We start from the raw sequence: 72089 nt of genomic DNA, 5'->3' as shown, positions 1-72089 counted from the left end.
TTGGTGAGTGATATTCCATTGTACGTACGTACCACAACTTCTTTATCCATTTTTCGCTTTCTGGGATATTTAACTTGTACCGTAGACGAGGTTCTTGTAAACAGAGCCGTCTGAAACTTTGGGGTGGCTGTGTGTTTTTGATTTTAATTTCCCTAAGCTATAGGACCATAAGTGGAAGTGCCGTAGGCTCCGTTGCTTTGTTTTTTAGCTGTTTCAGGAAACACCATACACTTCTCCAGAGTGACTGTTGGCAATTTACATCCCACCCATCAGCATAACAAGGCTCCCTGTTCTCCATGGCCTGTGCTGCATTTCTGGATTTTACACTTTTTTCAGATGGCCCTTTTGACCGGGGGGCAGTGAGACTTCATTGTAGTGCAGATTTCTTTAACATGCTTGCTTGGTTGGCCAAAAAGGGCGTATGCGTTTTTTCCTGAATATATTCAGGAAAAAACGCATACGCCCTTTTTGGCCAAGTGCATCATTGTCGACGTTCTGCCTCTTTTCCTATGCTTTAAATTCAATTCCAGTCTACCCCCTGAAATCGTTTTCCTGCAATTCTGCCCCACTTTCAAGTCCTCTTCGCAGCCTTCCTTCAATATATTTTTGGACGATAGCTGTCATTTATAACTCTGCAGGTTTGTGAATTACAGTACCCCTGAGCTCCTTTCTTAAAATCGCTTTCTTGTGAGCTGGCCGCAAACCTGCAGGATTGTTTCAGGCCCTAATCTTGTTCCGGAACGGCATGCTGAGCCTATGGTTAATTCCTCTTCCTGGTTGGAAATGAGCGTTAAATTTGCCCATGCAGACACCTACAGCTAGTCTCTCATTGGTTCTCCCTATTCCTGTTCATCTTGCGCAGAAATTGCAAACTGTGCCAAACAGCAGGTTAAAGGCACTGACTCTCCAAGTGGGGAGAGTGTTAGTAAAGGGTCTGGAATTGTGAACCCGAGTAAAAGGGGACGAAAACTGAGATGCCTTTGAACACGTTTCCTGGTCACACGGTGCACCATACTGTGGGCTTCCCATGCATGCTTTAGCTGAAGGAAGAATCGCTTAAACCTGGAGAGTTGGGACCCATGGAATGAGTACCATGCAGTATGACTTCAAATGGTCTGCATTTGCTCATCGAACCTCACCAAGGGTATCAGCCCGAAGTGTCCAACCTTATGTCTCACTCAGCACTGGGTGTAGATGAGGTAAATCCAGGTTGCATCACAAGCCCTGAATGAATTATTTAAGAATTGCTCTCTATTTCACTGTCATTGTGTTTTGTTCTTGTAATTCATTTTGATAATAGGATTTATCGGATTTTCTCTGCTGCCTTCATGCAGCTGTACACACGCTTGATTCTCTTATGGAGACATATAAATCCATGGGTTTGAAGATTCTTACTAATCAGGTGTATTCCTAGGCGTTGAATATAGGGTGTTTAGCCCATTTCATTGAGCAAGGGATAGGTCTTGACTATTACATTTTTTTTTTTTTTTTTTTTTGCTGTACGCGGGCCTCTCAGTGTTGTGGCCTCTCCCGTTGCGGAGCACAGGCTCCGGACGCGCAGGCTGAACGGCCATGACTCACGGGGCCAGTAGCTCCGCGGCATGTGGGATCCTCTCGAACCGGGGCACGAACCCGCGTCCCCTGCATCGGCAGGCGGACTCTCAACCAGTGCGCCACCAGGGAAGCCCCATTGACTATTACATATTTGACGTATGGAATGGTATCTGTGCTAATTTCTATCTCTGGTTTTATGCAGCACCCCAACTCACCTTTCCCCTTAAGCAAACATAAGTTGGTTTTCTAAATTTGAGACCCTGTTCTGTTTTGTAATTCAGTTCATGTGTAGCCAAGATTACATTCGGTGTATTAGTGATATCTTATGATGTTTCATTTTCTGTGTGACTTATTTCTCTTAGAATCATCGTACCTGAATCCACTCATTATGCCACGACGGGCCAGATGACATAGATTTCATTGGTGAGTGATATTCCATTGTACGTACGTACCACAACTTCTTTATCCATTTTTTGCTTTCTGGGATATTTAACTTGTACCGTAGACGAGGTTCTTGTAAACAGAGCCATCTGAAACTTTGGGGTGGCTGTGTGTTTTTGATTTTAATTTCCCTAAGCTATAGGACCATAAGTGGAAGTGCCGTAGGCTCCGTTGCTTTGTTTCTTAGGTGTTTCAGGAAACACCATACACTTCTCCAGAGTGGCTGTTGTCAATTTACATCCCACCCATCAGCATAACAAGGCTCCCTGTTCTCCATGGCCTGTGCTGCATTTCTGGATTTTACACTTTTTTCAGATGGCCCTTTTGACCGGGGAGCAGTGAGACTTCATTGTAGTGCAGATTTCTTTAACATGCTTGCTTGGTTGGCCAAAAAGGGCGTATGCGTTTTTTCCTGAATATATTCAGGAAAAAACGCATACGCCCTTTTTGGCCAAGTGCATCATTGTTGACGTTCTGCCTCTTTACCTATGCTTTAAATGCAATTCCAGTCTACCCCCTGAAATCGTTTTCCTACAATTCTGCCCCACTTTCAAGTCCTCTTCGCAGCCTTCCTTCAATATATTTTTGGACGATAGCTGTCATTTATAACTCTGAAAGTTTGTGAATTACAGTGCCCCTGAGCTCCTTTCTTCAAATCGCTTTCTTGTGAGCTGGCCGCAAACCCGCAGGATTGCTTCAGGCCCTAATCTGGTTCCGGCACGGCATGCTGAGCGTTTGGTTAATTCCTCTTCCTGGTTGGAAATGAGCATTAAATTTGCCCGTGCAGACACCTACAGCTAGTCTCTCATTGGTTCTCCCTATTCCTGTTCATCTTGCGCAGAAATTGCAAACTGTGCCAAACAGCAGGTTAAAGGGACTGACTCTCCAAGCCGGGAGAGTGTTAGTAAAGGGTCTGGAATTGTGAACCCGAGTAAAAGGGGACGAAAACAGAGATGCATTTGAAAACGTTTCCCGGTCACACGGTGCACCATACTGTGGGTTTCCCATGCATGTTTTAGCTGAAGGAAGAATCGCTTAAACCTGGAGAGTTGGGACCCATGGAATGGGTACCATGCAGTATGACTTCAAATGGTCTGCATTTGCTCATCGAACCTCACCAATGCTATCAGCCCGAAGTGTCCAACCTTATGTCTCACTCAGCTCTGGGTTTAGATGAGGTAAATCCAGGTTGAATCACAAGCCCTGAATGAATTATTTAAGAATTGCTCTCTATTTTCACTGTCATTATGATTTGTTTTTGTAATTCATTTTGATAATAGGATTTATCGGATTTTCTCTGCTGCCTTCATGCAGCTGTACACATGCTTGATTCTCTTATGGAGACATAAAAATCCATGGGTTTGAAGATTCTTACAAGTCAGGTGTATTCCTAGGCGTTGAATATAGGGTGTTTAGCCCATTTCGTTGAGCAAGGGTTAGGTCTTGACTATTACATATTTGACGTATGGAATGGTATCTGTGCTAATTTCTATCTCTGGTTTTATGCAGCACCCCAACTCACCATTCCCCTTAAGCAAACATAAGTTGGTTTTCTAAATTTGAGACCCTGTTCTGTTTTGTAATTCAGTTCATGTGTAGCCAAGATTACATTCCGTGTATTAGTGATATCTTATGATGTTTCATTTTCTGTGTGACTTATTTCACTTAGAATCATCGTACCTGAATCCACTCATTATGCCACGACGGGCCAGATGACATAGATTTCATTGGTGAGTGATATTCCATTGTACGTACGTACCACAACTTCTTTATCCATTTTTCGCTTTCTGGGATATTTAACTTGTACCGTAGACGAGGTTCTTGTAAACAGAGCCGTCTGAAACTTTGGGGTGGCTGTGTGTTTTTGATTTTAATTTCCCTAAGCTATAGGACCATAAGTGGAAGTGCCGTAGGCTCCGTTGCTTTGTTTTTTAGCTGTTTCAGGAAACACCATACACTTCTCCAGAGTGACTGTTGGCAATTTACATCCCACCCATCAGCATAACAAGGCTCCCTGTTCTCCATGGCCTGTGCTGCATTTCTGGATTTTACACTTTTTTCAGATGGCCCTTTTGACCGGGGGGCAGTGAGACTTCATTGTAGTGCAGATTTCTTTAACATGCTTGCTTGGTTGGCCAAAAAGGGCGTATGCGTTTTTTCCTGAATATATTCAGGAAAAAACGCATACGCCCTTTTTGGCCAAGTGCATCATTGTCGACGTTCTGCCTCTTTTCCTATGCTTTAAATTCAATTCCAGTCTACCCCCTGAAATCGTTTTCCTGCAATTCTGCCCCACTTTCAAGTCCTCTTCGCAGCCTTCCTTCAATATATTTTTGGACGATAGCTGTCATTTATAACTCTGCAGGTTTGTGAATTACAGTACCCCTGAGCTCCTTTCTTAAAATCGCTTTCTTGTGAGCTGGCCGCAAACCTGCAGGATTGTTTCAGGCCCTAATCTTGTTCCGGAACGGCATGCTGAGCCTATGGTTAATTCCTCTTCCTGGTTGAAATTAGCGTTAAATTTGCCCATGCAGACACCTACAGCTAGTCTCTCATTGGTTCTCCCTATTCCTGTTCATCTTGCGCAGAAATTGCAAACTGTGCCAAACAGCAGGTTAAAGGCACTGACTCTCCAAGTGGGGAGAGTGTTAGTAAAGGGTCTGGAATTGTGAACCCGAGTAAAAGGGGACGAAAACTGAGATGCCTTTGAACACGTTTCCTGGTCACACGGTGCACCATACTGTGGGCTTCCCATGCATGCTTTAGCTGAAGGAAGAATCGCTTAAACCTGGAGAGTTGGGACCCATGGAATGAGTACCATGCAGTATGACTTCAAATGGTCTGCATTTGCTCATCGAACCTCACCAAGGGTATCAGCCCGAAGTGTCCAACCTTATGTCTCACTCAGCACTGGGTGTAGATGAGGTAAATCCAGGTTGCATCACAAGCCCTGAATGAATTATTTAAGAATTGCTCTCTATTTCACTGTCATTGTGTTTTGTTCTTGTAATTCATTTTGATAATAGGATTTATCGGATTTTCTCTGCTGCCTTCATGCAGCTGTACACACGCTTGATTCTCTTATGGAGACATATAAATCCATGGGTTTGAAGATTCTTACTAATCAGGTGTATTCCTAGGCGTTGAATATAGGGTGTTTAGCCCATTTCATTGAGCAAGGGATAGGTCTTGACTATTACATTTTTTTTTTTTTTTTTTTTTGCTGTACGCGGGCCTCTCAGTGTTGTGGCCTCTCCCGTTGCGGAGCACAGGCTCCGGACGCGCAGGCTGAACGGCCATGACTCACGGGGCCAGTAGCTCCGCGGCATGTGGGATCCTCTCGAACCGGGGCACGAACCCGCGTCCCCTGCATCGGCAGGCGGACTCTCAACCAGTGCGCCACCAGGGAAGCCCCATTGACTATTACATATTTGACGTATGGAATGGTATCTGTGCTAATTTCTATCTCTGGTTTTATGCAGCACCCCAACTCACCTTTCCCCTTAAGCAAACATAAGTTGGTTTTCTAAATTTGAGACCCTGTTCTGTTTTGTAATTCAGTTCATGTGTAGCCAAGATTACATTCGGTGTATTAGTGATATCTTATGATGTTTCATTTTCTGTGTGACTTATTTCTCTTAGAATCATCGTACCTGAATCCACTCATTATGCCACGACGGGCCAGATGACATAGATTTCATTGGTGAGTGATATTCCATTGTACGTACGTACCACAACTTCTTTATCCATTTTTTGCTTTCTGGGATATTTAACTTGTACCGTAGACGAGGTTCTTGTAAACAGAGCCATCTGAAACTTTGGGGTGGCTGTGTGTTTTTGATTTTAATTTCCCTAAGCTATAGGACCATAAGTGGAAGTGCCGTAGGCTCCGTTGCTTTGTTTCTTAGGTGTTTCAGGAAACACCATACACTTCTCCAGAGTGGCTGTTGTCAATTTACATCCCACCCATCAGCATAACAAGGCTCCCTGTTCTCCATGGCCTGTGCTGCATTTCTGGATTTTACACTTTTTTCAGATGGCCCTTTTGACCGGGGAGCAGTGAGACTTCATTGTAGTGCAGATTTCTTTAACATGCTTGCTTGGTTGGCCAAAAAGGGCGTATGCGTTTTTTCCTGAATATATTCAGGAAAAAACGCATACGCCCTTTTTGGCCAAGTGCATCATTGTTGACGTTCTGCCTCTTTACCTATGCTTTAAATGCAATTCCAGTCTACCCCCTGAAATCGTTTTCCTGCAATTCTGCCCCACTTTCAAGTCCTCTTCGCAGCCTTCCTTCAATATATTTTTGGACGATAGCTGTCATTTATAACTCTGAAAGTTTGTGAATTACAGTGCCCCTGAGCTCCTTTCTTCAAATCGCTTTCTTGTGAGCTGGCCGCAAACCCGCAGGATTGCTTCAGGCCCTAATCTGGTTCCGGCACGGCATGCTGAGCGTTTGGTTAATTCCTCTTCCTGGTTGGAAATGAGCATTAAATTTGCCCGTGCAGACACCTACAGCTAGTCTCTCATTGGTTCTCCCTATTCCTGTTCATCTTGCGCAGAAATTGCAAACTGTGCCAAACAGCAGGTTAAAGGGACTGACTCTCCAAGCCGGGAGAGTGTTAGTAAAGGGTCTGGAATTGTGAACCCGAGTAAAAGGGGACGAAAACAGAGATGCATTTGAAAACGTTTCCCGGTCACACGGTGCACCATACTGTGGGTTTCCCATGCATGTTTTAGCTGAAGGAAGAATCGCTTAAACCTGGAGAGTTGGGACCCATGGAATGGGTACCATGCAGTATGACTTCAAATGGTCTGCATTTGCTCATCGAACCTCACCAATGCTATCAGCCCGAAGTGTCCAACCTTATGTCTCACTCAGCTCTGGGTTTAGATGAGGTAAATCCAGGTTGAATCACAAGCCCTGAATGAATTATTTAAGAATTGCTCTCTATTTTCACTGTCATTATGATTTGTTTTTGTAATTCATTTTGATAATAGGATTTATCGGATTTTCTCTGCTGCCTTCATGCAGCTGTACACATGCTTGATTCTCTTATGGAGACATAAAAATCCATGGGTTTGAAGATTCTTACAAGTCAGGTGTATTCCTAGGCGTTGAATATAGGGTGTTTAGCCCATTTCGTTGAGCAAGGGTTAGGTCTTGACTATTACATATTTGACGTATGGAATGGTATCTGTGCTAATTTCTATCTCTGGTTTTATGCAGCACCCCAACTCACCATTCCCCTTAAGCAAACATAAGTTGGTTTTCTAAATTTGAGACCCTGTTCTGTTTTGTAATTCAGTTCATGTGTAGCCAAGATTACATTCCGTGTATTAGTGATATCTTATGATGTTTCATTTTCTGTGTGACTTATTTCACTTAGAATCATCGTACCTGAATCCACTCATTATGCCACGACGGGCCAGATGACATAGATTTCATTGGTGAGTGATATTCCATTGTACGTACGTACCACAACTTCTTTATCCATTTTTCGCTTTCTGGGATATTTAACTTGTACCGTAGACGAGGTTCTTGTAAACAGAGCCGTCTGAAACTTTGGGGTGGCTGTGTGTTTTTGATTTTAATTTCCCTAAGCTATAGGACCATAAGTGGAAGTGCCGTAGGCTCCGTTGCTTTGTTTTTTAGCTGTTTCAGGAAACACCATACACTTCTCCAGAGTGACTGTTGGCAATTTACATCCCACCCATCAGCATAACAAGGCTCCCTGTTCTCCATGGCCTGTGCTGCATTTCTGGATTTTACACTTTTTTCAGATGGCCCTTTTGACCGGGGGGCAGTGAGACTTCATTGTAGTGCAGATTTCTTTAACATGCTTGCTTGGTTGGCCAAAAAGGGCGTATGCGTTTTTTCCTGAATATATTCAGGAAAAAACGCATACGCCCTTTTTGGCCAAGTGCATCATTGTCGACGTTCTGCCTCTTTTCCTATGCTTTAAATTCAATTCCAGTCTACCCCCTGAAATCGTTTTCCTGCAATTCTGCCCCACTTTCAAGTCCTCTTCGCAGCCTTCCTTCAATATATTTTTGGACGATAGCTGTCATTTATAACTCTGCAGGTTTGTGAATTACAGTACCCCTGAGCTCCTTTCTTAAAATCGCTTTCTTGTGAGCTGGCCGCAAACCTGCAGGATTGTTTCAGGCCCTAATCTTGTTCCGGAACGGCATGCTGAGCCTATGGTTAATTCCTCTTCCTGGTTGAAATTAGCGTTAAATTTGCCCATGCAGACACCTACAGCTAGTCTCTCATTGGTTCTCCCTATTCCTGTTCATCTTGCGCAGAAATTGCAAACTGTGCCAAACAGCAGGTTAAAGGCACTGACTCTCCAAGTGGGGAGAGTGTTAGTAAAGGGTCTGGAATTGTGAACCCGAGTAAAAGGGGACGAAAACTGAGATGCCTTTGAACACGTTTCCTGGTCACACGGTGCACCATACTGTGGGCTTCCCATGCATGCTTTAGCTGAAGGAAGAATCGCTTAAACCTGGAGAGTTGGGACCCATGGAATGAGTACCATGCAGTATGACTTCAAATGGTCTGCATTTGCTCATCGAACCTCACCAAGGGTATCAGCCCGAAGTGTCCAACCTTATGTCTCACTCAGCACTGGGTGTAGATGAGGTAAATCCAGGTTGCATCACAAGCCCTGAATGAATTATTTAAGAATTGCTCTCTATTTCACTGTCATTGTGTTTTGTTCTTGTAATTCATTTTGATAATAGGATTTATCGGATTTTCTCTGCTGCCTTCATGCAGCTGTACACACGCTTGATTCTCTTATGGAGACATATAAATCCATGGGTTTGAAGATTCTTACTAATCAGGTGTATTCCTAGGCGTTGAATATAGGGTGTTTAGCCCATTTCATTGAGCAAGGGATAGGTCTTGACTATTACATTTTTTTTTTTTTTTTTTTGCTGTACGCGGGCCTCTCAGTGTTGTGGCCTCTCCCGTTGCGGAGCACAGGCTCCGGACGCGCAGGCTGAACGGCCATGACTCACGGGGCCAGTAGCTCCGCGGCATGTGGGATCCTCTCGAACCGGGGCACGAACCCGCGTCCCCTGCATCGGCAGGCGGACTCTCAACCAGTGCGCCACCAGGGAAGCCCCATTGACTATTACATATTTGACGTATGGAATGGTATCTGTGCTAATTTCTATCTCTGGTTTTATGCAGCACCCCAACTCACCTTTCCCCTTAAGCAAACATAAGTTGGTTTTCTAAATTTGAGACCCTGTTCTGTTTTGTAATTCAGTTCATGTGTAGCCAAGATTACATTCGGTGTATTAGTGATATCTTATGATGTTTCATTTTCTGTGTGACTTATTTCTCTTAGAATCATCGTACCTGAATCCACTCATTATGCCACGACGGGCCAGATGACATAGATTTCATTGGTGAGTGATATTCCATTGTACGTACGTACCACAACTTCTTTATCCATTTTTTGCTTTCTGGGATATTTAACTTGTACCGTAGACGAGGTTCTTGTAAACAGAGCCATCTGAAACTTTGGGGTGGCTGTGTGTTTTTGATTTTAATTTCCCTAAGCTATAGGACCATAAGTGGAAGTGCCGTAGGCTCCGTTGCTTTGTTTCTTAGGTGTTTCAGGAAACACCATACACTTCTCCAGAGTGGCTGTTGTCAATTTACATCCCACCCATCAGCATAACAAGGCTCCCTGTTCTCCATGGCCTGTGCTGCATTTCTGGATTTTACACTTTTTTCAGATGGCCCTTTTGACCGGGGAGCAGTGAGACTTCATTGTAGTGCAGATTTCTTTAACATGCTTGCTTGGTTGGCCAAAAAGGGCGTATGCGTTTTTTCCTGAATATATTCAGGAAAAAACGCATACGCCCTTTTTGGCCAAGTGCATCATTGTTGACGTTCTGCCTCTTTACCTATGCTTTAAATGCAATTCCAGTCTACCCCCTGAAATCGTTTTCCTGCAATTCTGCCCCACTTTCAAGTCCTCTTCGCAGCCTTCCTTCAATATATTTTTGGACGATAGCTGTCATTTATAACTCTGAAGGTTTGTGAATTACAGTGCCCCTGAGCTCCTTTCTTCAAATCGCTTTCTTGTGAGCTGGCCGCAAACCCGCAGGATTGCTTCAGGCCCTAATCTGGTTCCGGCACGGCATGCTGAGCGTTTGGTTAATTCCTCTTCCTGGTTGGAAATGAGCATTAAATTTGCCCGTGCAGACACCTACAGCTAGTCTCTCATTGGTTCTCCCTATTCCTGTTCATCTTGCGCAGAAATTGCAAACTGTGCCAAACAGCAGGTTAAAGGGACTGACTCTCCAAGCCGGGAGAGTGTTAGTAAAGGGTCTGGAATTGTGAACCCGAGTAAAAGGGGACGAAAACTGAGATGCATTTGAAAACGTTTCCCGGTCACACGGTGCACCATACTGTGGGTTTCCCATGCATGTTTTAGCTGAAGGAAGAATCGCTTAAACCTGGAGAGTTGGGACCCATGGAATGGGTACCATGCAGTATGACTTCAAATGGTCTGCATTTGCTCATCGAACCTCACCAATGCTACCAGCCCGAAGTGTCCAACCTTATGTCTCACTCAGCTCTGGGTTTAGATGAGGTAAATCCAGGTTGCATCACAAGCCCTGAATGAATTATTTAAGAATTGCTCTCTATTTTCACTGTCATTGTGTTTTGTTTTTGTAATTCATTTTGATAATAGGATTTATCGGATTTTCTCTGCTGCCTTCATGCAGCTGTACACATGCTTGATTCTCTTATGGAGACATATAAATCCATGGGTTTGAAGATTCTTACAAGTCAGGTGTATTTCTAGGCGTTGAATATAGGGTGTTTAGCCCATTTCGTTGAGCAAGGGGTAGGTCTTGACTATTACATATTTGACGTATGGAATGGTATCTGTGCTAATTTCTATCTCTGGTTTTATGCAGCACCCCAACTCACCTTTCCCCTTAAGCAAACATAAGTTGGTTTTCTAAATTTGAGACCCTGTTCTGTTTTGTAATTCAGTTCATGTGTAGCCAAGATTACATTCCGTGTATTAGTGATATCTTATGATGTTTCATTTTCTGTGTGACTTATTTCACTTAGAATCATCGTACCTGAATCCACTCATTATGCCACGACGGGCCAGATGACATAGATTTCATTGGTGAGTGATATTCCATTGTACGTACGTACCACAATTTCTTTTTCCATTTTTCGCTTTCTGGGATATTTAACTTGTACCGTAGACGAGGTTCTTGTAAACAGAGCCGTCTGAAACTTTGGGGTGGCTGTGTGTTTTTGATTTTAATTTCCCTAAGCTATAGGACCATAAGTGGAAGGGCCATAGGCTCCGTTGCTTTGTTTTTTAGGTGTTTCAGGAAACACCATACACTTTTCCAGAGTGGCCCTTGGCAATTTACATCCCACCCATCAGCATAACAAGGCTCCCTGTTCTCCATGGCCTGTGCTGCATTTCTGGATTTTACACTTTTTTCAGATGGCCCTTTTGACCGGGGGGCAGTGAGACTTCATTGTAGTGCAGATTTCTTTAACATGCTTGCTTGGTTGGCCAAAAAGGGCGTATGCGTTTTTTCCTGAATATATTCAGGAAATAACGCATACGCCCTTTTTGGCCAAGTGCATCATTGTCGACGTTCTGCCTCTTTTCCTATGCTTTAAATGCAATTCCAGTCTACCCCCTGAAATCGTTTTCCTGCAATTCTGCCCCGCTTTCAAGTGCTCTTCGCAGCCTTCCTTCAATATATTTTTGGACGATAGCTGTCATTTATAACTCTGCAGGTTTGTGAATTAGAGTGCCCCTGAGCTCCTATCTTCAAATCGCTTTCTTGTGAGCTGGCCGCAAACCCGCAGGATTGCTTCAGGCCCTAATCTGGTTCCGGCACGGCATGCTGAGCGTTTGGTTAATTCCTCTTCCTGGTTGGAAATGAGCGTTAAACTTGCCCGTGCAGACACCTACAGCTAGTCTCTAATTGGTTCTCGCTATTCCTGTTCATCTTGCACAGAAATTGCAAACTGTGCCAAACAGGAGGTTAAAGGCACTGACTCTCCAAGTGGGGAGAGTGATAGTAAAGGGTCTGGAATTGTGAACCCGAGTAAAAGGGAACAAAAACTGAGATGCATTTGAAAATGTTTCCTGGTCACACGGTGCACCATACTGTGGGTTTCCCATGCATGCTTTAGCTGAAGGAAGAATCGCTTAAACCTGGAGAGTTGGGACCCATGGAATGGGTACCATGTAGTATGACTTCAAATGGTCTGCAATTGCTCATCGAACCTCACCAATGCTATCAGCCCGAAGTGTCCAACCATATGTCTCACTCAGCTCTGGGTGTAGATGAGGTAAATCCAGGTTGCATCACAAGCCCTGAATGAATTATTGAAGAATTGCTCTCTATTTCACTGTCATTGTGTTTTGTTTTTGTAATTCATTTTGATAATAGGATTTATCGGATTTTCTCTGCTGCCTTCATGCAGCTGTACACACGCTTGATTCTCTTATGGAGACATATAAATCCATGGGTTTGAAGATTCTTACTAGTCAGGTGTATTCCTAGGCGTTGAATATAGGGTGTTTAGCCCATTTCGTTGAGCAAGTGGTAGGTCTTGACTATTACATATTTGACGTATGGAATGGTATCTGTGCTAATTTCTATCTCTGGTTTTATGCAGCACCCCAATTCACCTTTCCCCTTAAGCAAACATAAGTTGGTTTTCTAAATTTGAGACCCTGTTCTGTTTTGTAAATCAGTTGATGTGTAGCCAAGATTACATTCGGTGTATTAGTGATATCTTATGATGTTTCATTTTCTGTGTGACTTATTTCACTTAGAATCATCGTACCTGAAACCACTCATTATGCCACGACGGGCCAGATTACATAGATTTCATTGGTGAGTGGTATTCCATTGTACGTACGTACCACAACTTCTTTATCCATTTTTCGCTTTCTGGGATATTTAACTTGTACCGTAGACGAGGTTCTTGTAAACAGAGCCGTCTGAAACTTTGGGGTGGCTGTGTGTTTTTGATTTTAATTTCCCTAATCTATAGGACCATAAGTGGAAGGGCCATAGGCTCCGTTGCTTTGTTTTTTAGGTGTTTCAGGAAACACCATACACTTCTCCAGAGTGGCTGTTGGCAATTTACATCCCACCCATCAGCATAACAAGGCTCCCTGTTCTCCATGGCCTGTGCTGCATTTCTGGATTTTACACTTTTTTCAGATGGCCCTTTTGACCGGGGGGCAGTGAGACTTCATTGTAGTGCAGATTTCTTTAACATGCTTGCTTGGTTGGCCAAAAAGGGCATATGCGTTTTTTCCTAAATATATTCAGGAAAAAACGCATACGCCCTTTTTGGCCAAGTGCATCATTGTCGACGTTCTGCCTCTTTTCCTATGCTTTAAATGCAATTCCAGTCTAACCCCTGAAATCGTTTTCCTGCAATTCTGCCCCGCTTACAAGTCCTCTTCGCAGCCTTCCTTCAATATATTTTTGGACGATAGCTGTCATTTATAACTCTGCAGGTTTGTGAATTACAGTGCCCCTGAGCTCCTTTCTTCAAATCGCTTTCTTTTGAGCTGGCCGCAAACCCGCAGGATTGCTTCAGGCCCTAATCTGGTTCCGGCACGGCATGCTGAGCCTTTGGTTAATTCCTCTTTCTCGTGGGAAATGAGCGTTAAATTTGCCCATGCAGACACCTACAGCTAGTCTCTCATTGGTTCTCCCTATTCCTGTTCATCTTGCGCAGAAATTGCAAACTGTGCCAAACAGCAGGTTAAAGGCACTGACTCTCCAAGTGGGGAGAGTGTTAGTAAAGGGTCTGGAATTGTGAACCCGAGTAAAAGGGGACGAAAACTGAGATGCCTTTGAACACGTTTCCTGGTCACACGGTGCACCATACTGTGGGCTTCCCATGCATGCTTTAGCTGAAGGAAGAATCGCTTAAACCTGGAGAGTTGGGACCCATGGAATGAGTACCATGCAGTATGACTTCAAATGGTCTGCATTTGCTCATCGAACCTCACCAAGGGTATCAGCCCGAAGTGTCCAACCTTATGTCTCACTCAGCACTGGGTGTAGATGAGGTAAATCCAGGTTGCATCACAAGCCCTGAATGAATTATTTAAGAATTGCTCTCTATTTCACTGTCATTGTGTTTTGTTCTTGTAATTCATTTTGATAATAGGATTTATCGGATTTTCTCTGCTGCCTTCATGCAGCTGTACACACGCTTGATTCTCTTATGGAGACATAAATCCATGGGTTTGAAGATTCTTACTAATCAGGTGTATTCCTAGGCGTTGAATATAGGGTGTTTAGCCCATTTCGTTGAGCAAGGGATAGGTCTTGACTATTACATATTTTTTTTTTTTTTTTTGCTGTACGCGGGCCTCTCAGTGTTGTGGCCTCTCCCATTGCGGAGCACAGGCTCCGGACGCGCAGGCTGAACGGCCATGACTCACGGGGCCAGTAGCTCCGCGGCATTGGGATCCTCTCGGACCGGGGCACGAACCCGCGTCCCCTGCATCGGCAGGCGGACTCTCAACCAGTGCGCCACCAGGGAAGCCCCATTGACTATTACATATTTGACGTATGGAATGGTATCTGTGCTAATTTCTATCTCTGGTTTTATGCAGCACCCCAACTCACCTTTCCCCTTAAGCAAACATAAGTTGGTTTTCTAAATTTGAGACCCTGTTCTGTTTTGTAATTCAGTTCATGTGTAGCCAAGATTACATTCGGTGTATTAGTGATATCTTATGATGTTTCATTTTCTGTGTGACTTATTTCTCTTAGAATCATCGTACCTGAATCCACTCATTATGCCACGACGGGCCAGATGACATAGATTTCATTGGTGAGTGATATTCCATTGTACGTACGTACCACAACTTCTTTATCCATTTTTTGCTTTCTGGGATATTTAACTTGTACCGTAGACGAGGTTCTTGTAAACAGAGCCATCTGAAACTTTGGGGTGGCTGTGTGTTTTTGATTTTAATTTCCCTAAGCTATAGGACCATAAGTGGAAGTGCCGTAGGCTCCGTTGCTTTGTTTCTTAGGTGTTTCAGGAAACACCATACACTTCTCCAGAGTGGCTGTTGTCAATTTACATCCCACCCATCAGCATAACAAGGCTCCCTGTTCTCCATGGCCTGTGCTGCATTTCTGGATTTTACACTTTTTTCAGATGGCCCTTTTGACCGGGGAGCAGTGAGACTTCATTGTAGTGCAGATTTCTTTAACATGCTTGCTTGGTTGGCCAAAAAGGGCGTATGCGTTTTTTCCTGAATATATTCAGGAAAAAACGCATACGCCCTTTTTGGCCAAGTGCATCATTGTCGACGTTCTGCCTCTTTACCTATGCTTTAAATGCAATTCCAGTCTACCCCCTGAAATCGTTTTCCTGCAATTCTGCCCCACTTTCAAGTCCTCTTCGCAGCCTTCCTTCAATATATTTTTGGACGATAGCTGTCATTTATAACTCTGAAGGTTTGTGAATTACAGTGCCCCTGAGCTCCTTTCTTCAAATCGCTTTCTTGTGAGCTGGCCGCAAACCCGCAGGATTGCTTCAGGCCCTAATCTGGTTCCGGCACGGCATGCTGAGCGTTTGGTTAATTCCTCTTCCTGGTTGGAAATGAGCATTAAATTTGCCCGTGCAGACACCTACAGCTAGTCTCTCATTGGTTCTCCCTATTCCTGTTCATCTTGCGCAGAAATTGCAAACTGTGCCAAACAGCAGGTTAAAGGGACTGACTCTCCAAGCCGGGAGAGTGTTAGTAAAGGGTCTGGAATTGTGAACCCGAGTAAAAGGGGACGAAAACTGAGATGCATTTGAAAACGTTTCCCGGTCACACGGTGCACCATACTGTGGGTTTCCCATGCATGTTTTAGCTGAAGGAAGAATCGCTTAAACCTGGAGAGTTGGGACCCATGGAATGGGTACCATGCAGTATGACTTCAAATGGTCTGCATTTGCTCATCGAACCTCACCAATGCTACCAGCCCGAAGTGTCCAACCTTATGTCTCACTCAGCTCTGGGTTTAGATGAGGTAAATCCAGGTTGAATCACAAGCCCTGAATGAATTATTTAAGAATTGCTCTCTATTTTCACTGTCATTGTGTTTTGTTTTTGTAATTCATTTTGATAATAGGATTTATCGGATTTTCTCTGCTGCCTTCATGCAGCTGTACACATGCTTGATTCTCTTATGGAGACATATAAATCCATGGGTTTGAAGATTCTTACAAGTCAGGTGTATTCCTAGGCGTTGAATATAGGGTGTTTAGCCCATTTCGTTGAGCAAGGGGTAGGTCTTGACTATTACATATTTGACGTATGGAATGGTATCTGTGCTAATTTCTATCTCTGGTTTTATGCAGCACCCCAACTCACATTTCCCCTTAAGCAAACATAAGTTGGTTTTCTAAATTTGAGACCCTGTTCTGTTTTGTAATTCAGTTCATGTGTAGCCAAGATTACATTCCGTGTATTAGTGATATCTTATGATGTTTCATTTTCTGTGTGACTTATTTCACTTAGAATCATCGTACCTGAATCCACTCATTATGCCACGATGGGCCAGATGACATAGATTTCATTGGTGAGTGATATTCCATTGTACGTACGTACCACAATTTCTTTTTCCATTTTTCGCTTTCTGGGATATTTAACTTGTACCGTAGACGAGGTTCTTGTAAACAGAGCCGTCTGAAACTTTGGGGTGGCTGTGTGTTTTTGATTTTAATTTCCCTAAGCTATAGGACCATAAGTGGAAGGGCCATAGGCTCCGTTGCTTTGTTTTTTAGGTGTTTCAGGAAACACCATACACTTTTCCAGAGTGGCCCTTGGCAATTTACATCCCACCCATCAGCATAACAAGGCTCCCTGTTCTCCATGGCCTGTGCTGCATTTCTGGATTTTACACTTTTTTCAGATGGCCCTTTTGACCGGGGGGCAGTGAGACTTCATTGTAGTGCAGATTTCTTTAACATGCTTGCTTGGTTGGCCAAAAAGGGCGTATGCGTTTTTTCCTAAATATATTCAGGAAAAAACGCATACGCCCTTTTTGGCCAAGTGCATCATTGTCGACGTTCTGCCTCTTTTCCTATGCTTTAAATGCAATTCCAGTCTAACCCCTGAAATCGTTTTCCTGCAATTCTGCCCCGCTTACAAGTCCTCTTCGCAGCCTTCCTTCAATATATTTTTGGACGATAGCTGTCATTTATAACTCTGCAGGTTTGTGAATTACAGTGCCCCTGAGCTCCTTTCTTCAAATCGCTTTCTTTTGAGCTGGCCGCAAACCCGCAGGATTGCTTCAGGCCCTAATCTGGTTCCGGCACGGCATGCTGAGCCTTTGGTTAATTCCTCTTTCTCGTGGGAAATGAGCGTTAAATTTGCCCGTGCAGACACCTACAGCTAGTCTCTCATTGGTTCTCCCTATTCCTGTTCATGTTGCGCAGAAATTGCAAACTGTGCCAAACAAGAGGTTAAAGTCACTGACTCTCCAAGTAGGGAGAGTGTTAGTAAAGGGTCTGGAATTGTGAACCCGAGTAAAAGGGGATGAAAACTGAGATGCCTTTGAAAACGTTTCCTGGTCACACGTTGCACCATACTGTGGGCTTCCCATGCATGCTTTAGCTGAAGGAAGAATCGCTTAAACCTGGAGAGTTGGGACCCATGGAATGTGTACCATGCAGTATGACTTCAAATGGTCTGCATTTGCTCATCGAACCTCACCAATGCTATCAGCCCGAAGTGTCCAACCTTATGTCTCACTCAGCTCTGGGTTTAGATGAGGTAAATCCAGGTTGCATCACAAGCCCTGAATGAATTATTTAAGAATTGCTCTCTATTTCACTGTCATTGTGATTTGTTTTTGTAATTCATTTTGATAATAGGATTTATCGGATTTTCTCTGCTGCCTTCATGCAGCTGTACACACGCTTGATTCTCTTATGGAGACATATAAATCCATGGGTTTGAAGATTCTTATTAGTCAGGTGTATTCCTAGGCATTGAATATAGGGTGTTTAGCCCATTTCGTTGAGCAAGGGATAGGTCTTGACTATTACATATATTTTTTTTTTTTTTTGCTGTACGCGGGCCTCTCAGTGTTGTGGCCTCTCCCGTTGCGGAGCACAGGCTCCGGACGCGCAGGCTGAACGGCCATGACTCACGGGGCCAGTAGCTCCGCGGCATGTGGGATCCTCTCGAACCGGGGCACGAACCCGCGTCCCCTGCATCGGCAGGCGGACTCTCAACCAGTGCGCCACCAGGGAAGCCCCATTGACTATTACATATTTGACGTATGGAATGGTATCTGTGCTAATTTCTATCTCTGGTTTTATGCAGCACCCCAACTCACCTTTCCCCTTAAGCAAACATAAGTTGGTTTTCTAAATTTGAGACCCTGTTCTGTTTTGTAATTCAGTTCATGTGTAGCCAAGATTACATTCCGTGTATTAGTGATATCTTATGATGTTTCATTTTCTGTGTGACTTATTTCTCTTAGAATCATCGTACCTGAATCCACTCATTATGCCACGACGGGCCAGATGACATAGATTTCATTGGTGAGTGATATTCCATTGTACGTACGTACCACAACTTCTTTATCCATTTTTTGCTTTCTGGGATATTTAACTTGTACCGTAGACGAGGTTCTTGTAAACAGAGCCATCTGAAACTTTGGGGTGGCTGTGTGTTTTTGATTTTAATTTCCCTAAGCTATAGGACCATAAGTGGAAGTGCCGTAGGCTCCGTTGCTTTGTTTCTTAGGTGTTTCAGGAAACACCATACACTTCTCCAGAGTGGCTGTTGTCAATTTACATCCCACCCATCAGCATAACAAGGCTCCCTGTTCTCCATGGCCTGTGCTGCATTTCTGGATTTTACACTTTTTTCAGATGGCCCTTTTGACCGGGGAGCAGTGAGACTTCATTGTAGTGCAGATTTCTTTAACATGCTTGCTTGGTTGGCCAAAAAGGGCGTATGCGTTTTTTCCTGAATATATTCAGGAAAAAACGCATACGCCCTTTTTGGCCAAGTGCATCATTGTTGACGTTCTGCCTCTTTACCTATGCTTTAAATGCAATTCCAGTCTACCCCCTGAAATCGTTTTCCTGCAATTCTGCCCCACTTTCAAGTCCTCTTCGCAGCCTTCCTTCAATATATTTTTGGACGATAGCTGTCATTTATAACTCTGAAGGTTTGTGAATTACAGTGCCCCTGAGCTCCTTTCTTCAAATCGCTTTCTTGTGAGCTGGCCGCAAACCCGCAGGATTGCTTCAGGCCCTAATCTGGTTCCGGCACGGCATGCTGAGCGTTTGGTTAATTCCTCTTCCTGGTTGGAAATGAGCATTAAATTTGCCCGTGCAGACACCTACAGCTAGTCTCTCATTGGTTCTCCCTATTCCTGTTCATTGCGCAGAAATTGCAAACTGTGCCAAACAGCAGGTTAAAGGGACTGACTCTCCAAGCCGGGAGAGTGTTAGTAAAGGGTCTGGAATTGTGAACCCGAGTAAAAGGGGACGAAAACAGAGATGCATTTGAAAACGTTTCCCGGTCACATGGTGCACCATACTGTGGGTTTCCCATGCATGTTTTAGCTGAAGGAAGAATCGCTTAAACCTGGAGAGTTGGGACCCATGGAATGGGTACCATGCAGTATGACTTCAAATGGTCTGCATTTGCTCATCGAACCTCACCAATGCTATCAGCCCGAAGTGTCCAACCTTATGTCTCACTCAGCTCTGGGTTTAGATGAGGTACATCCAGGTTGAATCACAAGCCCTGAATGAATTATTTAAGAATTGATCTCTATTTCACTGTCATTGTGTTTTGTTTTTGAAATTTATTTTGATAATGGGATTTATCGGATTTTCTCTGCTGTGTTCAGGCCGCTGTACACACGCTTGATTTCCTTATGGAGACATATAAATCCATGGGTTTTAAAATTCTTACTTGTCAGGTATCTTCCCAGGCGTTGAATATGGGGTGTTGAGTCCATTTCGTTGAGCAAGGAGTAAGTCTTGTCTATTATATATTTGGCTTATGGAACGGTATCTGTGCTAATTTCAATCTCTGGTTTTATGCAGCACCCCAACTCACCTTTCCCCATAAGCAAGCATAAGTTGGTTTTCTAAATTTGAGACCCTGTTTTGTTTTGTATTTCAGTTCACGTGTAGCCAAGGTTACATTCCGTGTATTAGTGATATCTTATGATGTTTCTTTTTCTTTGTGACTTTTTTCTCGTAGAATCATCATACCTGAATCCACTCATTATGCCGATAGGGACCTGATGACGTAGATTTCATTGCTGAGTGATATTCCATTGTACGTGCGTACCACAACTTCTTTATCCATTTTTTGCTTTCTCGGATATTTAACTTGTACCGTAGACGAGGTTCTTGTAAACAGAGCCGTCCCAAACATTGGGCTGGCTGTGTGTTTTTGATTTTAATTTCCCTAAGCTATAGGACCATATTTGGAAGTGCCATAGGCTGTGTTGCTTTGTTTCCTACGTGTTTCAGGAAACACCATACACTTCTCCAGAGTGGCTGTTGGCAATTTATATCCCACCCATCAGCATAACAAGGCTCCCTGTTCTCCATGACCTGTCCTGCCTTTCTGGATTTTCCACATTTTTCAGATGGCCCTTTTGACCGGGGAGCGGTAAGACTTCATTGTAGTGCAGATTTCCTTTACACGCTTGCTGGGTTGGCCAAAAAGGGCGTATGCGTTTTTTTCTGAATATATTCAGGAAAAAACGCCTACGCCCTTTATGGCCAAGTGCATCATTGTCGATATTCTGCCTATTTTCCTGTGCTTTAAGTGCAATTCCAGTCTGCCCCCTGAAATCATTTTCCTGAAATTCTGCCCCGCTTTCCAGTCCTCTTCGAAGACTTACTTCAATACATTTTTGTACGATAGCTGTCATTCATAACTCTGCAGGTTTGTGAATTACAGTGCCCCTGAGCTCCTTTCTTCAACTCTCTTTCTTGTGAGCTGGCCACAAAACCGCAGGATTGCTTCAGGCCCTAATCTGTTTCCGGCAGGGCAGGCTGAGCATATGGTTAATTCCTCTTCCTGGTGTGAAATGAGCGTTCCATTTGCCCGTGCAGACACCTACAGCTAGTCTCTCATTGGTTCTCCCTATTCCTGTTCATCTTGCGCAGAAATTGCAAACTGTGCCAAACAGGAGGTTAAAGGCACTGAATCTCCAAGTGGGGAGAGTGTTAGTAAAGCGTCTGGAATGGTGAACCCGAGTACCAGGGGACGAAAACTGTGATGCATTTGAAAATGTTTCCCAATCACATGGCGGTCGATACTCTGCGTTTCCCATGCATGTTTTAGCTGAAGGAAGAATCCCTTAAACCTGGAGAGTTGGGACCCATGGAATGGGTACCATGCAGGATGACTTCAAAGGGTCTGCGTTTGCTCACCGAACCTCACCAATGCTATCAGCCCGAAGTGTCCAGCCTTATGTCTCACCCAGCTCTGTGTGTAGATGTGGTAAATCCAGGTTGCATCACAAGCCCTGAATGAATGATTTAAGAATTGCTCTCTATTTCACTGTCATTGTGTTTTGTTTTTGAAATTTATTTTGATAATGGGATTTATCGGATTTTCACTGCTCCGTTTAGGCTGCTGTACACACGCTTGTTTTCCTGATGGAGACATATAAATCAATGGTTTTTAAGATTCTTACTTTTCAGGTATCTTCCCAGACGTTGAATATGGGGTATTGAGTCCATTTCGTTGAGCAAGGAGTAGGTCCTGTCTATTATATATTTGGCTTATGGAACGGTATCTGTGCTAATTTCAATCTCTGGTTTTATGCAGCACCCCAACTCACCTTTCCCCATAAGCAAGCATAAGTTGGTTTTCTAAATTTGAGACCCTGTTCTGTTTTGTAATTCAGTTCATGTGTAGCCAAGTTTACATTCCATGTATTAGTGATATCTTATCATGTTTCTTTTTCTGTGTGACTTATTTCTCGTAGAATCATCGTACCTGAATCCACTCATTATGCCGATAGGGACCTGATGACGTAGATTTCATTGCTGAGTGATATTCCATTGTACATGCGTACCACAACTTCTTTATCCATTTTTTGCTTTCTCGGATATTTAACTTGTACTGTAGACGAGGTTCTTGTAAACAGAGCCGTCCCAAACTTTGGGGTGGCTGTGTGATTTTGATTTTAATTTCCCTAAGCTATAGGACCATAAGTGGAAGTGCCATAGGCTGTGTTGCTTTGTTTCCTACGTGTTTCTGGAAACACCATACACTTCTCCAGAGTGGTTGTTGGGAATTTACATCCCACCCATCAGCATAACAAGGCTCCCTGTTCTCCATGACCTGTCCTGCCTTTCTGGATTTTACACTTTTTTCAGATGGCCCTTTTGACCGGGGGGCAGTGAGACTTCATTGTAGTGCAGATTTCCTTTACACGCTTGCTTGGTTGGCCAAAAAGGGCGTATGCGTTTTTTCCTGAATATATTCAGGAAAAAACGCATACGCCCTTTTTGGCCAAGTGCATCATGGTCGACATTCTGCCTCTTCTCCTATGCTTTAAGTGCAATTCCAGTCTATCCCCTGAAATCGTGTTCCTGAAATTCTGCCCCGCTTTCAAGTCCTCTTCGAAGACTTACTTCAATACATTTTTGGACGATAGCTGTCATTCATAACTCTGCAGGTTTGTGAATTACAGTGCCCCTGAGCTCCTTTCTTCAACTCGCTTTCTTGTGAGCTGGCCACAAAACCGCAGGATTGCTTCAGGCCCTAATCTGTTTCCGGCAGAGCACCCTGAGCCTTTGTTTAATCCCTCTTCCTGGTGGGAAATGAGCATTCCTTTTGCCCGTGCAGACACCTACAGCTAGTCTCTCATTGGTTCTCCCTATTCCTGTACATCTTGCGCAGAAATTGCAAACTGTGCCAAACAGGAGGTTAAAGGCACTGACTCTCCAAGTGGGGAGAGTGTTAGTAAAGCGTCTGGAATGGTGAACCCGAGTACCAGGGTTCGAAAACTGAGATGCATTTGAAAACGTTTCCCAATCACACGGTGGACCATACTCTGTGTTTCCCATGCATGTTTTAGCTGAAGGAAGAATCCCTTAAACCTGGAGAGTTTGGACCCATGGAATGGGTACCATGCAGTATGACTTCAAAGGGTCTGCGTTTGCTCACCGAACCTCAACAATGCTATCAGCACGAAGTGTCCAGCCTTATGTCTCACCCAGCTCTGGATGTAGATGTGGTAAATCCAGGTTGCATCACATGCCCTGAATGAATTATTTAAGAATTGCTCTCTATTTCACTCTCATTGTGTTTTGTTTTTCTAATTCATTTTGATAATGGGATTTATTGGATTTTCTCTGCTGCGTTCATGCAGCTGTACACACGCTTGATTGTCTTAAGGAGACATATAAATCCATGGGTTTGAAGATTCTTACTAGTCAGGTGTATTCCTAGGCGTTGAATATGAGGTGTTTAGTCCATTTCGTTGAGCAAGGCGTAGGTCTTGACTATTACATATTTGGCTTATGGAAAGGTATCTGTGCTAATTTCTATCTCTGCTTTTATGCAGCACCCCAACTCACTTTTCCCCTTAAGCAAGCATAAGTTGGTTTTCTAAATTTGAGACCCTGTTCTGTTTTGTAATTCAGTTCATGTGTAGCCAAGTTTACATTCCGTGTATTAGTGATAACTTATGATGTTTCATTTTCTGTGTGACTTATTTCACTTAGAATCATCGTACCTGAATCCACTCATTATGCCGCGACGGGCCTGATGAAATAGATTTCATTGGTGAGTGATATTCATTTGTACGTACGTACCACACTTCTTTATCCATTTTTCGCTTTCTGGGATATTTAACTTGTTCCGTAGACGAGGTTCTTGTAAACAGAGCCGTCCGACACTTTGGGGTGGCTGTCTGTTTTTGATTTTAATTTCCGTGATCTATAAGACCATAAGTGGAAGTGCCGTAGTCTCCGTTGCTTTGTTTCTTAGGTGTTTCAGGAAACACCATACACTTCTCCAGAGTGGCTGTTGGCATTTACATCCCGCCCATCAGCATAACAAGGCTCCCTGTTCTCCATGGCCTGTCCTGTGTTTCTGGTTTTTACACTTTTTTCAGATGGCCCTTTTGACGAATGGGAAATGAGACTTCATTGTAGTGCGGATTTCCATTGCTCGAGTGCTTGGTTGGCCAAAAAGGGCATATGTGTTTTTTCCTGAATATATTCAGGAAAAAATGTTTACGCACTTTGGTCCAAGTGCATCACTGTCAAAGATCTGCCGCTTTTCACATGCTTTAAATGCAATTCCAATCTACCTCCTGAAATATGATTCCTGCAATTCTGCCTCGTTTTCAAGTCCTCTTTGCAGACTTACTTCCATATATTTTTGCCAATAGCTGTCATTTATAACTCTGCAGGTTTGTGAATTACAGTGCCCGTGATTTCCTTTCTTAACTCGTTTCCTTGAAAACTGGCCACAGAACCGCAGGTTTGCTTCAGGCCGTAATCAGGGTCCGGCACGGCACTCTGAGACTTTGGTTCATTCCACTTCCTGGTGGGAAATTACAGTTAAATGTGCCCCTCCAGACACCTGCCTCACTCCTAGCCCCTTGGTGATGTGTGTCCTCTGGTTTGAGGCCACATGTGCTGTGTTCCTCACCTTTGGCTGATGTGGCCCCACTGGTGTGAGGACACTCCTGCCTGGTTCCCATCCCCTTGGTGATGTGGGCCCTCCGGTGAGAGTCTGATCCTGGTTGGGTTCCTCACACTTCTGTGAGGTGGGCCCTCTTCTCTGAGGTCACTCCTGCCTGGCTGGTACACCCCGCCTTGGCGACGTCGGCCCTCTGGTGGGATTTGGTGCCTGCTGGGTGTCTCCTCCCCTCGGTAATGAGGGCCCTCTGGCGTCAGGCCCTAACTCCTGGGTTCCCAATATTTTCTTTTTTTTTTTTTTTTTTAAACATCTTTATTGGGGTATAATTGCTTTACAATTGTGTGTTAGTTTCTGCTTTATAACAAAGTGAATCAGTTATACATATACATATGTTCCCATATGTCTTCCCTCTTGCGTCTCCCTCCCTCCCACTCTCCCTATCCCACCCCTCCAGGCTGTCACAAAGCACCGAGCTAATATCCCTGTGCCTTGCGGCTGCTTCCCCCTAGCTATCTACCTTACTACGTTTGTTAGTGTGTATATGTCCATAACTCTCTCTCACCCTGTCAAAGCTCACCCTTCCCCCTCCCCATATCCTCAAGTCCGTTCTCCAGTAGGTCTGCGTCTTTATTCCTGTCTTACCCCTAGGTTCTTCATGACATTTTTTTTCCCCTTAAATTCCATATATATGCGTTAGCATACGGTATTTGTCTTTTTCTTTCTGACTTACTTCACTCTGTATGACAGACTCTAGGTCTATCCACCTCATTACAAATAGCTCAATTTCGTTTCTTTTTATGGCTGAGTAATATTCCATTGTATATATGTGCCACATCTTCTTTATCCATTCATCCGATGATGGGCGCTTAGGTTGTTTCCATCTCCGGGCTATTGTAAATAGAGCTGCAGTGAACATTTTGGTACATGACTCTTTTTGAATTTTGGTTTTCTCAGGGCATATGCCCAGTAGTGGGATTGCTGGGTCATATGGTAATTCTATTTGTAGTTTTTTAAGGAACCTCCATACTGTTCTCCATAGTGGCTGAACCAATTCACATTCCCACCAGCAGTGCAAGAGTGTTCCCTTTTCTCCACACCCTCTCCAGCATTTATTGTTTCTAGATTTTTTGATGATGGCCATTCTGACTGGTGTGAGATGATATCTCATTGTAGTTTTGATTTGCATTTCTCTAATGATTAATGATGTTGAGCATTCTTTCATGTGTTTGTTGGCATTCTGTATATCTTCTTTGGAGAAATGTCTATTTAGGTCTTCTGCCCATTTTTGGATTGGGTTGTTTGTTTTTTTGTTATTGAGCTGCATGAGCTGCTTGTAAATTTTGGAGATTAAACCTTTGTCAGTTGCTTCATTTGCAAATATTTTCTCCCATTCTGAGGGTTGTCTTTTGGTCTTGATTATGGTTTCCTTTGCTGTGCAAAAGCTTTGAAGTTTCATTAGGTCCCATTTGTTTATTTTTGTTTTTATTTCCATTACTCTAGGAGGTGGGTCAGAAAGGATCTTGCTGTGATTTATGTCATAGAGTGTTCTGCCTATGTTTTCCTCTAAGGGTTTGATAGTTTCTGGCCTTACATTTAGGTCTTTAATCCATTTTGAGCTTATTTTTGTGTATGGTGTTAGGGAGTGATCTAATCTCATACTTTTACATGTACCTGTCCAGTTTTCCCAGCACCATTTATTGAAGAGGCTGTCCTTTCTCCACTGTACATTCCTGCCACCTTTATCAAAGATAAGGTGTCCATATGTGCGTGGGTTTATCGCTGGGCTTTCTATCCTGTTCCATTGATCTATATTTCTGTTTTTGTGCCAGTACCATACTGTCTTGATTACTGTAGCTTTGTAGTATAGTCTGAAGTCAGGGAGCCTGATTCCTCCAGCTCCTTTTTTCGTTCTCAAGATTGCTTTGGCTATTCGGGGTCTTTTGTGTTTCCATACAAATTGTGAAATTTTTTGTTCTAGTTCTGTGAAAAATGCCAGTGGTAGTTTGATAGGGATTGCATTGAATCTGTAGATTGCTTTGGGTAGTAGAGTCATTTTCACAATGTTGATTCTTCCCATCCAAGAACATGGTATATCTCTCCATCTATTTGTATCATCTTTAATTTCTTTCATCAGTGTCTTATAATTTTCTGCATACAGGTCTTTCGTCTCCTTAGGTAGGTTTATTCCTAGATATTTTATTCTTTTTGTTGCAATGGTAAATGGGAGTGTTTTCTTGATTTCACTTTCAGATTTTTCATCATTAGTATATAGGAATGCCAGAGATTTCTGTGCATTAACTTTGTATCCTGCTACTTTACCAAATTCATTGATTAGCTCTAGTAGTTTTCTGGTAGCATCTTTAGGATTCTCTATGTATAGTATCATGTCATCTGCAAACAGTGACAGCTTTACTTCTTCTTTTCCGATTTGGATTCCTTTTATTTCCTTTTCTTCTCTGATTGCTGTGGCTAAAACTTCCAAAACTATGTTGAATAAGAGTGGTGAGAGTGGGCAACCTTGTCTTGTTCCTGATCTTAGTGGAAATGCTTTCAGTTTTTCACCATTGAGGATGATGTTTGCTGTGGGCTTGTCATATATGGCCTTTATTATGTTGAGGAAAGTTCCCTCTATGCCTACTTTCTGCAGGGTTTTTAGCATAAATGGGTGTTGAATTTTGTCAAAAGCTTTCTCTGCATCTATTGAGATGATCATATGGTTTTTCTCTTTCAATTTGTTAATATGGTTTATCACATTGATAGATTTGCGTATATTGAAGAATCCTTGCATTCCTGGAATAAACCCCACTTGATCATGGTGTATGATCCTTTTAATGTGCTGTTGGATTCTGTTTGCTAGTATTTTGTTGAGGATTTTTGCATCTATGTTCATCAGTGATATTGGCCTGTAGTTTTCTTTCTTTGTGACATCCTTGTCTGGTTTTGGTATCAAGGTGATGGTGGCCTCGTAGAAGGAATTTGGGAGTGTTCCTCCCTCTGCTATATTTTGGAAGAGTTTGAGAAGGATAGGTGTTAGCTCTTCTCTAAACGTTTGATAGAATTCACCTGTGAAGCCATCTGGTCCTGGGCTTTTGTTTGTTGGAAGATTTTTAATGACAGTTTCAATTTCAGTGCTTGTGATTGGTCTGTTCATATTTTCTATTTCTTCCTGATTCAGTCTTGGCAGGTTGTGCATTTCTAAGAATTTGTCCATTTCTTCCAGATTGTCCATTTTATTGGCATAGAGTTGCTTGTAGTAATCTCTTATGATTTTTTTTATTTCTGCAGTGTCAGTTGTTACTTCTCCTTTTTCATTTCTAATTCTATTGATTTGAGTCTTCTCCCTTTTTTTCTTGATGAGTCTGGCTAGTGGTTTATCTATTTTGTTTATCTTCTCAAAGAACCAGCTTTTAGTTTTATTGATCTTTGCTATCGTTTCCTTCATTTCTTTTTCATTTATTTCTGATCTGATTTTTATGATTTCTTTCCTTCTGCTGGCTTTGGGGTTTTTTTGTTCTTCTTTCTCTAATTGCTTGAGGTGCAAGGTTAGGTTGTTTATTCGAGATGTTTCCTGCTTCTTAAGGTGGGCTTGTATTGCTATAAACTTCCCCCTTAGAACTGCTTTTGCTGCATCCCATAGGTTTTGGGTCGTTGTGTCTCCATTGTCATTTGTTTCTAGGTATTTTTTTATTTCCTCTTTGATTTCTTCAGTGATCACTTCATTATTAAGTAGTGTATTGTTTAGCTTCCATGTGTTTGTATTTTTTACAGATCTTTTCCTGTAATTGATATCTACTCTCATGGCGTTGTGGTCAGAAAAGATACTTGATACAATTTCAATTTTCTTAAATTTACCAAGGCTTGATTTGTGACCCAAGATATGATCTATCCTGGAGAATGTTCCATGAGCGCTTGAGAAAAATGTGTATTCTGTTGTTTTTGGATGGAGTGTCCTATAAATATCAATTAAGTCCATCTTGTTTAATGTATCATTTAAAGCTTGTGTTTCCTTATTTATTTTCATTTTGGATGATCTGTCCATGGGTGAAAGTGGGGTGTTAAAGTCCCCTACTATGAATGTGTTACTGTCAATCTCCCCTTTTATGGCTGTTAGTATTTGCCTTATGTATTGAGGTGCTCCTATGTTGGGTGCATAAATATTTACAATTGTTATATCTTCTTCTTGAATCGATCCCTTGATCATTATGTAGTGTCCTTCTTTGTCTCTTGTAATAGTCCTTATTTTAAAGTCTATTTTGTCTGATATGAGAATTGCTACTCCAGCTTTCTTTTGGTTTCCATTTGCATGGAATATCTTTTTCCATCCCCTTATTTTCAGTCTGTATGTGTCTCTAGGTCTGAAGTGGGTCTCTTGTAGACAGCATATATAAGGGTCTTGTTTTTGTATCCATTCAGCCAATCTGTGTCTTTTGGTGGGAGCATTTAGTCCATTTACATTTAAGGTAATTATCGATATGTATGTTCCTATTCCCATTTTCTATATTGTTTTGGGTTCGTTATTATAGGTCTTTTCCTTCTCTTGTGTTCCTTGTCTAGAGAAGTTCCTTTAGCATTTGCTGTAAAGCTGGTTTGGTGGTGCTGAACTCTCTCAGCTTTTGCTTGTCTGTAAAGGTTTTAATTTCTCCATCAAATCTGAATGAGATCCTTGCTGGGTAAAGTAGCCTTGGTTGCAGGTTTTTCTCCTTCATCACTTTCAGTATGTCCTGCCACTCCCTTCTGGCTTGTAGGGTTTCTGCTGAGAGATCAGCTGTTAACCTTATGGGGATTCCCTTGTGTGTTATTTGCTGTTTTTCCCTTGCTGCTTTTAATATGCTTTCTTTGTATTTAATTTTTGACAGTTTGATTAATATGTGTCTTGGCGTATTTCTCCTTGTATTTATCCTGTATGGGACTCTCTGTGCTTCCTGGACTTGATTAACTATTTCCTTTCCCATATTAGGGAAGTTTTCAACTATAATCTCTTCAAATATTTTCTCAGTCCCTTTCTTTTTCTCTTCTTCTTCTGGAACCCCTATAATTCGAATGTTGGTGCGTTTAATGTTGTCCCAGAGGTCTCTGAGACTGTCCTCAGTTCTTTTCATTCTTTTTTCTTTATTCTGCTCTGCAGTAGTTATTTCCACTATTTTATCTTCCAGGTCACTTATCCGTTCTTCTGCCTCAGTTATTCTGTTATTGATCCCATCTAGAGTACTTTTAATTTCATTTATTGCGTTGTTCATCATTGCTTGTTTCACCTTTATTTCTTCTAGGTCCTTGTTAACTGCTTCTTGCATTTTGTCCATTCTACTTCCAAGATTTCGGATCATCCTTACTATCATTATTCTGAATTCTTTTTCAGGTAGACTGCCTATTTCCTCTTCATTTGTTAGGTCTGGTGCATTTTTATCTTGCTCCTTCATCTGCTGTGTGTTTTTCTGTCTTCTCATTTTGCTTATCTTACTGTGTTTGGGGTCTCCTTTTTGCAGGCTGCACGTTCGTAGTTCCCGTTGTTTTTGATGTCTGTCTCCAGTGGCTAAGGTTGTTTCAGTGGGTTGTGTAGGCTTCCTGGTGGAGGGGACTAGTGCCTGTGTTGTGGTGGATGAGGCTGGATCTTGTCTCTCTAGTGGGCAGGTTCACGTCTGGTGGTGTGTTTTGGGGTGTCTGTGGCCTTATTATGATTTTAGGCAGCCTCTCTGCTAATGGGTGGGGTTGTGTTCCTGTTTTGCTAGTTGTTTGGCATAGGTTGTCTAGCACTGTGGCTTGCTGGTCGTTGAGTGAAGCTGGGTGCTGGTGTTAAGATGGAGGTCACTGGGAGATTTCCACCGTTTAATATTATGTGGAGCTGGGAGGTCTCTTTTGACCAGTGTCCTGAAGTTGGCTCTCCTACCTCAGAGGCAGAGCCCTGACTCCTGGCTGGAGCACCAAGAGCCTTTCATCCACACGGCTCAGAATAAAAGGGAGAAAAAGTAGAGAGAATTAGTAGATGTATGAGGAAAGAAAGAAGGAAAGGAGGAAAGGAAGGAAGGAAGAAAGAAGCAAAGAAGGAAAGAAAGGAGGGAGGGAGGGAGGAAGGAAGGAAGGAAGGAAGGAAGGAGGGAAAGAAGGAAAAAAGACAGAAAGAAAGAAGATACAGTAAAAATAAAATAAAGTATAATATATTTATTGAATTAAAAAATATTTAGAAAAAAAAAAAAAAAAAAAAGAGGGACGGATAGAACCTTAGGACAAATGTTGGAAGCAAAGCTATACAGAGAAAATCTTATACAGGAGCATACACATACACCTTCACAAAAAGAGGTAAAGGGGGAAAAATCATAAATCTTGCTCTCAGAGACCACCTCCTCAATTTGGGGTGATTCGTTGTCTAAAGGAGGGAAGGACGGAAAGAAAGAAAGAAAGAAAGAAGGAACGACGGTAAAGTATAATAAAGTTATTACAATTAAAATTATTGAGAAAAAAAATTTTTTTTTTAAAAACCATGGACGGATAGAGCCCTAGGACAAATGGTGGAAGCAAGAGTATACAGACAAGATCTCACACATAAGCATACACATACACATTCACAAAAAGAGGAAAAGGGAAAAAAATCATAGATCTCGCTCCTAAATTCCACCTCTTCAATTTGGGATCATTTCTTGTCTATTCAGGTATTCCACAGATGCAGGGTATATCAAGTTGATTGTGGAGCTTTAATCCGCTGCTTCTGAGGCTGCTGGGGGAGATTTCCCTTTCTCTTCTTTGTTCTCACAGCTCACAGGAGCTCAGCTTTGGATTTGGCCCTGCCTCTGCGTGTAGGTCGCTGGAGGGCGTCTGTTTTTTGCTCAGACAGGAAAGGGTTAAAGGGGCCGCTAATTCGGGGGCTCAGGCTCACTCAGGCCGGGGGTGAGGGGGGGGAAGGAGGGGCACTGCGTGCGGGGCGGGCCTGCGGCGTCAGAGGCGGCGTGACGTTGCGGCAGAGGCCGGCGTGACGTTGCACCAGCCTGAGGCCCGCCGTGCGTTCTCCCGGGAAAGTTGTCCCTGGTTCCCGGGAACCTGGCAGTGGCGGGCTGCACAGGCTCCGCGGAAGAGGGGTGTGGAGGTTCCCGGGAACCTGGCAGGGGCGGGCTGCACAGGCCCCTTGGTGGCGGCAGCAGCAGCCCTAGCGTCTCCCGCCCGTCTCTGGGGTCCGCGCTTTTAGCCGCGGCTCGCGCCCGTCTCTGGGGTTCGCGCTTTTAGCCGCGGCTCGCGCCCGTCTCTGGGGTTCGCGCTTTTAGCCGCGGCTCGCGCCCGTCTCTGGAGTTCCTTTAAGCAGCGCTCTTAAACCCCTCTCCTCGCGCACCAGGAAACAAAGAGGGAAGAAAAAGTCTCTTGCCTCTTCGGCAGGTGCAGGCTTTTCCCCGAACTCCCTCCCGGCTAGTCGTGGTGCACTAACCCCTTCAGGCTATGTTCAAGCCGCCAACCCCAGTCCTCTCCCTGCGCTCCGTCCAAAACCGAAACCCGAGCTTCAGCTCGCAGCCCCGCCCGCCCGGGCGGGTGAGCAGACAAGCCTCTCGGGCTGGTGAGTGCCGGTCGGCACCGATCCTCTGTGCGGGAATCTCCCCGCTTTGCCCTCCGCACCCGTCGCTGTGCACTACTCCTCGGTCCCGAAGCCCCCCCCTCCGCCTCCCGCAGTCTCCGCCCGCGGAGCGGCTTCCAAGTGTGTGGAAACTTTTCCTCCTTCACAGCTCCCTCCTACTGGCGCAGGTGCCGTCCTTATTCTTTTGTCTCTGTTTTTTCTTTTGCCCTACCCAGGTACGTGGGGAGTTTCTTCCATTTTTGGGACGTCTGAGGTCTTCTGCCAGCCTTCAGTAGGTGTTCTGTAGGAGTTGTTCCACGTGTAGATGTATTTCTGGTGTATCCGTGGGGAGGAAGGCGATCTCCGCGTCTTACTCTTCCGTCATCTTCAAGGTCCCCCCTCTGTGTTTTGTTTTTGAAATTAATTTTGATAATGGGATTTATCGGATTTTCACTGCTGCTTTTAGGCCACTGTACACACGCTTGATTTCCTTATAGAGACATATAAATCCATGGGTTTTAAGATTCTTACTTGTCAGGTATCTTCCCAGGCGTTGAATATAGGGTGTTGAGTCCATTTCGTTGAGCAAGGAGTAGGTTTTGTCTATTATATATTTGGCTTATGGAACGGTATCTGTGCTAATTTCAATTTCTGGTTTTATGCAGCATCCCAACTGACCTTTCCCCATAAGCAAGCATAAGTTGGTTTGCTAAATTTGAGACCCTGTTCTGTTTTGTAATTCAGTTCATGGGTAGCCAAGTTTACATTCCGTGTATTAGTGATAACTTATGATATTTCTTTTTCTGTCTGGCTTATTTCTCATAGAATCATCGTACCTGAATCCACTCATTATGCCGCTATGGTCCTGATGACGTAGATTTCATTGCTGAGTGATATTCCATTGTACGTGCGTACCAGAACTTCTTTATCCATTTTTTCCTTTCTCGGATATTTAACTTGTACCGTAGACAAGGTTCTTGTAAACAGAGCCATCCCAAACTTTGGGGTGGCTGTGTGTTTTTGATTTTAATTTCCCTAAGCTATAGGACCATAAGTGGAAGTGACATAGGCTGTGTTGCTTTGTTTGCTACGTGTTTCAGGATACACCATACATTTCTCCAGAGTGGCTGTTGGCAATTTACATCCCGCCCATCAGCATGACAAGGCTCCCTGTTCTCCATGACCTGTCCTGACTTTCTGGATTTTACATTTTTTTCAGATGGCCCTTTTGACCGGGGGGCAGTGAGACTTCACTGTAGTGCAGATTTCCTTTACACGCTTGCTTGGTTGGCCAAAAAGGGCGTATGCGTTTTTTCCTGAATATATTCAGGAAAAAACGCATACGCCCTTTTTGGCCAAGGGCATCATTGTCGACATTCTCCCTCTTTTCCTATGCTTTTAGTACAATTCCAGTCTACCCCCTGAAATCGTTTTCCTGAAATTCTGCCCCGCTTTCAAGTCCTCTTCGAAGACTTACTTCAATACATTTTCGGACGATAGCTGTCATTCATAACTCTGCAGGTTTGTGAATTACAGTGCCCCTGAGCTCATTTCTTCAACCCGCTTTCTTGTGAGCTGGCCGCAAAACCGCAGGATTGCTTCAGGCCCTAATCTGTTTCCGGCAGGGCACGCTGAGCCTTTGGTTAATTCGTCTTCCTGGTGGGAAATGAGCGTTCCATTTGCCCGTGCAGACACCTACAGCTAGTCTCTCATTGCTTCTCCCTATTCCTGTTCATCTTGCGCAGAAATTGCAAACTGTGCCAAACAGGAGGTTAATGGCACTGACTCTCCAAGTGGGGACAGTGTTAGTAAAGCCTTCAAATGTTGAACCCGAGTACCAGGGGACGAAAACTGAGATGCATTTGAAAAGGTTTCCCAATCACATGGTGGACCATACTCTGGGTTTCCCATGCATGTTTTAGCTGAAGGAAGAATCCCTTAAACCCGGAGAGTTGGGACCCATGGAATGGGTTCCATGCAGTGTGACTTCAAAGGGTCTGCGTTTGCTCACCGAACCTCACCAATGCTATCAGCCCAAAGTGTCCAGCCTTATGTCTCATCCAGCTCTGGGTGTAGATGTGGTAAATCCAGGTTGCATCAGAAGCCCTGAATGAATTATTTAAGAATTGCTCTCTATTTCACTGTCATTGTGTTTTGTTTTTGAAATTTATTTTGATAATGGGATTTGTCGGATTTTCACTGCTGCATTTAGGCCGCTGTACACACGCTTGATTTCCTTATGGAGACATATAAATCCATGGGTTTTAAGATTCTTAATTGTCAGGTATATTCCCATGCGTTGAATATGGGGTGTTGAGTCCATTTCGTTGAGCAAGGAGTAGGTATTGTCTATTATATATTTGGCTTATGGAATGGTATCTGTGCTAATTTCAATCTCTGCTTTTATTCAGCACCCCAACTCACCTTTCCCCATAAGCAAGCATAAGTTGGTTTTCTAAATTTGAGACCCTGTTCTGTTTTGTAACTCAGTTCATGTGTGGCCAAGTTTACATTCCGTGTATTAGTGATATCTTATGATGTTTCTTTTTTTGTGTGACTTATTTCTCATAGAATCATCGTACCTGAATCCACTCATTATGCCGCTACGGGCCTGATGACGTAGGTTTCATTGCTGAGTGATATTCCATTGTACGTGCGTACCACAACTTCTTTATCCATTTTTTGCTTTCTCGGATATTTAACTTGTACCGTAGACGAGGTTCTTGTAAACAGAGCCGTCTGAAACTTTGGGGTGGCTGTGTGTTTTTGATTTTAATTTCTCTATGCTATAGGACCATAAGTGGAAGTGCCATAGGCTGTGTTGCTTTGTTTCCTACGTGTTTCAGGAAACACCATACACTTCTCCAGAGTGGCTGTTGGCAATTTACATCCCGCCCATCAGCATAACAAGGCTCCCTGTTCTTCATGACCTGTCGTGCCTTTCTGGAATTTACACATTTTTCAGATGGCCCTTTTGACCGGGGGGCAGTGAGACTTCATTGTAGTACACATTTCCTTTACACGGTTGCTTGGTTGGCCAAAAAGGGCGTATGCGTTTTTTCCTGAATATATTCAGGAAAAAACGCATACGCCCTTTTTGGCCAAGTGCATCATTGTCGACATTCTGCCTCTAATCTTATTCTTTAAGTGCAATTCCAGTCTACCCCCTGAAATCGTTTTCCTGAAATTCTGCCCCGATTTCAAGTCCTCTTCGAAGACTTACTTCAAAACATTTTTGGACGATAGCTGTCATTCATTACTCTGCAGTTTTGTGAATTACAGTGCCCCTGAGCTCCTTTCTTCAACTCGCTTTCTTGTGAGCTGGCCGCAAACCCGCAGGATTGCTTCAGGCCCTAATATGGTTCCGGCATGGCATGCTGAGCCTTTGGTTAATTCCTCTTCCTGGTGGGAAATGAGCGTTAAATTTCCATGTTCAGACACCTTCACATGAGTCGTCATGGTGCCCCTTTGCCCCGGTTATCTCTATGGAGGTTGGAGTTGGAAGGCCTCCTCACTCAAGATCAGTGTGCCCACGGAGCCAACCCTGCAACTTCAGGGCATGGTTGGGGGTTAGGATCACCACGAGGGTTCCTTTTTCCTTAGGAGGGAGGTGGCCTTTTGGGCTGCTGATTTCCAGGTTATCAGATACTGCCAGTATCTTGGCCAGATGTGGCGGTGGGCCAAGCCCCTTGGTGACCGTAGTTTATCCTACCTGGATCGCATTCTTGCATTGTTCCATTTCAAGTGGTCCCAGGTTTTGCACTAATACTCCAATGGCGATTCACCGTTCACCAGGAATGTAAAGGTCAAAGGGTTTAGCTAAATTAGGGAGTTCCAGGGCAAGGGTCTGAATTGACTGCTCTTTCCATTCTTGAAAGGCCACTTCTGCATTCTATTCAAAAGGATCATCACCTTTTCCTTTCAGTGTTTCATATAGAGGCCGAGCTAGTAGACTGTAGTTAGGGATCCAGAAGCAGCAAACCCTGGCCTCCCCAGGAACCCCTAAGCTGTCTTCTAGTTTCAGAAATGGGTAAGGCTGTAAATTGTTTCTTCCCTTTCCTGGGATGGGCTTCTCTGACCTTCTGTGAGAATGAAGCCCAGGCAGGTCACTGTAGTCTGTGATATTTGAGCTTTTTCTTGGACAACTTGTATCCTTTATTGGCTTCGTAGTTCAGAGGTCTCCTTAGTAGGGCTGGCGATCAGAATGTCGTCTGTATATTGAAGCAGTGTTTCCTTTTCCAGAGGTAGAACTTTTAGGTCTTTAGCTGAGCTTTCCCCAAAGATGGTGTGGGAATTTTTGAACCCTTGGGGCAACACGGCCCGGAAGTATTGTTTTAGCTGTATGTTGAGTCCTGCCACTCACAAGCCAAAATTTCTTGTGACTCTGGGACTAATAGAATACAAAAGAAGGCATCATTGAAGACTAATACAGAATACCATGTCCTGGTGGTTGTTAGAATGACCAGCAGGGTGTAGGATTTAGGAACTACTGGAGGTATATCCTCGGTGGCTTCACTGACTGTCCTGACATCCTTTACCAGGACTCCAGCAGCCCATGGGGCTCTCGAGGTCAGGCCAATCCCAGGATATGGAGCTCACCTGGGCAGGTACCCCACCCCAGCCCACGGGGCTCTCGTGTTCAGGACCCTCCCAGGATATGGGGTTCCCTGGGCAGGTCCCCCTGCAGCCCATGGGGCTCTCGTGGTCAGGCCCCTCCCAGGATACAGAGCTACCCTTGCAGGTACCATGGCAGGGCTGGGAACACAGGAACCGTGCATATCGCCCTCATTGCAGAGCACTCCCATCTCACCTGTCACTCAGATCTGACACAGAGCACCTCAGAGCAGGACTTGAACTAACAAACAGCAGCTCCGACAGGTCTGTGACCCTGGGCATCACTCTGTGTGGCCTCCCTCCACCTGGTCTTCCAGAGACTTCCACTGCACCCGGGGAACCAGGCCTCTGTCTCCACCCACCAGCCACCCCTCCTCTCCCTGACTCCTGGGTTCCTCTCATTAGGAGAGGGTTTTCTTGAAGTTGTCTCCCACTCATGGGCCAGATAATATAATTAGAAAACAAGCCAGAGCTGCAGCCCCTTGTCTATCCTGACTCTCAGGAGCCCGCACCTGTTCCTTGGACCTGGCCGATTCAGCAAGTTCCAGTTTCTGCAACTGTGAGCCCCTGAGGGGTGATTATTGGCTGGCCTGGGAAGCCTGACCGTGCCGGCCAGCCCTCCCCAGGTGTGCCTGGGTTCAGATCAATATAAACACCGCTCCAGGCAGCAAGAGCCCCTGCAGCTGTGCCTGACGCCATTTTCTCTGCCCTGTCAGCAGTCTTGGGGCTGGACTGGTGGGAGGGAGTGAGAGGCCACGGCTTTGTGGGTGGCCCAGTGTGAGTGGGGCTCTGCTGGACTTTCTGCAGCAGTTGCCAAGATGCCACCTGCTAAAGAAGAGGATGTGTCACCCATACCTGCCGCTGGAATTTCTCCCTGGGCAGAGGTGAGTGAGGAAGAAAGCAGTGGGGGCCGGGACAGCAGGGGTATCTCAGGCAGGGAAATGGAAAGCTTCCAGAAGAGCACCCAGGACCAGGACCATCCTGGCTGGCCTGCAGGCACCAAGTCGGCTGGCATGCTGTCGCTCATGTGGCTCCATGGCCCTTCCTCTAGGCTTTCAAGTCCTTGTACATATTCAGGTGTTTTACCTGGGAAGGGTGGGAACATTTCAGCAGCAGCTGGCCTGGGGCTCAGCCCACGTTTACTCACAGATGCCTCGGCACGGTCCCCCAGCTTTGCAATGAGGACGCTTGTTGCGTGGGGCCTGCTTGCTGAATGGGAGATGATTCCCCACCACCGACCAACTTCAGAATTGTTTACAACTGGAGCAAGTGCCCTGATACGGTTTTCCTCTGTGTAGCTGGTGGGTTCTGTTTTTTTTTCTCTTTTGGTTCAAGGTAGATTTTATTCCTCTTTTTTGTATTTACAGATATAAGCATGGAAATAATTTATTCATATAAATACATGTATGTGAAGGGAAGAATATTTTTTCTGTTTTACTTTTTGTAATTTGAATTTTATTTTATTTTTTTATACAGCAGGTTCTTTTTGGTTATCTATTTTATACATATAAATGTATACATGCCAATCCCAATCTCTCAACTCCTCCCACCACCACCCCCCAACAGCTTTCCCCCTTGGTGTCCATACGTTTGTTGTCTACATCTGTTGCTCTATTTCTGCCTTGCAAAACGGTTCATCTGTACAATTTGTCTAGGTTCCACATATAGCCATTAATAGACAAGATTTCTTTTTCTCTTTCTGACTTACTTCACTCTGTATGACAGTCTCTAGATCCATCAACGTCTCTACAAATGACCCAATTTCATTCCTTTTTATGGCTTAGTAATATTCCATTTTATATATGTACCACGTCTTTATGCATTCGTCTGTCTGTGGGCATTTAGGTTGCTTCCATTACCTGGATATTGTAAATAGTGATGCAATGAACATTGCGGTGAATGTCTCTTTTTGATTTATGGTTTTGTCTGGGTATATGCCCAGTAGTGGGACTGCTGTATCATATGGTAATTCTATTCTTAGTTTTATAAGAAACTCCATAACTTTCTCCACAGTGACTGTATCAATTTCATTCCCAACAATAGCGGAAGAGGGTTCCTTATCTCCACACCCTTTCCAGCATTTGTTGTTTGTAGATTTTCTGATGATGCCCATTCTAACAGGTGTGAGGTGATACACCATGGATGAGTCTATTTCGTTGAGCAAAGAGTAGGTCTTGTCTATTACATATTTGGCTTATGGAACGGTATGTGTGCTAATTTCAATCTCTGGTTTTATACAGCACCGCAACTCAACTTTCCCCTTAAGCAAGCATAAGTTTTTATCTAAATGTGAGACTCTGTTCGGTTTTGGAATTCAGTTGATGTGTAGCCAAGTTTACACTCTCTCTATTAGTGATATCTTATGATAATTACCTTTCTCTGTGTGACACATTTCTCTTAGAATCATCATACTTAAATCCACTCAATTTGCTGCTACAGGCCTGATGACATTGATTTCATTGCTGAGTGATATTCCATTGTACGTAAGTAGCACAACTCCTTTATCCATATTTTTCTTTCTGGGATATTTAATTTGTACTGGACTCAAGGTTCTTGTAAACACAGCAGCCCTAAATTTGGTGTTGGCTGTGTCTTGTTGATTTTAATTTTCCTAAGCTATAGGGCCAAAAGTGGAAGTGCCCTAGGGTCTGTAGCTTTGTTTTTCAGATGTTTCAGGATACACCATAAACATCTCCAGAGTGTCTGTTGGCAATTTACATCCCGCCCATCAGCATAACAAGGCTCCCTGTTCTCCATGGCCTGTCCTGTGTTTCTGGTTTTTACACATTTTTCAGATGGCCCTTTTGACGAATGGGAAATGAGACTTCATTGTAGTGCGGATTTCCATTGCTCGAGTGCTTGGTTGGCCAAAAAGGGCATATGTGTTTTTTCCTGAATATATTCAGGAAAAAATGTTTACGCACTTTTGTCCAAGTGCATCACTGTCAAAGATCTGCCGCTTTTCACATGCTTTAAACGCAATTCCAATCTACCTCCTGAAATATGATTCCTGCAATTCTGCCTCGTTTTGAAGTCCTCTTTGCAGAATTACTTCAGTATATTTTTGCCAATAGCTGTCATTTATAACTCTGCAGGTTTGTGAATTACAGTGCCTGTGATTTCCTTTCTTAACTCGTTTCCTTGAAAGCTGGCCACAGAACCGCAGGTTTGCTTTAGGCCATAATCAGGGTCTGGCACGGCACTCTGAGCCTTTGGTTAATTCCTCTTCCTGGTGGGAAATTAGAGTTAAATGTGCCCCTCCGGACACCTGCCTCACTCCCAGCCCCTTGGTGATGTGTGTCCTGTGGTTTGAGGCCACATGTGCTGGGTTCCTCACCTTTGGCTGATGTGGCCCCACTGGTGTGAGGACACTCCTGCCTGGTTCCCATCCCCTTGGTGATGTGGGCCATCCGCTGAGAGTCTGATCCTGGTTGGGTTCCTCACACTTCTGTGAGGTGGGCCCTCTTCTCTGACGTCACTCCTGCCTGGCTGGCACACCCCGCCTTGGCGAAGTCAGCCCTCTGGTGGGATTTGGTGCCTGCTGGGTGTCTCCTGCCCTCGGTAATGAGGGCCCTCTGGCGTCAGGCCCTAATTCCTGGGCTCCCAATATTTTCTGATATGCGCCCTGTGGTTCGAGTACACTCCTGCCAGGTTCCCAACCCCATGGGAATGTGGGCCTTCTGCTCTGAGGTCCCAACCGTGGGTTGCTCAGTTTCATGATGAGGGCCCTCTGCTGTGAGTTCTCTCCGGCCTGGATCCCATAGCCTCGCTGCTCCTGGCCACCTGCTGGGAGGTTCCAACTGCGGGATTCCTCACCTTTTTTCTTCTATGGACCCTCTGTTTTGAGACTCCTCCTGCCTGCCTCACTCCCAGTCCCTTGGTGATGTGTGTCCTCTGGTGTGAGGCCACGTGTGCTGGGTCCCTCGCCTTTGGATGATGTGGCCACACTGGTGTGAGGACACTCCTGCCTGCTTCCTATCCCCTTGATGATGTGGGCCCTCTGGTGAGAGTCTGATCCTGGCTGGGTTCCTCACCCTTCTGTGAGGTGGGCCCTCTGCTGTGAGGTCACTCCTGCCTGGCTGGCACACCCCACCTGGGCAACATCGGCCCTCTTGTGGCACTTGGAGCCTGCTGGGAGCCTCCTCCCCTCGGTGATGGGGGCCCTCTAGCGTCAGGCCCTAACTGCTGGGTACCCACATTTTCTGATACGTGCTAAGTGGTGCGAGGACACTCCTGCGAGGTTCCCATCCCCATGGGCATGTGGGCCTTCTGCTCTAAGGTCCCAACACCTGTGTTGTTCACCGTTTCATGATGTTGTCTCTCTGGTGTTAGTTCACTCAGGCCTAGATCCCATAGACTCTGTGCTCTGAGCCGACTGCTGGGAGGTTCCTACTGCTGGATTCCTTACCTTTTTTATTCTTTGGGTCCTGTGTTTTTATGCTCCTACTTCCTGACTCACTCCCAGCCCCTTTGTGATGTAGGTCCTCTGGTTTAAGGCCACATGTACCGGTTTCCTCACCTTTATTGATGTGGCCCCACTGGTGTGAGGACACTCCTGCCTGGTTCCCATCCCCTTGGTGATTGGGGCCCTCTTGTGAGAGTCTGATCCTGTCTGGATTCCTCACACTTCTGGGAGGTGGGCCCTCTGCTGTGAGGTCACTCCTGCCTGGCTGGCACACGTCACGTTGGCGATGTGGGCCCTCAGTTGGGAGTTGGTGCCTGCTGGGAGTCTCCTCCCCTCGGTAATGAGGGCCCTCTGGCGTCAGGCCCTAACTCATGGGCTCCCAAAATTTTCTGATGTGCACCCTGTCGTGTGAGTACACTCCAGCCAGGGTCCCTTCCCTAGGGGATGTGGGCTTTCTGCTCTGTGGTCCCAACGGCTGGGTTGCTCACAGTGTCAGAATGTGGGCCCTCTGTTTTGAGTTCAGTCAGGCCTGGATCCCATAGCCTCGCTGCTCCTGGCCGCCTGCTGGGAGGTTCCAACTGCGGGATTCCTCACCTTTTTTACGCAATGGGCCCTCTGTTTTGAGGCTCCTCCTGCCTGCCTCACTCCCAGCCCCTTGGTGATGTGTGTCCTGTAGTTTGAGGCCACGTGTGCTGGGTCCGTCACATTTCGGTGATGTGGCCCCACTGGTGTGAGGACACTCCTGCCTGGTTTCCATTCCCTTGGTGATGTGGGCCCTCTGGTGAGAGTCTGATCCTCTTTGGGCTCCTCACACTTTTGTGTGGTTGGCCCTCTGCTCTGAGGTCACTCCTGCCTGGCTGGCACACCCCGCATTGGCGACGTCGGCCCTCTGGTAGCAGTTGGAGCTTGCTGGGAGCCTCCTCTCCTCAGTGATGAGGGCCCTGTGGCGTCCGGCCCTAACTGCTGGGCTCCCCACATTTTCTGTTGTGTGCCCACTGGTGCGATGACACTCCTGCTTGGTTCCCTTCCCCATGGGGATGTGGGCCTTGTGCTCTGAGGTCACAATGGCTGGGTTGCTTACAGTATCACGATGAGGGCCCTCTGTTGTGAGTTCATCACTGCCTGGATCCCATAGCCTCGGTGCTCTGGGCCGCCTGCTGGGATGTTCCAACTGCTGGATTCCTCACCTTTTTATACAATGGGCCATGTGTTTTGAGGTTAATCCTGCCTGCCTCGCTCTGAGACCCATGGTGATGTGGGTCTTCTGGTTTGAGGCCACATGTGCTGGGTACCTCAACTTTCGATGATGTGGTCCCACGGGTGTGAGGACACTCGTGCCTGATTCCCAGCCCCTTGGTTATGTGGGCACTCTGGTGAGAGTCTGATTATGACTGGGTTCCTTACCCTTCTGTGAGGTGGGCGCTCTGATGTGAGGTCACTCCTGCCTGGATGGCTCACGCCGCCTTGGCGACGTAGGCCCTCTGTTGGCCACTGAAGCATGCTGGGAGCCTCCTACCCTCTTTAATGAGGGCCCTGGAAGAAACGCATATGCCCTTTTTGACCAAGTGCATCATTGTCGAAGTTCTGCCTCTTCTCCTATACTTTCAGAGGACTTCCCATCTACCTCCTGAAATCGTATTCCTGGAATTCTGCCCCGCGTTCAAGTCCTCTTTGCAGCCTTACTTCAATATATTTTTGGACGATAGCTGTCATTTATAACTCTGCAGGTTTGTGAATTACAGTGCCCCTGAGCTCCATTCTTCAACTCGCTTTCTTGTGAGCTGGCCGCAAAACCGCAGGATTGCTTCAGGCCCTAATCTGGTTCCGGCACGGCATGATGAGCCTTTGGCTAATTCCTCTTCCTGATGGGAAATGAGCGTTAAATTTGCTCGTGCAGACACCTACAGCTAATCTCTCATTGGTTCTCCCTATTCCTGTTCATCTTGCTCAGAAATTCCAAACTGTGCCAAACAGGAGGTTAAAGGCACTGACTCTCCAATTGGGGAAAGAGTTAGTAAAGCGTCTGGAATGGTAAAACCGAGTATGAGGGGAAGAAAACTGAGATGCATTTAAAAAGGTTTCCCGGTCACACGGTGGACAATATTCTGGGTTTCCCATGCGTGTTTTACCTGAAGGAAGAATCCCTTAAACCTGGAGAGGTGGGACCCATGCAATGGGTACCATGCAGTATGACTTCAAATGGCCTGCATTTTCTCACCGAACCTCACCAATGCTATCAGCCCAAAGTGTCGAACCTTATGTCTCACTCAGCTCTAGGTGTAGATGTGGTAAATCCAGGTTGCATCACAAGCCCTGAATGAATTATTTAAGAATTGCTCTCTATTTCACTGTCATTGTGTTTGTTTTTGTAGTTTATTTTGATAATGGGATTTATCGGATTTTCTCTGCTGCCTTCATGCAGCTGTACACACACTTGATTCTCTTACGGAGACATATAAATCCATGGGTTTGAAGATTCTTACTAGTCATGTGTAATCCTAGGAGTTGAATATGGTGTGTTTAGTCCATTTCGTTGAGCAAGGTGTAAGTCTTGACTATTACATATTTGGCTTATGGAAAGGTATGTGTGCTAATTTCTATCTCTGGTTTTATGCAGCACCCCACCTCACCTTTCCCCATAAGCAAGCATAAGTTGGTGTTCTAAATTTGAGACCCTGTTCTGTTTTGTAATTCAGTTCATGTGTAGCCAAGTTTACATTCCGTGTATTAGTGATATCTTATGATGTTTCATTTTCTGTGTGACTTATTTCACTTAGAATCATCGTACCTGGATCCACTCAATATGCCGCGACGGGCCTGATGACATAGATTTCATTGGTGAGTGATATTCCATTGTACGTGCGTACCACAACTTCTTTAACCATTTTTCACATTCTGGGATATTTAACTTGTACCGTAGACGACGTTCTTGTAAACAGAGCTGTCCCAAACTTTGGGGTGGCTGTGTGTTTTTGATTTTAATTTCCCTAAGCTATAGGACCATAAGTGGAAGTGACATAGGCTCTGTTGCTTTGTTTCCTACGTGTTTCAGGAAACCCCATACACTTCTCCAGAGTGGCTGTTTGCAATTTACATCCCCCCCATCAGCATAACAAGTCTCCCTGTTCTCCATGACCTGTCCTGCCTTTCTGGATTTTACACTTTTTCAGATGCCCCTTTTGACCGGGGGGCAGTGAGACTTCATTGTAGTGCAGATTTCATTTACCTGCTTGCTTGCTTGGCCAAAAATGGCATATGCGTTTTTTCCTGAATATATTCAGGAAAAAACGCATACGCACTTTTTGGCCAGTGCGTCATTGTCGACATTCTGCCTCTATTCCTATGCTTTAAGTGCAATTCCAGTCTACCCCCTGAAATCGTTTTCCTGAAATTCTGCCCCAATTTCAAGTCCTCTTCGAAGACTTACTTCAATACATTTTTGGACGATAGCTGTCATTCATAACTCTGCAGGTTTGTGAATTACAGTGCCCCTGAGCTCGTTTCCTCAACTCGCTTTCTTGTGAGCTGGCCGCAAAACCGCAGGATTGCTGCAGGCCCTAATCTGTTTCCGTCAGGGCACACTGAGCCTTTGGTGAATTCCTCTTCCTGGTGGGCAGTGAGCGTTCCATTTGCCCGTGCAGACACCTACAGCTAGTCTCTCATTGTTTCTCCCTATTCCTGTTAATCTTGCGTAGAAATTGCAAACTGTGCCAAACAGGAGGTTAAAGGCACGGACTCTCCAAGTGGGGAGAATGTTAGTAAAGCGTCTGGAATGGTGAACCCGAGTACCAGGGTTCGAAAACTGAGATATATTTGAAAACGTTTCCCAATCACACGGTGGACAATACTCTGGGTTTCCCATGCATGTCTTAGCTGAAGGAAGAATCCCTTAAACCTGGAGAGCTGGGAACCATGGAATGGGTACCATGCAGTATGACTACAAAGGGTCTGCGTTTGCTCACCGAACCTCACAAATGCTATCAGCCCGAAGTGTCCAGCCGTATATCTCACCCAGCTCTGGGTGTAGATGTGGTAAATCCAGGTTGCATCACAAGCCATGAATGAATTATTTAAGAATTGCTCTCTATTTCACTGTTAATGTGTTTTGGTTTTGAAATTTATTTTGATAATGGAATTTATCGGATTTTCACTGCTGCGTTTAGGCTGCTGTACACACGCTTGATTTCCTTATGGAGACATATAAATCCATGGGTTTTAAGATTCTTACTTGTCAGGTATCTTGCCAGGCGTTGAATATGGGGTGTTGAGTCCATTTCGTTGAGCAAGGAGTAGGTCTTGTCTATTATATATTTGGCTTATGGAACGGTATCTGTGCTAATTTCAATCTCTGGTTTTATGCAGCACCCCAACTCACCTTTCCCCATAAGCAAGCATAAGTTGGTTTTCTAAATTTGAGACCCTGTTCTGTTTTGTAATTCACTTTATGTGTAGCCAAGTTTACATTCCGTGTACTACTGATATATTATGATGTTTCTTTTTCTGTGGGACTTACTTCTCGTAGAATCATCGTACCTGAATCCACTCATTATGCCGCTATGGGCCTGAAGACGTAGATTTCATTGCTGAGTGATATTCAATTGTACGTGCGTACCAGAACTTCTTTATCCATTTTTTCCTTTCTCGGATATTTAACGTGTACCTTAGACAAGGTTCTTGTAAACAGAGCCATCCCAAACTTTGGGGTGGCTGTGTGTTCTTGATTTTAATTTCCCTAATCTATAGGACCATAAGTGGAAGTGACATAGGCTGTGTTGCTTTGTTTCCTACGTTTTTCAGGATACACCATACATTTCTCGAGAGTGGCTGTTGGCAATTTACATCCCGCCCATCAGCATAACAAGGCTCCCTGTTCTCCATGACCTGTCCTGTCTTTCTGGATTTTACTCTTTTTTCAGATGGCCCTTTTGACCGGGGGGCAGTGAGACTTCATTGTAGTGCAGATTTCCTTTACACGCTTGCTTGGTTGGCCAAAAAGGGCGTATGCGTTTTTTCCTGGATATATTCAGGAAAAAACGCATACGCCCTTTTTGGCCAAGTGCATCATTGTCGACATTCTGCCTCTTTTCCTATGCTTTAAGTGCAATTCCAGTCTACCCCCTGAAATCGTTTTCCTGAAATTCTGCCCCGCTTTCAAGTCCTCTTTGAAGACTTACTTCAGTACATTTTTGGACGATAGCTGTCATTCATAACTCTGCAGGTTTGTGAATTACAGTGCCCCTGAGCTCCTTTCTTCAACTCCTTTTCTTGTGAGCTGGCCGCAAAACAGCAGGATTGCTTCAGGCCCTAATATGTTTCCGGCATGGCACGCTGAGCCTTTGGTTAATTCCTCTTCCTGGTGGGAAATGAGCGTTCAATTTGCCCGTGCAGACACCAACAGCTAGTCTCTCATTGGTTCTCCCTATGCCTGTTCATCTTGCGCAGAAATTGCAAACTGTGCCCAACAGGAGGTTAAAGGCACTGACTCTCCAAGTGGGGAGAGTGTTAGTAAAGCGTCTGGAATGGTGAAACCAAGTACCAGGGGACGAAAACTGAGATGCATTTTAAAACGTTTCCCAATCACACAGCGGACAATAGTCTGGGTTTCCCATGCATGTTTTAGCTGAAGGAAGAATCCCTTAAACCTGGAGAGTTGGGACCCATGGAATGGGTACCATGCAGTATGACTTCAATGGGTCTGCGTTTGCTCACCGAACCTCACCAATGCTATCAGCCCGAAGTGCCCAGCCTTATGTCTCACCCAGCTCTGGGTGTAGATGTGGAAAATCCAGATTGCATCACAAGCCCTGAATGAATTATTTAAAAATTGCTCTCTATTTCACTGTCATTGTGTTTTGTTTTTGAAATTTATTTTGATAATGGGATATATCGGATTTTCACTGCTGCGTTTAGGCCGCTGTACACACGCTTGATTTCCTTATGGAGACATATAAATCCATGGGTTTTAAGATTCTTACTTGTCAGGTATCTTGCCAGGCGTTGAATATGGGGTGTTGAGTCCATTTCTTTGAGCAAGGGGTAGGGCTTGTCTATTATATATTTGGCTTATGGAACGGTATCTGTGCTAATTTCAATCTCTGGTTTTATGCAGCACCCCAACTCACCTTTCCCCATAAGCTAGCATAAGTTGGTTTTCTAAATTTGAGACCCTGTTCTGTTTTGTAATTCAGTTCATGTGTAGCCAAGTTTACATTCCGTGTATTAGTGATATCTTATGATGTTTCTTTTTCTGTGTGACTTATTTCTCGTAGAATCATCATACCTGAATCCACTCATTATGCCGCTACGGGCCTGATGACGTAGATTTCATTGCTGAGTGATATTCCATTGTACGTGCGTACCACAACTTCTTTATCCATTTTTTACTTTCTGGGATATTTTACTTGTACCGTAGACGAGGTTCTTGTAAACAGAGCCGTCCCAAACTCTGGGGTGGCTGTGTGTTTTTGATTTTAATTTCCCTAAGCTATAGGACCATAAGTGGAAGTGCCATAGGCTGTGTTGCTTTGTTTCCTACGTGTTTCTGGAAACACCATACACTTCTCCAGAGTGGTTGTTGGCAATTTACATCCCGCCCATCAGCATGACAAGGCTCCCTGTTCTCCATGACCTGTCCTGCCTTTCTGGATTTTACACTTTTTTCAGATGGCCCTTTTGACCGAGGGGGCAGTGAGACTTCATTGTAGTGCAGATTTCCTTTACACGCTTGCTTGGTTGGCCAAAAAAGGCGTATGCGTTTTTTCCTGAATATATTCAGGAAAAAACGCATACGCCCTTTTTGGCCAAGTGCATCGTTGTCGACATTCTGCCTCTTTTCCTATGCTTTTAGTACAATTCCAGTCTACCCCCTGAAATCGTTTTCCTGAAATTCTGCCCCGCTTTCAAGTCCTCTTGGAAGACTTACTTCAATACATTTTTGGACGATAGCTGTCATTCATATCTCTGCAGGTTTGTGAATTACAGTGCCCCTGAGCTCATGTCTTCAACTCGCTTTCTTGTGAGCTGGCCGCAAAACCGCAGGATTGCTTCAGGCCAAAGTCTCTTTCCTGCAGGGCATGCTGAGCCTTTGTTTAATTCCTCTTCCTGGTCGGAAATGAGCGTTCCTTTTGCCCATGCAGGCACCTACAGCTAGTCTCTCATTGGTTCTCCCTATTCCTGTACATCTTGCGCAGAAATTGCAAACTGTGCCAAACAGGAGGTTAATGGCACTGACTCTCCAAGTGGGGAGAGTGTTAGTAAAGCGTCTGGAATGGTGAACCCGAGTACCAGGGTTCGAAAACTGAGATGCATTTGAAAACGTTTACCGGTCACACAGTGCACTGTACTGTGGGTTTCCCATGCATGTTTTAGCTGAAGGAAGAATCCCTTAAACCTGGAGAGTTGGGACCCTTGGAATGGGTACCATGCAGTATGACTTCAAGAGGTCTGCGTTTGCTCACCGAATCTCACCAATGCTTTCAGCCCGATGGGTCCAGCCTTATGTCTCACCCAGCTCTGGGTGTAGATGTGGTAATTCCAGGTTGCATCACAATCCCTGTATGAATTATTTAAGAATTGCTCTCTATTTAACTGTCATTGTGTTTTGTTTTTGAAATTTATTTTGATAATGGGATTTATCGGATTTTCACTGCTGCATTTAGGCCGCTGTACACACGCTTGACTTCCTTATGGAGACATATAAATCCATGTATTTTAAGATTCTTACTTGTCAGGTATATTCCCAGGCGTTGCGTCCGTTTCGTTGAGCAAGGAGTAGGTCTTGTCTATTATATATTTGGCTTATGGAACGGTATCTGTGCTAATTTCAATCTCTGGTTTTATGCAGCACCCCAACTCAACTTTCCGCATAAGCAAGCATAAGTTGATTTTCTCAATTTGAGACCATTTTCTGTTTTGTAATTCAGTTCATGTGTAGCCAAGTTTACATTCCGTGTATTAGTCATATCTTATGATGTTTCTTTTTCTGTGTGACTTATTTCTCGTAGAATCATCGTACCTGAATCCACTCAGTATGGCGCTTCGGGCCTGATGACGTAGATTTCATTGCTGAGTGATATTCCATTGTACGTGCGTATCACAACTTCTTTATCCATTTTTTGCTTTCTCGGATATTTAACTTGTACCATAGACGACGTTCTTGTAAACAGAGCCGTCCCAAATTTTGGGGTGGCTGTGTGTTTTTGATTTTAATTTCCCTAAGCTATAGGACCATAAGTGGAAGTGCCATAGGCTGTGTTGCTTTATTTCGTACGTTTCTTAGGAAACACTATACACTTCTCCAGAGTGGCTGTTGGCAATTTATATCCCGCCCATCAGCATAACAAGGCTCACTGTTCTCCATGACCTGTCCTGCCTTTCTGGATTTTACACGTTTTTCAGATGGCCCTTTTGACCGCTGGGCAGTGAGACTTCATTGTAGTGCAGATTTCTTTTACACGCCGGCCTGGTTGGCCAAAAAGGGCGTATGCGTTTTTTCCTGAATATATTCAGGAAAAAACGCATACGCCCTTTTTGGCCAAGTGCATCATTGTCGACATTCTGCCTCTTTTCCTATGCTTTAAGTGCAATTCCAGCCTACCCCCTGAAATCGTTTTCCTGAAATTCTGCCCTGCTTTCAAGTCCTCTTCGAAGACTTACTTCAGTACATTTTTGGACGATAGCTGTCATTCATAACTCTGCAGGTTTGTGAATTACAGTGCCCCTGAGCTCCTTTCCTCAACACGCTTTCTTGTGATCTGGCCGCAAAACCGCAGGATTGCTTCAGGCCCTAATCTGTTTCCGGCAGGGCACGCTGAGCCTTTGGTTAATTCCTCTTCCTGGTGGGAAATGAACGTTCCATTTGCCCGTGCAGACACCTACAGCTAGTCTCTCATTGGTTCTCCCTATTCCTGTTCATCTTGCGCAGAAATTGCAAACTGTGCCAAACAGGACGTTAAAGGCACTGACTCTCCAAGTGGGGAGAATGTTAGTAAAGCGTCTGGAATGGTGAACCCGAGTACCAGGGGACGAAAACTGAGATGCATTTGAAAACGTTTCCCAAACACACGGTGGACCATACTCTGGGTTTCCCATGCATGTTTTAGCTGAAGGAAGAATCCCTTAAACCTGGAGATTTAAGACCCTTGGAATGGGTACCATGCAGTATGACTTCAAAGGGTCTGCGTTTACTCACCGAACCTCACCAATGCTATCAGCCCGAAGTGTCCAGCCTTATGTCTCACACAGCTCTGCGTGTAGATGTGGTAAATCCAGGTTGCATCACAAGCCCTGAGTGAATTATTTAAGAATTGCTCTCTATTTCACTGTCATTGTGTTTTGTTTTCAAAATTTATTTTGATAATGGGATTTATCGGATTTTCACTGCTGCGTTTAGTCTGATGTACACACGCTTGATTTCCATATGGAGACATATAAATCCATGGGTTTTAAGATTCTTACTTGTCAGGTATCTTCCCAGGCGTTGAATATGGAGTGTGGAGTACATTTCATTGAGCAAGGAGTAGGTCTTGTCTATTATATATTTGGCTTATGGAACGGTATCTGTGTTAATTTCAATCTCTGGTTTGATGTAGCACCCCAACTCACCTTTCCCCATAAGCAAGCATAATTTGGTTTTCTAAATTTGAGATCCTGTTCTGTTTTGTAATTCAGTTCATGTGTAGCCAAGTTTACATTCCGTGTATTAGTGATATCTTATGATGTTTCTTTTTCTGTGTGACTTATTTCTCGTAGAATCATCGTTCCTGAATCCACTCATTATGCCGCTATGGACCTGATGACGTAGATTTCATTGCTGAGTGATATTCCATTGTACGTGAGTACCACAACTTCTTTATCCGTTTTTTGCTTTCTCGGATAGTTAACTTATACCGTAGACAAGGTTCTTGTAAACAGAGCCGTCCCAAACTTTGGGGTGGCTGTGTGTTTTTGATTTTAATTTCCCTAAGCTATAGGACCATAAGTGGAAGTGCCATAGTCTGTGTTGCTTTATTTCCTACGTGTTTCAGGAAACACCATACACTTCTACAGAGTGGCTGTTGGCAATTTACATCCCGCCCATCAGCATAACAAAGCTCCCTGTTCTCCATGACCTGTCGTGCCTTTCTGGAATTTACACATTTTTCAGATGGCCCTTTTGACCGGGGGGCAGTGAGACTTCATTGTAGTGCACATTTCCTTTACACGGTTGCTTGGTTGGCCAAAAAGGGCGTATGCGTTTTTTCCTGAATATATTCAGGAAAAAACGCATACGCCCTTTTTGGCCAAGTGCGTCATTGTTGACATTCTGCCTCTAATCTTATTCTTTAAGTGCAATTCCAGTCTACCCCCTGAAATCGTTTTCCTGAAATTCTGCCCCGCTTTCAAGTCCTCTTCGAAGACTTACTTCAAAACATTTTTGGACGATAGCTGTCATTCATTACTCTGCAGGTTTGTGAATTACAGTGCCCCTGAGCTCCTTTCTTCAACTCGCTTTCTTGTGAGCTGGCCGCAAACCCGCAGGATTGCTTCAGGCCCTAATATAGTTCCGGCATGGCATGCTGAGCCTTTGGTTAATTCCTCTTCCTGGTGGGAACTCAGCGTTAAATTTGCATGTGCAGACACCTTCACATGAGTCGTCATGGTGCCCCTTTGCCCCGATTATCTCTATGGAGGATGGAGTTGGAGGGCCTCCTCACTCAAGATCAGTGTGCCCACGGAGCCAACCCTGCAACTTCAGGGCATGGTTGGGGGTTAGGATCACCACGAGGGTTCCTTTTCCCTTAGGAGGGAGGTGGCCTTTTGGGCTGCTGATTTCCAGGTTATCAGATACTGCCAGTATCTTGGCCAGATGTGGCGGTGGGCCAAGCCCCTTGGTGACCGTAGTTTATCCTACCTGGATCGCATTCTTGCATTGTTCCATTTCAAGTGGTCCCAGGTTTGGCACTAATACTCCAGTGGCGATTCACCGTTCACCAGGAATGTAAAGGTCAAAGGGTTTAGCTAAATTAGGGAGTTCCAGGGCAAGGGTCTGAATTGACTGCTCTTTCCATTCTTGAAAGGCCACTTCTGCATTCTATTCAAAAGGATCATCACCTTTTCCTTTCAGTGTTTCATATAGAGGCCGAGCTTGTAGACTGTAGTTAGGGATCCAGAAGCAGCAAACCCTGGCCTCCCCAGGAACCCCTAAGCTGTCTTCTAGTTTTAGAAATGGGTAAGGCTGTAAATTGTTTCTTCCCTTTCCTGGGATGGGCTTCTCCGACCTTCTGTGAGAATGAAGCCCAGGCAGGTCACCGTAGTCTGTGATATTTGAGCTTTTTCTTGGACAACTTGTATCCTTTATTGGCTTGGTAGTTCAGAGGTCTCCTTAGTAGGGCTGGCGATCAGAATGTCGTCTGCATATTGAAGGAGTGTTTCCTTTTCCAGAGGTAGAACTTTTAGGTCTTTAGCTGAGCTTTCCCCAAAGATGGTGTGGGAATTTTTGAACCCTTGGGGCAACACGGCCCGGAAGTATTGTTTTAGTTGTATGTTGAGTCCTGCCACTCACAAGCCAAAATTTCTTGTGACTCTGGGACCAATAGAATACAAAAGAAGGCATCATTGAAGACTAATAGAGAATACCATGTCCTGGTGGTTGGTAGAATGACCAGCAGTGTGTAGGATTTAGGAACTACTGGAGGTATATCCTCGGTGGCTTCACTGACTGTCCTGACATCCTTTACCAGGATTCCAGCAGCCCATGGGGCTCTCGAGGTCAGGCCAATCCCAGGATATGGAGCTCACCTGGGCAGGTACCCCACCCCAGCCCACGGGGCTCTCGTGGTCAGGCCCCTCCCAGGATACAGAGCTACCCTTGCAGGTACCATGGCAGGGCTGGGAACACAGGAACCGTGCATATCGCCCTCATTGCAGAGCACTCCCAGCTCACCTGTCACTCAGATCTGACACAGAGCACCTCAGAGCAGGACTTGAACTAACAAACAGCAGCTCCGACAGGTCTGTGACCCTGGGCATCACTCTGTGTGGCCTCCCTCCACCTGGTCTTCCAGAGACTTCCACTGCACCCGGGGCACCAGGCCTCTGTCTCCACCCACCAGCCACCCCTCCTCTCCCTGACTCCTGGGTTCCTCTCATTAGGAGAGGGTTTTCTTGAAGTTGTCTCCCACTCATGGGCCAGATAATATAATTAGAAAAAAAGCCAGAGCTGCAGCCCCTTGTCTATCCTGACTCTCAGGAGCCCACACCTGTTCCTTGGACCTGGCCGATTCAGCAAGTTCCAGTTTCTGCAACTGTGAGCCCCTGAGGGGTGATTATTGGCTGGCCTGGGAAGCCTGACCGTGCTGGCCAGCCCTCCCCAGGTGTGCCTGGGTTCAGATCAATATAAACACCGCTCCAGGCAGCAAGAGCCCCTGCAGCTGTGCCTGACGCCATTTTCTCTGCCCTGTCAGCAGTCTTGGGGCTGGACTGGTGGGAGGGAGTGAGAGGCCACGGCTTTGTGGGTGGCCCAGTGTGAGTGGGGCTCTGCTGGACTTTCTGCAGCAGTTGCCAAGATGCCACCTGCTAAAGAAGAGGATGTGTCACCCATACCTGCCGCTGGAATTTCTCCCTGGGCAGAGGTGAGTGAGGAAGAAAGCAGTGGGGGCCGGGACAGCAGGGGTATCTCAGGCAGGGAAATGGAAAGCTTCCAGAAGAGCACCCAGGACCAGGACCATCCTGGCTGGCCTGCAGGCACCAAGTCGGCTGGCATGCTGTCGCTCATGTGGCTCCATGGCCCTTCCTCTAGGCTTTCAAGTCCTTGTACATATTCAGGTGTTTTACCTGGGAAGGGTGGGAACATTTCAGCAGCAGCTGGCCTGGGGCTCAGCCCACGTTTACTCACAGATGCCTCGGCACGGTCCCCCAGCTTTGCAATGAGGACGCTTGTTGCGTGGGGCCTGCTGGCTGAATGGGAGATGATTCCCCACCACTGACCAACTTCAGAATTGTTTACAACTGGAGCAAGTGCCCTGATACGGTTTTCCTCTGTGTAGCTGGTGGGTTCTGTTTTTTTTCTTTTTTGGTTCAAGGTAGATTTTATTCCTCTTTTTTGTATTTACAGATATAAGCATGGAAATAATTTATTCATATAAATACATGTATGTGAAGGGAAGAATATTTTTTCTGTTTTACTTTTTGTAATTTGAATTTTATTTTATTTTTTTATACAGCAGGTTCTTTTTGGTTATCTATTTTATACATATAAATGTATACATGCCAATCCCAATCTCTCAACTCCTCCCACCACCACCCCCCAACAGCTTTCCCCCCTTGGTGTCCATACGTTTGTTGTCTACATCTGTTGCTCTATTTCTGCCTTGCAAAACGGTTCATCTGTACAATTTGTCTAGGTTCCACATATAGCCATTAATAGACAAGATTTCTTTTTCTCTTTCTGACTTACTTCACTCTGTATGACAGTCTCTAGATCCATCAACGTCTCTACAAATGACCCAATTTCATTCCTTTTTATGGCTTAGTAATATTCCATTTTATATATGTACCACGTCTTTATGCATTCGTCTGTCTGTGGGCATTTAGGTTGCTTCCATTACCTGGATATTGTAAATAGTGATGCAATGAACATTGCGGTGAATGTCTCTTTTTGATTTATGGTTTTGTCTGGGTATATGCCCAGTAGTGGGACTGCTGTATCATATGGTAATTCTATTCTTAGTTTTATAAGAAACTCCATAACTTTCTCCACAGTGACTGTATCAATTTCATTCCCAACAATAGCGGAAGAGGGTTCCTTATCTCCACACCCTTTCCAGCATTTGTTGTTTGTAGATTTTCTGATGATGCCCATTCTAACAGGTGTGAGGTGATACACCATGGATGAGTCTATTTCGTTGAGCAAAGAGTAGGTCTTGTCTATTACATATTTGGCTTATGGAACGGTATGTGTGCTAATTTCAATCTCTGGTTTTATACAGCACCGCAACTCAACTTTCCCCTTAAGCAAGCATAAGTTTTTATCTAAATGTGAGACTCTGTTCGGTTTTGGAATTCAGTTGATGTGTAGCCAAGTTTACACTCTCTCTATTAGTGATATGATAATTACCTTTCTCTGTGTGACATATTTCTCTTAGAATCATCATACTTAAATCCACTCAATTTGCTGCTACAGGCCTGATGACATTGATTTCATTGCTGAGTGATATTCCATTGTACGTAAGTAGCACAACTCCTTTATCCATATTTTTCTTTCTGGGATATTTAATTTGTACTGGACTCAAGGTTCTTGTAAACACAGCAGCCCTAAATTTGGTGTTGGCTGTGTCTTGTTGATTTTAATTTTCCTAAGCTATAGGGCCAAAAGTGGAAGTGCCCTAGGGTCTGTAGCTTTGTTTTTCAGATGTTTCAGGATACACCATAAACATCTCCAGAGTGTCTGTTGGCAATTTACATCCCGCCCATCAGCATAACAAGGCTCCCTGTTCTCCATGGCCTGTCCTGTGTTTCTGGTTTTTACACTTTTTTCAGATGGCCCTTTTGACGAATGGGAAATGAGACTTCATTGTAGTGCGGATTTCCATTGCTCGAGTGCTTGGTTGGCCAAAAAGGGCATATGTGTTTTTTCCTGAATATATTCAGGAAAAAATGTTTACGCACTTTTGTCCAAGTGCATCACTGTCAAAGATCTGCCGCTTTTCACATGCTTTAAACGCAATTCCAATCTACCTCCTGAAATATGATTCCTGCAATTCTGCCTCGTTTTGAAGTCCTCTTTGCAGACTTACTTCAGTATATTTTTGCCAATAGCTGTCATTTATAACTCTGCAGGTTTGTGAATTACAGTGCCTGTGATTTCCTTTCTTAACTCGTTTCCTTGAAAGCTGGCCACAGAACCGCAGGTTTGCTTTAGGCCATAATCAGGGTCTGGCACGGCACTCTGAGCCTTTGGTTAATTCCTCTTCCTGGTGGGAAATTAGAGTTAAATGTGCCCCTCCGGACACCTGCCTCACTCCCAGCCCCTTGGTGATGTGTGTCCTGTGGTTTGAGGCCACATGTGCTGGGTTCCTCACCTTTGGCTGATGTGGCCCCACTGGTGTGAGGACACTCCTGCCTGGTTCCCATCCCCTTGGTGATGTGGGCCATCCGGTGAGAGTCTGATCCTGGTTGGGTTCCTCACACTTCTGTGAGGTGGGCCCTCTTCTCTGACGTCACTCCTGCCTGGCTGGCACACCCCGCCTTGGCGAAGTCGGCCCTCTGGTGGGATTTGGTGCCTGCTGGGGGTCTCCTGCCCTCGGTAATGAGGGCCCTCTGGCGTCAGGCCCTAATTCCTGGGCTCCCAATATTTTCTGATATGCGCCCTGTGGTTCGAGTACACTCGTGCCAGGTTCCCAACCCCATGGGAATGTGGGCCTTCTGCTCTGAGGTCCCAACCGTGGGTTGCTCAGTTTCATGATGAGGGCCCTCTGCTGTGAGTTCTCTCCGGCCTGGATCCCATAGCCTCGCTGCTCCTGGCCACCTGCTGGGAGGTTCCAACTGCGGGATTCCTCACCTTTTTTCTTCTATGGACCCTCTGTTTTGAGACTCCTCCTGCCTGCCTCACTCCCAGTCCCTTGGTGATGTGTGTCCTCTGGTGTGAGGCCACGTGTGCTGGGTCCCTCGCCTTTGGATGATGTGGCCACACTGGTGTGAGGACACTCCTGCCTGCTTCCTATCCCCTTGATGATGTGGGCCCTCTGGTGAGAGTCTGATCCTGGCTGGGTTCCTCACCCTTCTGTGAGGTGGGCCCTCTGCTGTGAGGTCACTCCTGCCTGGCTGGCACACCCCACCTGGGCAACATCGGCCCTCTTGTGGCACTTGGAGCCTGCTGGGAGCCTCCTCCCCTCGGTGATGGGGGCCCTCTAGCGTCAGGCCCTAACTGCTGGGTACCCACATTTTCTGATACGTGCTAAGTGGTGCGAGGACACTCCTGCGAGGTTCCCATCCCCATGGGCATGTGGGCCTTCTGCTCTAAGGTCCCAACACCTGTGTTGTTCACCGTTTCATGATGTTGTCTCTCTGGTGTTAGTTCACTCAGGCCTAGATCCCATAGACTCTGTGCTCTGAGCCGACTGCTGGGAGGTTCCTACTGCTGGATTCCTTACCTTTTTTATTCTTTGGGTCCTGTGTTTTTATGCTCCTACTTCCTGACTCACTCCCAGCCCCTTTGTGATGTAGGTCCTCTGGTTTAAGGCCACATGTACCGGTTTCCTCACCTTTATTGATGTGGCCCCACTGGTGTGAGGACACTCCTGCCTGGTTCCCATCCCCTTGGTGATTGGGGCCCTCTTGTGAGAGTCTGATCCTGTCTGGATTCCTCACACTTCTGGGAGGTGGGCCCTCTGCTGTGAGGTCACTCCTGCTTGGCTGGCACACGTCACGTTGGCGATGTGGGCCCTCAGTTGGGAGTTGGTGCCTGCTGGGAGTCTCCTCCCCTCGGTAATGAGGGCCCTCTGGCGTCAGGCCCTAACTCATGGGCTCCCAAAATTTTCTGATGTGCGCCCTGTCGTGTGAGTACACTCCAGCCAGGGTCCCTTCCCTAGGGGATGTGGGCTTTCTGCTCTGTGGTCCCAACGGCTGGGTTGCTCACAGTGTCAGAATGTGGGCCCTCTGTTTTGAGTTCAGTCAGGCCTGGATCCCATAGCCTCGCTGCTCCTGGCCACCTGCTGGGAGGTTCCAACTGCGGGATTCCTCACCTTTTTTACGCAATGGGCCCTCTGTTTTGAGGCTCCTCCTGCCTGCCTCACTCCCAGCCCCTTGGTGATGTGTGTCCTGTAGTTTGAGGCCACGTGTGCTGGGTCCGTCACATTTCGGTGATGTGGCCCCACTGGTGTGAGGACACTCCTGCCTGGTTTCCATTCCCTTGGTGATGTGGGCCCTCTGGTGAGAGTCTGATCCTCTTTGGGTTCCTCACACTTTTGTGTGGTTGGCCCTCTGCTCTGAGGTCACTCCTGCCTGGCTGGCACACCCCGCATTGGTGACGTCGGCCCTCTGGTAGCAGTTGGAGCTTGCTGGGAGCCTCCTCTCCTCAGTGATGAGGGCCCTCTGGCGTCCGGCCCTAACTGCTGGGCTCCCCACATTTTCTGTTGTGTGCCCACTGGTGCGATGACACTCCTGCTTGGTTCCCTTCCCCATGGGGATGTGGGCCTTGTGCTCTGAGGTCACAATGGCTGGGTTGCTTACAGTATCACGATGAGGGCCCTCTGTTGTGAGTTCATCACTGCCTGGATCCCATAGCCTCGGTGCTCTGGGCCGCCTGCTGGGATGTTCCAACTGCTGGATTCCTCACCTTTCTATACAATGGGCCATGTGTTTTGAGGTTAATCCTGCCTGCCTCGCTCTGAGACCCATGGTGATGTGGGTCTTCTGGTTTGAGGCCACATGTGCTGGGTACCTCAACTTTCGATGATGTGGCCCCACGGGTGTGAGGACACTCGTGCCTGATTCCCAGCCCCTTGCTTATGTGGGCACTCTGGTGAGAGTCTGATCATGACTGGGTTCCTTACCCTTCTGTGAGGTGGGCGCTCTGATGTGAGGTCACTCCTGCCTGGATGGCTCACGTCGCCTTGGCGACGTAGGCCCTCTGTTGGCCACTGAAGCATGCTGGGAGCCTCCTACCCTCTTTAATGAGGGCCCTGGAAGAAACGCATATGCCCTTTTTGACCAAGTGCATCATTGTCGAAGTTCTGCCTCTTCTCCTATACTTTCAGAGGACTTCCCATCTACCTCCTGAAATCGTATTCCTGGAATTCTGCCCCGCGTTCAAGTCCTCTTTGCAGCCTTACTTCAATATATTTTTGGACGATAGCTGTCATTTATAACTCTGCAGGTTTGTGAATTACAGTGCCCCTGAGCTCCATTCTTCAACTCGCTTTCTTGTGAGCTGGCCGCAAAACCGCAGGATTGCTTCAGGCCCTAATCTGGTTCCGGCACGGCATGTTGAGCCTTTGGCTAATTCCTCTTCCTGATGGGAAATGAGCGTTAAATTTGCTCGTGCAGACACCTACAGCTAATCTCTCATTGGTTCTCCCTATTCCTGTTCATCTTGCTCAGAAATTCCAAACTGTGCCAAACAGGAGGTTAAAGGCACTGACTCTCCAATTGGGGAAAGAGTTAGTAAAGCGTCTGGAATGGTAAAACCGAGTATGAGGGGAAGAAAACTGAGATGCATTTAAAAAGGTTTCCCGGTCACACGGTGGACCATATTCTGGGTTTCCCATGCGTGTTTTACCTGAAGGAAGAATCCCTTAAACCTGGAGAGGTGGGACCCATGCAATGGGTACCATGCAGTATGACTTCAAATGGCCTGCATTTTCTCACCGAACCTCACCAATGCTATCAGCCCAAAGTGTCGAACCTTATGTCTCACTCAGCTCTAGGTGTAGATGTGGTAAATCCAGGTTGCATCACAAGCCCTGAATGAATTATTTAAGAATTGCTCTCTATTTCACTGTCATTGTGTTTGTTTTTGTAGTTTATTTTGATAATGGGATTTATCGGATTTTCTCTGCTGCCTTCATGCAGCTGTACACACACTTGATTCTCTTACGGAGACATATAAATCCATGGGTTTGAAGATTCTTACTAGTCATGTGTAATCCTAGGAGTTGAATATGGTGTGTTTAGTCCATTTCGTTGAGCAAGGTGTAAGTCTTGACTATTACATATTTGGCTTATGGAAAGGTATGTGTGCTAATTTCTATCTCTGGTTTTATGCAGCACCCCACCTCACCTTTCCCCATAAGCAAGCATAAGTTGGTGTTCTAAATTTGAGACCCTGTTCTGTTTTGTAATTCAGTTCATGTGTAGCCAAGTTTACATTCCGTGTATTAGTGATATCTTATGATGTTTCATTTTCTGTGTGACTTATTTCACTTAGAATCATCGTACCTGGATCCACTCAATATGCCGCGACGGGCCTGATGACATAGATTTCATTGGTGAGTGATATTCCATTGTACGTGCGTACCACAACTTCTTTAACCATTTTTCACATTCTGGGATATTTAACTTGTACCGTAGACGACGTTCTTGTAAACAGAGCTGTCCCAAACTTTGGGGTGGCTGTGTGTTTTTGATTTTAATTTCCCTAAGCTATAGGACCATAAGTGGAAGTGACATAGGCTCTGTTGCTTTGTTTCCTACGTGTTTCAGGAAACCCCATACACTTCTCCAGAGTGGCTGTTTGCAATTTACATCCCCCCCATCAGCATAACAAGTCTCCCTGTTCTCCATGACCTGTCCTGCCTTTCTGGATTTTACACTTTTTCAGATGCCCCTTTTGACCGGGGGGCAGTGAGACTTCATTGTAGTGCAGATTTCATTTACCTGCTTGCTTGCTTGGCCAAAAATGGCGTATGCGTTTTTTCCTGAATATATTCAGGAAAAAACGCATACGCACTTTTTGGCCAGTGCATCATTGTCGACATTCTGCCTCTATTCCTATGCTTTAAGTGCAATTCCAGTCTACCCCCTGAAATCGTTTTCCTGAAATTCTGCCCCGCTTTCAAGTCCTCTTCGAAGACTTACTTCAATACATTTTTGGACGATAGCTGTCATTCATAACTCTGCAGGTTTGTGAATTACAGTGCCCCTGAGCTCGTTTCCTCAACTCGCTTTCTTGTGAGCTGGCCGCAAAACCGCAGGATTGCTGCAGGCCCTAATCTGTTTCCGTCAGGGCACACTGAGCCTTTGGTGAATTCCTCTTCCTGGTGGGAAATGAGCGTTCAATTTGCCCGTGCAGACACCAACAGCTAGTCTCTCATTGGTTCTCCCTATTCCTGTTAATCTTGCGTAGAAATTTCAAACTGTGCCAAACAGGAGGTTAAAGGCACTGACTCTACAAGTAGGGAGAGTGTTAGTAAAGCGTCTGGAATGGTGAACCCAAGTACCAGGGGACGATAACTGAGATGCATTTGAAAACGTTTCCCGGTCACACAGTGCACTGTACTGTGGGTTTCCCATGCATGTTTTAGCTGAAGGAAGAATCCCTTAAACGTGGAGAGTTGGGACCCATGGAATGGGTACCATGCAGTATGACTTCAAAGGGTCTGCGTTTGCTCACCGAACCTCACCAATGCTATCAGCCGGAAGTGTCCAGCCTTATGTCTCACCCAGCTCTGGGTGTAGATGTGGTAAATCCAGGTTGCATCAGAAGCCCTGAATGAATTATTTAAGAATTGCTCTCTATTTCACTGTCATTGTGTTTTGTCTTTGAAATTTATTTTGATAATGGGATTTATCGGATTTTCACTGCTGCATTTAGGCCGTTGTACACACGCTTGATTTCATTATGGAGACATATAAATCCATGGGTTTTAAGATTCTTACTTGTCAGGTATCTTGCAAGGCGTTGAATATGGGGTGTTGAGTCCATTACGTTGAGCAAGGAGTAGGTCTTGTCTATTATATATTTGGCTTATGGAACGGTATCTGTGCTAATTTCAATCTCTGGTTTTATGCAGCACCCCAACTCACCTTTCCCCATTAGCAAGCATAAGTTGGTTTTCTAAATTTGAGACCCTGTTCTGTTTGTAATTCAGTTTATGTGTAGCCAAGTTTACATTCCGTTTATTACTTATATATTATGATGTTTCTATTACTGTGTGACGTATTTCTCGTAGAATCATCGTACCTGAATACACTCATTATGCCGCTATGGGCCTGATGACGTAGATTTCTTTGCTAACTGATATTCCATTGTACCTGCGTACCAGAACTTCTTTATCCATTTTTTCCTTTCTCGGATATTTAACTTGTACCGTAGACAAGGTTCTTGTAAACAGAGCCATCCCAATCTTTGGGGTGGTTGTGTGTTTTTGATTTTAATTTCCCTAAGCTATAGGACCATAAGTGGAAGTGCCATAGGCTGTGTTGCTTTGTTTCCTACGTGTTTCTGGAAACACCATACACTTCTCCAGAGTGGTTGTAGGCAATTTACATCCCGCCCATCAGCATGACAAGGCTCCCTGTTCTCCATGACCTGTCCTGCCTTTCTGGATTTTACACTTTTTTCAGATGGCCCTTTTGACCGGGGGGCAGTGAGACTTCATTGTAGTGCAGATTTCCTTTACACGCTTGCTTCGTTGGCCAAAAAGGGCGTATGCGTTTTTTCCTGAATATATTCAGGAAAAAACGCATACGCCCTTTTTGGGCAAGTGCATCATTGTCGACATTCTGCCTCTTTTCCTATGCTTTAAGTGCAATTCCAGTCTACCCCCTGAAATTGTTTTCCTGAAATTTTGCCCTGCTTTCAAGTCCTCTTCGAAGACTTACTTCAGTACTTTTTTGGATGATAGCTGTCATTCATAACTCTGCAGGTTTGTGAATTACAGTGCCCCTGAGCTCCTTTCTTCAACTCGCCTTCTTGTGAGCTGGCCGCAAAACCGCAGGATTGCTTCAGGCCCTAATCTGTTTCCGTCCGGGCACGCTGAGCCTTTGGTTAATTCCTCTTCCTGGTGGGAAATGAGCGTTCCATTTGCCCGTGCAAACACCTACTGCTAGTCTCTCATTGGTTCTCCCTATTCCTGTTCATCTTGCGCAGAAATTGCAAACTGTGCCAAGCAGGAGGTTAAAGGCACTCACTCTCGAAGTGGGGAGAGTGTTAGTAAAGCGTCTGGAATGGTGAAGCCGAGTACCAGGGTTCGAAAACTGAGATGCAGTTGAAAACGTTTCCCAATCACACGGTGGACCATACTCTGGGTTTCCCATGCATATTTTAGCTGAAGGAAGAATCCCTTAAACCTGGAGAGTTGGGACCCATAGAATGGGTACCATGCAGTATGACTTCAAAGGGTCTGCGTTTGCTCACCGAACCTCACCAATGCTATCCGCCCGAAGTGTCCAGCCTTATGTCTCACCCAGCTCTGGGTGTAGATGTGGTAAATCCAGGTTGCATCACAAGCCCTGAATGAATTATTTAAGAATTGCTCTCTATTTCACTGTCATTGTGTTTTGTTTTTGAAATTTATTTTGATAATGGGATTTATCAGATTTTCACAGCTGCGTTTAGGCCGCTGTACACACGCTTGATTTCCTTATGGAGACATATAAATCCATGGGTTTTAAGATTCTTACTTGTCAGGTATCTTCCCAGGCGTTGAATATGGGGAGTTGAGTCCATTTCGTTGAGCAAGGAGTAGGTCTTGTCTATTATATATTTGGCTTATGGAAAGGTATCTGTGCTAATTTCAATCTCTGGTTTTATGCAGCACCCCAACTCACCTTTCCCCATAAGCAAGCATAAGTTGGTTTTCTAAATTTGAGACCCTGTTCTGTTTTGTAATTCAGTTTATGTGTAGTCAAGTTTATATTCCGTGTATTACTGATATCTTATGATGTTTCTTTTCCTGTGTGACTTATTTCTCGTAGAATCATCGTACCTGAATCCAATCATTATGCCGCTACGGGCCTGATGACGTAGATTTCATTGCTGAGTGATATTCCATTGTACGTGCGTACCACAACTTCTTTATCCATTTTTTGCATTCTCGGATATTTAACTTGTACTGTAGACGAGGTTCTTGTAAACAGAGAAGTCCCAAACTTTGGGGTGGCTGTGTGTTTTTGATTTTAATTTCCCTAAGCTATAGGACCATAAGTGGAAGTGCCATAGGCTGTGTTTCTTTGTTTCCTATGTGTTTCAGGAAACACCACACACTTCTCCAGAGTGGCTGTTGGCAATTTATATCCCACAGGTCAGCATAACAAGGCTCCCTGTTCTCCATGACCTGTCCTGCCTTTCTGGATTTTACACTGTTTTCAGATGGCCCTTTTGACCGGGGGGCAGTGAGACTTCATTGTAGTGCAGATTTCCTTTACACGCTTGCTTGGTTGGCCAAAAAGAGCATATGCGTTTTTTCCTGAATATATTCAGGAAAAAATGCATACGCCCTTTTTGGCCAAGTGCATCATTGTCGATATTCTGCCTCTTTTCCTATGCTTTAAGTGCAATTCCAGTCTACCCCCTGAAATTGTTTTCCTGAAATTTTGCCCCGCCTTCAAGTCCTCTTCGAAGACTTACTTCAGTACATTTTAGGATAATAGCTGTCATTCATAACTCTGCAGGTTTGTGAATTACAGTGCCCCTGAGCTCCTTTCTTCAACTCGCCTTCTTGTGAGCTGGCCGCAAAACCGCAGGATTGCTTCAAGCCCTAATCTGTTTCCGTCCGGGCACGCTGAGCCTTTGGTTAATTCCTCTTCCTGGTGGGAAATGTGCGTTCCATTTGCCCGTGCAGACACCTACAGCTAGTCTCTCATTGGTTCTCCCTATTCCTGTTCATCTTGCGCAGAAATTGCAAACTGTGCCAAGCAGGACGTTAAAGGCACTCACTCTCCAAGTGGGGAGATTGTTATTAAAGCGTATGGAATGGTGAACACGAGTACCAGGGTTCGAAAACTGAGATGCATTTGAAAACGTTTCCCAATCCACGGTGGACCATATTCTGGGTTTCCCATGCATATTTTAGCTGAAGGAAGAATCCCTTAAACCTGGAGAGTTGGGACCCATGGAATGGGTACCATGCAGTATGACTTCAAAGGGTCTGCGTTTGCTCACGGTACCTCACCAATGCTATCAGCCCAAAGTGTCCAGCCTTATGTCTCACCCAGCTCTGGGTGTAGATGTGGTAAATCCAGGTTGCATCACAAGCCCTGAATGAATTATTTAAGAATTGGTCTCTATTTCACTGTCATTGTGTTTTGTTTTTGAAATTTATTTTGATAATGGGATTTATCGGATTTTCACTGCTGCGTTAAGGCCGCTGTACACACGCTTGATTTCCTTATGGAGACATATAAATCCATGGGTTTTAAGATTCTTACTTGTCAGGTATGTTCCCAGGCGTTGAATATGGGGTGTTGAGTCCATTTCGTTGAGCAAGGAGTAGGTCTTGTCTATTATATATTTGGCTTATGGAAAGGTATCTGTGCTAATTTCAATCTCTGGTTTTATGCAGCACCCCAACTCACCTTTCCCCATAAGCAAGCATAAGTTGGTTTTCTAAATTTGAGACCCTGTTCTGTTTTGTAATTCAGTTCATGTGTAGTCAAGTTTATATTCCGTGTATTACTGATATCTTATGATGTTTCTTTTCCTGTGTGACTTATTGCTCGTAGAATCATCGTACCTGAATCCACTCATTATGCCGCTAAGGGCCTGATGACGTAGATTTCATTGCTAAGTGATATTCCATTGTACGTGCGTACCACAACTTCTTTATCCATTTTTTGCTTTCTCAGATATTTAACTTGTACCGTAGACGAGGTTCTTGTAAACAGAGCCATCCCAAACTTTCGGGTGGCTGTGTGTTTTTCATTTTAATTTCCCTAAGCTATAGGAGCATAAGTGGAAATGCCATAGGCTGTGTTGCTTTGTTTCCTACGTGTTACAGGAAACACCATACACTTCTCCAGAGTGGCTGTTGGCAATTTACATCCCGCCCATCAGCATAACAAGGCTCCCTGTTCTCCATGACCTTTCCTGCCTTTTTGGATTTTACACTTTTTTCAGATGTCCCTTTTGACCGGGGGGCTGTGAGACTTCATTGTAGTGCAGATTTCCTTTACACGCTTGCTTGGTTGGCCAAAAAGAGCGTATGCGTCTTTTCCTGAATATATTCAGGAAAAAACGCATACGCTCTTTTTGGCCAAGTGCATCATTGTCGACATTCTGCCTCTTTTCCTATGCTTTAAGTGCAATTCCGGTCTACCCCCTGAAATCGTTTTCCTGAAATTCTGCCCCACTTTCAACTCCTCTTCGAAGACTTACTTCAATACATTTTTGGACGATAGCTGTCATTCATAACTCTGCAGGTTTGTGAATTACAGTGCCCCTGAGCTCCTTTCTTCAACTCGCTTTCTTGTGAGCTGGCCGCAAAACCGCAGGATTGCTTCAGGCCCTAAACTGTTTCCGGGAGGGCATGCTGAGCCTTTGGTTAATTCCTCTTCCTGAGGGGAAATGAGTGTTCCATTTGCCCGTGCAGACACCTACAGCTAGTCTCTCATTGGTTCTCCCTATTCCTGTTCATCTTGCGCAGAAATTGCAAACTGTGCCAAACAGGAGGTTAAAGTCACTGACTCTCCAAGTGGGGAGAGTGTTAGTAAAGCGTCTGGAATGGTGAACCCGAGTACCAGGGTTCGAAAACTGAGATGCATTTGAAAACGTTTCCCAATCACACGGTGGACCATACTCTGTGTATCCCATGCATGTTTTAGCTGAAGGAAGAATCCCTTAAACCTGGAGATTTGGGACCCATGGAATGGGTATAATGCAGTATGACTTCAAAGGGTCTGCATTTGCTCACCGAACCTCACCAATGCTATCAGCCCGAAGTGTCCAGCCTTATGTCTCACCCAGCTCTGGGTGTAGATGTGGTAAATCCAGGTTGCATCAAAAGCCCTGAATGAATTATTTAAGAATTGCTCTCTATTTCACTGGCATTGTGTTTTGTTTTTGAAATTTATTTTGATAATGGGATTTATCAGATTTTCACAGCTGCGTTTAGGCTGCTGTACACACGCTTGATTTCCTTATGGAGACATAAAAATCCATGGGTTTTAAGATTCTTACTTATCAGGTATATTCCCAGGCGTTGAATATGGGGTGTTGAGTCCATTTCGTTGAGCAAGGAGTAGGTCTTGTCTGTTATATATTTGGCTTATGGAAAGGTATCTGTGCTAATTTCAATCTCTGGTTTTATGCAGCACCCCAACTCACCTTTCCCCATAAGCAAGCATAAGTTGGTTTTCTAAATTTGAGACCCTGTTTTGTTTTGTAATTTAGTTCATGTGTAGTGAAGTTTACATTCCGTGTATTTGTGATATCTTATGATGTTTCTTTTCCTGTGTGACTTATTTCTCGTAGAATCATCGTACCTGAATCCACTCATTATGCCGCTAAGGGCCTGATGACGTAGATTTCATTGCTGAGTGATATTCCATTGTACGTGCGTACCACAACTTCTTTATCCATTTTTTGCTTTCTCGGATATTTAACTTGTACCGTAGACGAGGTTCTTGTAAACAGAGCCGTCCCAATCTTTGGGGTGGCTGTGTGTTTTTGATTTTAATTTCCCTAAGCTATAGGACCATAAGTGGAAGTGCCATAGGCTGTGTTTCTTTGTTTCCTACGTGTTTCAGGAAACACCATACACTTCTCCAGAGTGGCTGTTGGCAATTTACATCCCGCCCATCAGCATAACAAGGCTCCCTGTTCTCCATGGCCTGTCCTGTGTTTCTGGTTTTTACACTTTTTTCAGATGGCCCTTTTGACGAATGGGAAATGAGACTTCATTGTAGTGCGGATTTCCATTGCTCGAGTGCTTGGTTGGCCAAAAAGGGCATATGTGTTTTTTCCTGAATATATTCAGGAAAAAATGTTTACGCACTTTTGTCCAAGTGCATCACTGTCAAAGATCTGCCGCTTTTCACATGCTTTAAATGCAATTCCAATCTACCTCCTGAAATATGATTCCTGCAATTCTGCCTCGTTTTCAAGTCCTCTTTGCAGACTTACTTCCATATATTTTTGCCAATAGCTGTCATTTATAACTCTGCAGGTTTGTGAATTACAGTGCCCGTGATTTCCTTTCTTAACTCGTTTCCTTGAAAACTGGCCACAGAACCGTAGGTTTGCTTCAGGCCGTAATCAGGGTCCGGCACGGCACTCTGAGACTTTGGTTCATTCCACTTCCTGGTGGGAAATTAGAGTTAAATGTACCCCTCCAGACACCTGCCTCACTCCTAGCCCCTTGGTGATGTGTGTCCTCTGGTTTGAGGCCACATGTGCTGCGTTCCTCACCTTTGGCTGATGTGGCCCCACTGGTGTGAGGACACTCCTGCCTGGTTCCCATCCCCTTGGTGATGTGGGCCCTCCGGTGAGAGTCTGATCCTGGTTGGGTTCCTCACACTTCTGTGAGGTGGGCCCTCTTCTCTGAGGTCACTCCTGCCTGGCTGGCACACCCCACCTTGGTGACGTCGGTCCTCTGGTGGGATTTGGTGCCTGCTGGGTGTCTCCTCCCCTCGGTAATGAGGGCCCTCTGGCGTCAGGCCCTAACTCCTGGGCTCCCAATATTTTCTGATATGCGCCCTGTGGTTCGAGTACACTCCTGCCAGGTTCCCAACCCCATGGGAATGTGGGCCTTCTGCTCTGAGGTCCCAACCGTGGGTTACTCAGTTTCATGATGAGGGCCCTCTGCTGCGAGTTCTCTCCGGCCTGGATCCCATAGCCTCGCTGCTCTTGGCCACCTGCTGGGAGGTTACAACTGCGGGATTCCTCACCTTGTTTCTTCTATGGGCCCTCTGTTTTGAGACTCCTTCTGCCTGCCTCACTCCCAGCAACTTGGTGATGTGTGTCCTCTGGTTTGAGGCCACGTATGCTGGGTCCCTCGCCTTTCGATGATGTGGCCCCACTGATGTGAGGACACTCCTGCCTGGTTCCTATCCCCTTGATGATGTGGGCCCTCTGGTGAGAGTCTGATCCTGGCTGGGTTCCTCACCCTTCTGTGAGGGGGGCCCTCTGCTGTGAGGTCACTCCTGCCTGGCTGGCACACCCCACCTGGGCAACATCGGCCCTCTTGTGGCAGTTGGAGCCTGCTGGGAACCTCCCCTCGGTGATGGGGACCCTCTTGCCTCAGGCCCTAACTGCTGGGTACCCACATTTTCTGATACGTGCTAAGTGGTGCGAGGACACTCCTGCCAGGTTCCCATCCCCATGGGCATGTGGGCCTTCTGCTCTAAGGTCCCAACACCTGTGTTGTTCACCGTTTCATGATGTTGGCTCTCTGGTGTTAGTTCACCCAGGCCTAGATCCCATAGACTCTGTGCTCTGAGCGGCCTGCTGGGAGGTTCCTACTGCTGGATTCCTTACCTCTTTTATTCTTTGGGTCCTGTGTTTTCATGCTCCTACTTCCTGACTCACTTCCAGCCCATTTGTGATGTAGGTCCTCTGGTTTAAAGCCACATGTACCGGTTTCCTCACCTTTATTGATGTGGCCCCACTGGTGTGAGGACACTCCTGCCTGGTTCCCATCCCCTTGGTGATGGGGGCCCTCTGGTGAGAGTCTGATCCTGTCTGGATTCCTCACACTTCTGGGAGGTGGGCCCTCTGCTGTGAGGTCACTCCTGCCTGGCTGGCACACGTCACCTTGGCGATGTGGGCCCTCAGTTGGGAGTTGGTGCCTGCTGGGAGTCTCCTCCCCTCGGTAATGAGGGCCCTCTGGCGTCAGGCCCTAACTCATGGGCTCCCAAAATTTTCTGATGTGCGCCCTGTCGTGCGAGTACACTCCAGCCAGGGTCCCATCCCCATGGGGATGTGGGCTTTCTGCTCTGAGGTCCCAAAGGCTGGGTTGCTCACAGTGTCAGAATGTGGGCCCTCTGCTGTGAGTTCACTCCGGCATGGATCCCATACCTCGGTGCTCTGGGCCACCTGCTTGGAGCTTCCAACTGCGGGGTTCCTCACCTTTTTTATTCTATGGGCGCTCTGTTGTGAGTTTCCTCCTGCATGCCTCACTCCCAGCCCTTTCGTGATGTGTGTCCCCTTGTTTGAGGCCACATGTGCTGTGTTCCTCACCTTTCGCTGATGTGGCCCCACTGGTGTGAGGACACTCCTGCCTGGTTTCCATCCCATTGGTGATGTGGGCGCTCTGGTTAGAGTCTGATCCTGTTTGGGCTCCTCACACTTCTGTGAGTTGGGCCCTCTGCTGTGAGGTAACTCCTGCCTGGCTTGCTCCCATTGCCTTGGTGACGTCGGCCCTCTGGTGGCATTTGGAGCCTGCTGGTAGCCTCCTCTCCTCAGTGATGAGGGCCCTCTGGCGTCAGGCCATAACTGCTGGGTTCCCACATTTTCTGATACGTGCTAAGTTGTGCGAGGACACTCCTGCGAGGTTCCCATCCCCATGGGGATGTGGGCCTTCTGCTCTGAGGTCCCACTGGCTGGGTTGCTCACAGTTTCATGATGTGGGCCCTCTGCTGTGAGTTCACTGTGGCCTGGATCCCATAGACTCCATGCTCTGGGCCACCTGCTGGGAGGTTCAAACTGCTGGATTCCTCACATTTTTTATTCTGTGGGCCCTGTGTTGTTAGGCTACTCCTGCCTGCCTCACTCGGAGCACCTTGGAAATGTGGGTCCTCTGGTTTAGGCCACATGTGCTGGGTTCCTCACCTTTCTATAATGTGGCCACACTGGTGTGAGGACACTCCTGCCTTGTTCCGATCCCCTTGGTGATGTGGGCCCTCTGGTGAGAGTCTTATCCTGGCTGGGTTCCTCACCCTTCTGTGAGGTAGGCCCTCTGCTGTGAGGTCACTCCTGCCTGGCTGGCACACGTCAACTTGGCGACGTGGGCCCTCAGTTGGGAGTTGGTGCCTGCTGGGAGTCTCCTCCCCTCGGTAATGAGGGCCCTCTGGCGTCAGACCCTAACTCCTGGGCTCCCAAAATTTTCTGATGTGCGCCCTGTGGTGCGAGTACACTCCTGCCAGGATCCCAACCCCATGGGAATGTGGGTCTTCTGCTCTGAGGTCCCAATGGTACGTTGCTCAGTTTCATGATGAGGGCCCTCTGGTGTGAGTTCACTCCGGCATGGACCCCATAGCCTCGCTGCTCCTGGCCTCCTGCGGGGAGGTTCCAACTGTGGGATTCCTCACCTTTTTCCTTCTATGGGCCCTCTGTTTTGAGACTCCTCCTGCCTGCCTCACTCCCAGCCCCTTGGTGATGTGTGTCCTCTGGTTTGAGGCCACGTGTGCTGGGTCCCTCACCTTTCGATGATGTGGCCCCACTGGTGTGAGGACACTCCTGCCTGGTTCCTATCCCCTTGGTGATGTGGGCCCTCTGGTGAGAGTCTGATCCTGGCTGGGTTCCTCACACTTCTGTGAGGTGGGCCCTCTGCTGTGAGGTCACTCCTGCCTGGCTGGCACACCCCGCCTTGGCAATGTCGGCCCTCTTGTGGCAGTTGGAGCCTCCTCGGAGCCTCCTCCCCTCGGTGATGAGGGCCCTCTGGCGTCAGGCCCTAACTGCTGGGTACCCACATTTTCTGATACGTGCTAAGTGGTGCGAGGACACTCGTGCCATGTTCCCAAACCCATGGGGATGTGGGCCTTCTGCTCTGAGGTCCCAACGGCTGGGTTGCTCACAGTTTCATGATGTGGGCCCTCTGCTGTGAGTTCACTGCGGCCTGGATCGCATAGACGCGGTGCTCTGGGCCGCCTGCTGGGAGGTTCCCACTGCACGATTCCTCAGCTTTTTTATTCTATTGGCCCTGTGTTGTGAGTCTACTCCTGCCTGCCTCACTCCGAGCCCCTTGGAGATCTGGATCCTCTGGTTTAGGCCACATGTGCTGGGTTCCTCACCTTTCTATGATGTGGCCACCCTGGTGTGAAGACAGTCCTGCCTGGTTCTGATGCCCTTGGTGATGTGGGCCCTCTGGTGAGAGTCTTACCATGGCTGGGTTCCTCACCATTCTGTGAGGTAGGCCCTCTGCTGTGAGGTCACTCCTGCCTGGCTGTTGCACGTCACCTTGGCGACATGGGCCCTCAGTTGGGAGTTGGTGCCTGCTTGGGGTCTCCTCCCCTTGGTAATGAGGGCCCTCTGGCGTCGGGCCCTAACTTCTGGGCTCCCAAAATTCTCTGATGTGCGCCCTGTGGTGCGAGTACACTTCTGCCAGGTTCCCAACCACATGGGAATGTGGGCCTTCTGCTCTAAGGTCCCAACGGCTGGGTTGCTCACAGTTTCATGATGAGGCCCCTCTGTTTTGAGTTCAGTCAGGTCTGGATCCCATAGCCTCGCTGCTCCTGGCCACCTGCTGGGAGGTTCCAACTG

The sequence above is a fragment of the Delphinapterus leucas genome, unplaced genomic scaffold (assembly GCF_059928025.1).
Source record: "Delphinapterus leucas isolate spDelLeu-1000000601 "Yukka" unplaced genomic scaffold, BTC_Dleu_Yukka2 spDelLeu_asBTCV2_sq31, whole genome shotgun sequence".
Lineage (NCBI taxonomy): Eukaryota > Metazoa > Chordata > Mammalia > Artiodactyla > Monodontidae > Delphinapterus > Delphinapterus leucas.
Note: the sequence above shows the minus strand (reverse complement) of the source record.